Source organism: Sorex fumeus, unplaced genomic scaffold, assembly GCF_029834395.1.
Source record: "Sorex fumeus unplaced genomic scaffold, SorFum_2.1 ptg000169l, whole genome shotgun sequence".
NCBI lineage: Eukaryota > Metazoa > Chordata > Mammalia > Eulipotyphla > Soricidae > Sorex > Sorex fumeus.
The window spans coordinates 3,790,437-3,862,178 of NW_026606226.1; positions in this window are offsets into that span (position 1 = coordinate 3,790,437).

The window sequence follows — 71,742 nt, forward strand, 5'->3', positions numbered from 1 at the left end:
TTACTCAGGACCACAGGGCCAGCCGGATGGTCAGCCTCCCTGAAGGCCCCAACTTGCACTCCTGCGGGCCAGCCTGCTGTGACCCCAACACCAGGCCTGTCCTCCTGGGACCAAAGTCAAATAGAAAGGAAAAAAAATGGCTCCTGGACAGCCCCTCTCGCAGCGAGCTCGGCTCTCTCAAATTGAGTTACTCACTGCTCCTAACTTCACTGTCATCATTTCCTCCTGCAGCCTATTAAAACTCTATCCCTGACTAATGTAGCCGAACAGCCCGCTCCACTCTGCCCTTCTGCCAGCAGCAGCTGTACAGAAAAATCAGCTTTGTCAGGCAGGCTTCTCTGTCCCGCTCGCTCCCTCTCCGCCGCTCTCCGAGAGTCCAGCCCGTAATTGTCCTCTCCAAACACTCCAGCGAGCTCCCCGTGCCCTTGATCTGTCCTCTGTCTGGGCGCAGGGACGCGGCGGGCGCCGGCTGCTTGTCTGTCTCTCGGCCTGGCAGGCTGCTCGGTCCTCCCCCAGCTGCTCGCTCCACCAACCCAGATGGACAAACAATATGCTTTCTGCAGGAGCCCGGGCAGACTCCGTCCTGCAGCACACACGGATTTCCAGCCCTGCCCCGCAGCGCTCGTGGGCTAGGTAGGAGCAAGTCGGAAGACTCGTGGATGGACACGTGAGACGCACGCCGCTGGGCCCTGGTTCAGGGTGAACATGTTTGTGTGTATGTGTGAAGTTTTTCAATTGGTAGCCTTGATCTCGTGCCTGGACATGCCCAGCTCACACACTTTCTTGGAGACATACGCGTGTGCGCATGCAGACACACACGCGGGCGCATACACACACATGCACACACACACATATATGCACATACACACAGGCTCATACACATACATATATACACGCGTGCACACACACGCACACCCCCCCCCCCACACACACACTGCTATTGTAAGTCCTGAGGAACAGAGTCACAACATGGCTTTCAAAGCCAGAAAGCCGCAGGCATCTTCACAGATGCCTCTTCTATATAATGCCTGTTTGCTTTGATTTTTGTGGGATTTTGTGGCCAGCGAATTCTGGGGGTGCTGGTCACAGACCTTAGGGGGAAAGTTAAGAAAGCTGATAAGAATACAGGTTGGATGAGGTGAAAGAATTTTGCAAATGGTGAGTAGACAGCACAGACATGTTCCATCTAATGAGTATTTTTCTGGGTTTTCTTTGACTTAGTACATCTCGTCTAAAGATGTTTATTGGTGACTAATGTCCACAGCAGGAAATAAGAACAAGCAAATTTGTCAATTAGAATCCTGTTTTTGCTTCTGTGGCCCAGGTCAATCATTTCACTAATTAGTTCATTCATCCTTTTATTTATTTATTCACACGTTCATTCATTCATTTGACATCAATTTAGTTTGTTTTTTTTTTAAGTAACTTTACTTTCCTGATCGTAGTAATAATGCATATTCATGGAAGAAATTTGGAAAATCCATTAGAGTAAACAAAGGCAAGGACAATCTCTCTCTCTTTCTCTCCCCCCCACCCCCAGGGTGTGTGAGGTGTAATAATTGGGCATGTTTACTTTTGCACCAGTCATTACAGCTGTGGCTGGGCTTCTCCCACCAACTCTTGGCCTCTTGCCTCTGAGCAAGAACCCTGTGGCAGTCCCCTTCAAAGTAAACCTCCCTCCACAAAGCAGAAGAAGGAAGCAAAGCTCTGGCCAAAGTGCTCAGGGAGAGACAAAGATGATGTGGGCACCAAGTACTGCATAGCAGAATTCCAGGGACAAGCTCCACTAGAGAGCTTGAGTTCTCTGTGGCGTCCTGACTCTCACAAACTGCCAAAAGTCTCAGCTCCTCACCTGTTTCCAATCCTCCCACCTGGAGTCTTTCACATTCCAGCTCCAGCCGCATCTCAGGACTCCCTCTCCTTGTGGAAAATATAGGCTTCTCTACCTTTCAAGCCAGAAAGGGATTGCAAGAAATGGGTGTTGTTGTTGGAGTTTGTGTATATATATATATATATATATATATATATATATATAGCACTGTAGCACTGTCGTCTCGTTGTTCATCAATTTGCTTGAGTGGGCACCAGTAACATTTCCATTGTGAGACTTGTTACTGTCTTTGGCATATCGAATACGCCACAGGGAACTTTCCAGGCTCTGCCATGCAGGCGGGATACTCTTAGTAGCTTGCCGGGCTCTCTGAGAGGGATGGAGGAATGGAACCCAGGTTGGCCGCATGCAAGGCAAATGCAATACCCGCTGTGCTATATTTGTGTGTATATGTGTCATCCCGTTGATCGTCAAATTACTTAAGTGGGTGCCACTAATGTCTCTGTTCCTCCCAGCCCTGAGATTTTAGCAGCCTTCTCTTACTCGACTTTTCCCAGTGATTGGAGGCAGGCTCTTTCAGGGTCAGGGGATTGAGACCTGTTGTCCTTACTGTGTTTGGCATATTGAATATGCTTGGGGAGCTTGCCAGGCTCTGCCTGTGTGGGTGGGATACTCTCCATCGCTTGCCAGGCTCTCTGAGAGGCACATTTGTTACCTACTATCTGAACTCCATCAGATATAGTGTAGAAATTGTGGAAAATGGGTAGGAAGTGTCTTATAATGTGTCCGGAAAGCCTCCTGGAGTATGGCGGTGGTTGGGTAATGGAGGTCTGCTGCTGGGGCTGCTGGTGGTTGGGTAATGGAGGTCGGCTGCTGGGGCTGGGTCCTTTGGGGTGGGGAGGGCTCTCACCCACCCCACAGCCTGGTGCTGAGTCTGGTGGCATTGGTCATTTTATACTCCCATCTGGGAGGAGCATCCTGAGTTCTGGAAGGTGGCTGATGAGGAGATTATCTGGTGCCGGTAGGGTGTGACTTATGGGTGTGATCCCTGAGTCACCGGGAACTGGGGGAAGCAGGCAGAGGATCTCTGTTCCGGGGTCCCGTTGAGTCTAGAGTCCAAGGTCATGAAGTTCTGCATTATCTGGGTTCCGTGGGACTTCATTCATGCATGAGGCTCGGCCTGAGCATCTGGAAAGTGGCCTGGAGTGTGGCAGTGGCTGGGTAGTGGAGGTCGGCTGCCAGAGCTGGGTCCCTTGGGGTGGGAAGAGCTCTCACCTCCATTAGAGTAGACAAAGGCAAAGGCAAAGAAAAATCTCTCTCTCTCTCTCTCTCTCTCTCTCTCACTCACTCTCCAGGGTGCATGAGGTATTTTGGGCATGTTTACTTTTGCATGAATGATCACGGGTATAATATATATATGCATACATACATATATATTTATATATACACAGGTATTTATATTTTATATATATTATATATTTTCCCCTTGTGACCTATTCTTTGCTCTGGTCTCATTTAGACATATCAAGGCATAAATGTGTGTCTAATGCATTTATTAAAGTGAGATTTTTTTACCCTCCAGTTTGTTAAGGGTAATAAGTCAGAGGGAGAAGAACAAATACCAGATGATCCCATTCACCTGTGGAAACGAGAGAGCAAAAAACCAAGGGAATATTTAGTATCAAACAACGACAAACCCTTGGCCTTGGCTCACAAGCCCAATTACCAAGCAGTGGGGAAGTGGACGTGGGGATGATGTAGGGGTAAACGTGGGAGCTGGCAGACACTTTGGTGGTGGTGGCGGGGGCGGGGGGGGGGAGTAATTTAGCATATCAGTACCATAAACTTAAACACTAGAGTAACATAAGAAACAATAAATTGCGATTTTATTGTATCGACTGAGATTTTTAGGACTTCCTCTCCTGAATATTTATATTTTCCCTCCCTGTGAAGTGTGCTCTTAAAATATGGTTTTCCATCGGGTGCATTTAGGATTTGGTAGACCGCCATATGTTTGACTCTTGGTGGAGACTGTGTTGCTGTTTGGGTTGTGCCCTTCTGTAGAGAACTTTGACAAACATGTGTCCCCAATTATTTCCTTTGTGAACATCTCCAATTATTTTCAGTGGTGAGGTTTCTACCCTTGAAGTTGCAGGGTCAGATTGAAGGAGCATTTGAAATTTGACCCAACTTGACCCCCAGAAAAATCTTAGCATGAAATCTCTGTTGAGCACTTGCGGGGTACCAGGCCCTGGGTACGCTCCTCGGCCATGTTCCCTGTTACACAGGAGCTCGCAGTCAGTATTTGCTTTAATTAAATAGTAAGTCCCCTGCTCCCCCTCTAAAACATCTATTTCAGTTTGCACTTAATGATGTGATTGAGGAGCAGCTGGATCTGGCCTGAAATTCATTTTTTAAATGTCTATCACAAGTGGAAAAAACCTTCCAGCTCTTGAAGTCAATCCCAAACTTCTTACAAAACAAAGCCGGCACACTCTCTGCATCCAAATTTTGGTTGAAAGGGTCAAATGCTTCTTATTGATAAACTGAAATTTATTTGAATTTGGGGGGGGGGGACGGGGAATGGCTATTTTGATCCTGTATCTGTTTGGAACTGAAATATCATAGAAAATCTGAGAGGTCGGCTGGCTTGCTCTGTGCCATTTTAGAATCTGCCAATAGTATCTGAAACTCGCGTTTTGTGCATCATTTTCTGCTGCCTCTGAGACTCATCATGGATGTCAGCTGGTGTCTCTAAGTCTGCGTATGTCGGTCTATGTCTCTTTAGGATTCTTCCAGTGGTGGAAATAATGAACTCGAGTTGCTCCTGGCCTGGCAGGCAGTGTTGATACCCCCGGCTATGCACCAGGCTCTCACAGAACTCAGAGCGGTCAGTCTTCACCATTGATCATCAGCTCTGATCAGCTTTGATCAATGAGCTGGGAGTGTGGGTGACTCTAGCTGCTTGTCCCTGTCAGTCTCTGGTCCTCTCCCTGTTCTGGCATCTTCTGCCAGAGCAAAGCATCAGGCTGGGGCACAGACTCAAGAGGACCCCAGTCCCCACCTCCCCTCATGGGAGAAGTGAGGACCAGGCCCTGCTCTGGAAGATCTGATTTGGGTTCCACCTTTTGCCACTCCTGCAAGGTGGAGCCCAAATAACTGTTGCCTCAGTCCTGGAAGGAGGTGGGCAGGAGCCTAGCTCTGGCCTTTGTTTCGTTCCTGAACTTCCCTCTGTGTCACGTGGCCTTCCTCTCATAACATTGGCTCATGGGGTGGAGGAGTATTTTTGGGCTCTTTTTGTGAGGTTAGAGGTGGGTGATGAGTCTTAAGCAGTGGCAGGTGACCTCTGGCACTGAGATGGTATTTGGAATTGCACCTTATGATGGTCAGCAACAGACTGAAGCAGAAGGAAGGGTGTCAGGATGAAAGGGGGGGATGGATTTCAAGTAATTGGATCATAAAAAAACACTTTACCATACCCACCTCCTCTGCCTTGTCCTACCCATCTCTTGTGTGAAACACACACACACATACACACACACACACACACACACACACGCACACGCATACACACGTGCACTTCCCCAGGCAAGGCTGGTTCTTATTCTCCTCTGCTCCACTTGAGCAAGCCGCTCCCAGGAAATGGCTCTGTCTTATCATTGATTATTATTGTTAGGAGTTTATATTCTTAAAGTCTATGGAGTGCTTCATCTCTTGAGAACAAGAACTGGGTCTTCCCCACGCTTCATGCCTATTAAAGATTCATTCGTTCATTTTTTAAACCATTCATTCAGCCAATATTTATTGAGCAATTGCTGCATGCATGATGATTTTCACAGTGCTGAGAAAGCCAGCAGTTAACAAAGCAGGCACGGTCCCTGCCCTCAGGGAGAGACAGGCAATAAGGAAGAAAAGACCGAGACAGCGGTTAAATGCTCTGAAGGAGAGGTACAGGGTGGTAAGTGAAGAAAGACAAGGAGGCTGAGCAGATGCTAAGCTAGCCAAGAGTGTCAGGAAGGTGTCTAGAGGAAATCACATGGTCCCGAGATGGAAAGTTCTAGAAGGTGCAGTGGGGGGAGGGGTGTAAAGGGGGAGAGGTGGAGAGGTAGGAAGAAGGAAGTAGCACAGCATCAGGAGACTGGGAAGCCTACCATAGACTAGAAGGACTCACTCATTTGAAAATTCTCAAGAAGTTTGGTTCTCACAGCTAGGTAGCAGGAGAAGTGGAATGAAGGGATTTGGGAAAGATTCAGGAGGGCCACTTGCTGATCAGACATGGTTTGAAATTAGGAGCTTATGCTAAGAGAAATAGCAGTGGAGGCTGACAAGTACTCAGTGGGAGAGTTCCATCAACTGTCAACCACAAGAGCCAACATCAGTGACTTTACCTTCTCACACTGTGGACCAACCTTGGTCTAGGGACCAGCTGGCCTAAAACTACTGGCCTAGATCATGAGGGTGGCGGTGAAAGCAGGGAGAAAAGACTAGATTGGGGGTATAAAAGCCAGTGATCATGAGGGATGCTGATGGGCTGAACCGTGAGGTGCAAGGGGAGAACTCCAGGTGAACTCCACAGGCCTGTAAATAAATGCATGGCTGGAGAAGATATTTACCAAGGCAGAAAAGATAGATTCTCTTGCAAGCGAGAAGGGGAGAATTCTATTTTGGGCTTACTAACTTTGAGATAAGTGGGCAGCAGACTGGAGCTGAGAGGAGAGCTTTGGGCTGAGATATAAATTGTGGAGGCAGCATGTAGATGTTACTTAAAGCCATGCGAATGAGCAGGAGTACCTTGGGAGAAAGTCCTGCATGTAGTGGAGAGAATCAGCAGATTCTAGGAAAGGTGTTGCAGAACTCGTGACTTTCTAACCCCAATGTGCTGCTGCCAGAGAAGGAATGGGCTTGGCAGTGGGGATGAGGGGAAGAGGAGCGGGGTGTGGAGGTGTGAGTTAGGGGTGCCTGCCTCCCATTCATCCTTCTATTTCCTGCTGGTTCATGGGACTCTTGGGGAACTATGTGAAGAACACACAGACCTCTTAGGGGGTTGGACGGTTAGAATGTGGTGAATGAATGTTGGAATTGGGCATATAAGATGTTGGGATGGGATGGGTGAAATGTTGGCATGGGTAAATGAGGTATTGAATGGAATAGATGAGATGTTGGGATGGGTGGAGGAGGTGTTGGCGTGGGCATATGAGATGCTGGGATGGATGGATATGATGCTGACATGGGGAGATGAGATGTTGGGATGGGCAGGTAAAATGTTAGCCTGGGGCAGATGAAACCTCTTGGAAGATGAAGAAGAGTGAGGAGAGGAGTTTACTGGGGTCATGCAGTATCCCCAAGGTTCAATTGGGTAGACCAGAAGCAGGGATCCTTCAAGAGGGAATAGATATGGATGGGGTGGAGGAGTAAGGATGACGTCACCGGGTCAACCAATGTTAGAAAGATCTCAATGTGACCAGCGTCCATCATTGATGGAGATGAGATCACTAGAGCTGGCCAGTGAATGAGGGCTGACCAGAAAACAGTTTTTATTGTGGAAAAAGCCTCCATCATGAGAGAGAGGCGGGGGGCTGAGGGTGGTTCTTCTCTATGATGAGCAATATCACACGAGGGGAGCATGATTAGAGAAAAGATATTTTTCCAGTTTCCCTATTTATTCACAATGTACTTGGTCACAGTAAAGTATTAAGATCTCCCACTAAGGGCCAGAGAGATGGCGCAGCGGGTAGGGCACTTCCCTTGCACACAGCCAACCCAGGTTCAATCCCCAACATCCCGAATAGGTCCCCGGAGCACCACTAGGAATATATTCCTGAGTGCAGAGCCAGGAGTAATCCCTGAGCACTGCTGGGTGTGGCAAACACAAAAATAAAACAAGATCTCCTCCTATTATTATCTCATTGTCAATATCTCTTGGGCTGGAGCAATAGCACAGCGGGTAGGGTATTTGCATTGCACGTGGCCGACCCAGCCAACCCAAGTTTGATTCCTCCACCCCTCTTGGAGAGCCCAGCAAGCTACCGAGAGTATCTCGCCTGCATGGCAAAGCCTGACAAACTACCCATGACGTATTCGATATGCCAAAACACAGTAATAAGTCTCACAATGTTTCTGGGCTCACTCGAGCAAATTGATGAACAAGGGGAGGACAGTGACAGTGACAGTTCTACTAATAATCACTTCAAGTATGTGGGTGCTCCTTCTTTGGGTATATATGTATCATTAACAAGTGTTATATCTTATTGTATTAAACTGCCATGCATTTTTTTAAAAATGGTATTTTTCAGTCTGAAGGAGCAAAGGGGCCACAACCACTTATGTCAAGGTGATTTACGGTACTGTTAATGCTGGGGACCCACACATGTGCCACGCCCTCCAGTAGAATGGCTGCTTCCCTCCAGCGTTGTTTTGGGGTCCTTCCCCAAAACCTCTTACTTCCTTGCCTAGACCAGGTCTCAGGTTCCATTGTCTTGGGCCCCTTGCTGCTTCCTGATTGTGTTTCTGTTTCTTGATATTGCACCTCCAAAGGATCATTCTGTATCATCTGTCTGTCTCCTTCTGACTGATTCTGCTGAGCACGCTTTCTAGTTCTGTCCTTGCTGGGACCAACTGCATGACTTCATCCTTTCACCTAACTGAGTAGTGTTCCATTGTGTGTATATACCATAGTCTCTTGATCCATCCCTTTTATTAAAAAAAAAACAAGCTTAAAGGGCTGAGAGAGAATACAAAGGTGTAGGCCCTTGCCTAGCACACAGCTGCAACTCTGATGCTAGTTTGAATCCTGGTACGGTACATGGTCCCCCAAGCACTACCAGGTATGGCCCCGGAGCACAGAGCCAGGAGAGACCCCTGAGCACTGCCAGATTAGGCCACATTCCCCCTTCCTCCCCTAACAATATCAGGGTTAGGCAGATAGGAACAGAAACAAGACCTTAAGAACTCCTGAGCACCACCAGACTTCCTCCTCCAGAGAGCCTGCTTTTGTCTAGGAAACCACTTGCCTGTGCTTTTATGGGTATGAAATCTGAGACTCTGAGCCTGGAGTCAGAAGTCTCTGCCCCACTCTGTGTGGGAACCAGGATGAGGAGGAAGAAAGGAGGAAGCAATTGGACAGTACCAAGAGGGCGCCAGGGAGAAAAATGGGGTGGGGTGGGGCGTGCAGGGCGTGTGAAAATACCAGAGCAATAGCACAGTCAGTTGAATTTGTTCGGTGAACCCTAATGGAGACTCTATGATCCAACACCCTTCAGTGAAAGCTCTCTGCTCCCAGAGCCCCTAGGTTTGGGGAGGGAACGAAAGAGGTGAGCTTGTGTGGAGTGGAAAGGGCTCACCTCCAGACATGATGCTTTTTAAAGTGACCAGGAGAAGCAGAACCTTGAGGAAGATGAGGGTCTTCTTCCGCAAGTTGTTTGGGGGGACCAGTCTGACTCCCGCCCCCTGACATTGGAGAGTCTGCAGCCTCTGGGCCAGACACAGTATGAGAAGAACTTGCCATTTATTTAGTTTTTCCCAAATAACCTCCTGATAGTGGTCCCGGTTTTCAGTTGTGCCAAGACTGACTTGAGACTCAGTTGTCCACGATCTCACAGTCCGTAAGAGCGAAAGCAGAACCAAACCCCGGGGCTTTGCTTCAGATCCCTATGACCTGGGTCCAGGGGAGTGTGCCGAGTAAAACGATGGGAAATATGTACAGGTAAACAAATGTGCAGCAAGAGGGATGGAGAGGGGGGTGCGGGCTGGGAGGATGCATTGGGAGGGAAGCCAGCTCCCTCTCCCCCCTCCACCCCTACCTTCCCTCCATCTGCTGGGGAGAGCCTGAGACTAGCTCCATGCTGCTGGGCAAAGAGAAAAAAAAAATGAGAGCAATTAGAAGGCCTTCCCACCCCGGTTTAATTTGAAAAGCCTGGGCCGCATGGAGAGCGTTGCTTTCTATGTGGCTGAGCAGATATGAGCAATATTAATTCTATAATTGGACCCGTGGCCTGGGGTGCTGGATAAGCGGTAGATACCAGGCAGCGGTGGTTCCAGTTGAGCTAGGCTCTCCTGAAAGCCCCGGCACCCCCAAGACACACCCCAAGGCCTTTCCGTGCTTCCAGTCAGTGTCACTGTACCCAGAATGTCCTGGCAGGAGTCCCGGAACCCCAAGCTGCCACCTTTCCCCCCGTTTTCCTGAGGGTTACTCTAGACTGTGCTCTGGCTTATTTACGGTAACCAATGGCATCCCCCATGCTGGGATGTGCAAACAGGGCCTCGATTCATAAAGTTGATGCTCCTGAGTGCTACTCTTGTGTGTGTTTTTTTTCCATAATCACTGATGGGGTACTTGTCATTTAAAAAAAATATACTTGGGACATGGGACTCGGAGCTGTGAATTGTCAGATCTGCCTGCTAGTCAGGGTTCCCACAAAACAGCTTGCCGAGCCATTTGCTTTGGCAGGACCTGGGTGCTCTGGTGCAGAGTAAGGGACAGCAAATGAACCGCCCCCGCCCCCCTCCTGTGCCCTGGGCAGACATGACTAATCGACCAGCGGCCACTCCTGCCCAGTGCTCCGGGCAGCCATTACTAGTAGATTGGATTTTGCATTGTGGGATGACTCTGCTGATCTCATTTCGAGAGGAAACAAGCCTCTCCGATGATGGAGGGCTGCTCCCCGCCTCGCGGAACGCCTGCATCACGGCTTGTCCCAGGCGCGCTGGGTGCTGTTCGGATCATCAGAGCATCTCCTCATCTCCCGTAATAGCCTCTGTGCACGTTGTAAAGCCCTTCCTGTTTGTGAGCTCCATCTTAAGCTCGCCTATTAGAATGTTAGCCTCTATCTCTGTTTTCTCTCTTCGTAGGATAGATTTATTTTTTATTAGAGTTTTCTATTGAAGAGAGGGGACGACCTTGGCGGTCACCAGCAACTTGCTATTGGCACCAGCTGGGCAGATGCCAGTCACTGGACAGGAGGCTTCATGCCTTAGCTTCTTCAGTACAGATCCAGCCATGGCTGAGTGGCCAGTAGATACCACTTTGGCATGAAGGTGCCTAATGGGCTCTGGTCTATACCCACCTCTTTGACAGCGTACCATAGTGAGTCTATTATCTGGTCCCTTAAGTGCCCAGAATTCCCAGGGGAGATCCCTTACCCAGGTGCCCATCAGAGCTCCGCTGTCCAGCTGGCCAGTGATTCTGTCCTTGACTGATCTCACCTGTGGTCCCGCCATCCCCTCCTCAAGCTTCCTTCTTTTCATCTTCGTCCATTCCTCGAGGCAGAGGCAGATCTGAATGTTGCTCTGACAAATCATAGTGCCTCCTTGTCACTTGAATTTGTGCCTTCTCTATGCAAGCACCTTAGCCTTTAGCACTGGAAGATGCTCTCTTCCACATGAGAGCACCACCAGCTTCGGGACCCCACCATTGCCTACTCCCCTGACTGGCTAATTCTCTTTATCCTTTAAAGAGGCTCAGCATCTCCAAAACTCACAGTGCTCTCTCGCTCCCTCCCTTCCTACCTCCCTCTTCTCTCCCTTTCTCTCTCTCTGTCTCTCTCTTTCTCTCTCTCTGTCTCTCTCTCTCCCTCTCTATCCGTCCTGTCTCTCTCTGTGTCTCTGTCTCCATCTCTGCCTCTCTGTCTCTGTCTGTCTGTCTGTCTGTCTGTCTCTCTCTCTCTCTTTCTCTCCTTCCTTTGTATCTTTTTCTTTTCCTAGCTGCACAGGTTGCCTGGAAGACTAAGTTCCAGTACCTGTTTACCTAGTTCTCATTTATCCATTCCCTGGGCCCTCACTTAACCTCCCTTTCCGCTTCCTGACCTCACATCTGTGCCTTAGAGGCCTCTGAGGGATTACAGAGGATTAAACACAGGGGAATCTTGACACCTTCTTTTCCGGGACTTGTCTGTATTAGAAGATCTAGTCACCCCTCTCGAAAATCTTTGTTTCCTTTTTCCTTTTTATTTTTATTTACTTGTTCTCGGCTGGGGGGAGGGCGTCTCCCCAGCAATGCGGGGAGGCCGCCAGAGCTGCCCTCAGCAGTGGTAGGGAGGCCATGTGTGCTGGCAGTCAGACCCAGGAGCAGAGGATGCCATGCGGGAGCTCAGCCCTTTGAGCCCCTCCCGCCCCCCCCCCCCCCCAGCTCTCTGCTCCCTTCCCTTAAATCCTTAAAAACAAAACCCTGCTCCCTTCCCTTAAAGAAGCACTGTAGCACTGTCCTCCCATTGTTCATCGATTTGCTTGAGCAAGCCCAGTAATGTCTTCATTGTGAGACTTGTTGTTACTGTGTTTGGCGTATTGAATACGTCATAGGTAGCTTGCCAAGCTTTGCCGTGAGGGCGAAATACTCTCGGTAGCTTGCCGGGCAATCAGAGAGGGGCAGAGGAACCGAACCCTGCCTCGCCAGGCCGGCAGCTTGCAAGGCAAGCGCCCTACCGCTGTGCTATTGCTCCAGTCCCTTAAAGAACTTAAAAAAACAAGACCTAGGCATGCAGTTGCTACCTGAGCCCATGTGCTTCTTGCACCCATGTGGCTAAGTACATGTGGTGCCCGAGCACACGTGTCGACGCATCTCTCCTCTTGAGATGTGTGCTTTCATGCTTTCGTGTCTAATGCTGAGGTATGTTTAGGGGCTCTCTCTCTCTCTCTCCCCCACCCAGAAGCTTGGGTTCTCTCTTGAGCATGTTACTCTCCACTCTCTCCCACTTTATTTTCCTCCTTTCCTTCAAAACCTCCAAATAAAAATTGTGTAGCACTGTAGCTCTGCAGCACTGTCCTACCGTTGTTCATCAATTTGCTCAAGCGGGTCCAGTAGTGTCTCTGTTGTGAGACTTGTTGTTACTGTGCTTGGCAAAAAACTGTGTAATTTCAAAAACAAAGCAAAACAAAACAAAACAACGCCACCCCCTGTATTTCCCTGCTGGAGCCAGAAAGATAGTATGGGAGTTAGGTTTGAACACCATAGATGGGACCCCCAGCACTGCCAGGGTCCTCCCCTGAGCACTAGGTGTAGGCCTGCCCCCATTAAAACAAGGTAAAATAAAAGAGAATTTACTTCTCTCCCTATCCCTCTTCGTTTTGGTTTCGGCGACAGAAAGTCTCGTGTGCTCTGTGTTCCTGCCCATCAGCCATGATGCCCAAAGACACTGGGGCTGCAGTGCCCAGATGCCACCACCCAGCGCACAAGCACTGCATCCCTATCAGCCCCGCTCTCGGATTTTACATGAGAAGGGGAGGCCAGAGGCTGGGAGGAGTGGGTGTTTCTGGCCAATTCGTTTCAGCCTTCACTGAGTTTTCTTTGGTCTGGATGCTCGGATTCTTCACTCAGGACACTGCAGCCTACAGTGGTGTGCCTGGCTCAGGTAGACTCAGGGGGCAGCATGCCTGCTGGTGGTGGGGGACTTGAGTTGGTGTGGGAGGCAGAGGTGGAGTTTCCGAGGAGGGACAAGCCCCCTCTGGGAGATTCTTTCCCCCTTCGCTCCCTTCCTAGCCTGGTCTGATGAGGCGGGGCTGCCTGGAGGCGGTTTTATTTAATCCTGACAATCTTCTGCGATATGCTTAACTAAACAAGGCTCAAGCCACTCACAACCTTAATTAGGCTACACATAAATAATGGATGCCCGGATTAGTGAGAACATACAGGCGGGCTGTGAGAGCCACCCAGCCCACTTCCTGTTAGAGCGTCCCTCGGGAGACAAGGCCAGGCAGGTGTGCATGTTGGTGGCGTTCCATTGTTTGTGGGTGCCTCCCTGTGTGCACGGGGCCGAGGCTTGCTGTGGGGGAGCCAACCAGGTCTCAGCTTCTCTCTCTTGCAGCGAGACTTACAACTCTAGGTGAAAATTGGCAAAGGCAGGGACCTTTATTCCAGGCTCCCTCAGGGCACTGGCACCTGGTTCAGTGAGGTCCTGATTAACCACAGCGTCGCTTGGCAGAGCCAGGCATGCAGGGGTGGCCAGAGGCTTCTGCCTCAGCTGTGGCTGGGCACCCCAGTGGGGTCCTTGGGCAGTGGGAAGCAGACACAGGACACCTCTGTGGTGCCCTCCTGCAGTCTGAACTCAGAACCTGTGAGCCCAGTTCCCTGGCCAAAGTCACTGAGTTAGGGAAGTCTTGGTCATACCGTGGGAGATGAACAGAGACTGGGACACTTGCCCCTCCTCTTGCTGACTGTCATTGGGCTACTGAGGCTGTGCTGGGAATCTCTCGCCAACCAGTGCCTCTTCCAGTCTGTAGTACCGGTGTCTGGCCTCATTCCCTGCCCACTCTCTCTCCACGGCACCTGCTTGCCAACTAGGGGGTGCGAACCCCATGTCCTGGGCCCCAAGCAACGCCTGTCCACACAGACCCTGCAGAAATTTGATTGTGTCCTGCGGTGACGGAAATCATGAAGTGAGATGGCCAAGGCCTGGTTTGCCCAACTACAAAGGGACTGGTGACATCCCTTTGTATACTACTAAAAGAAACACCAATAAAGGGTAGCCGGAAATGGAAATTGGCTAAAATGGTAAAGATGGTCTTTCTCAGCGGGTTTTCCCTAGCTGTGCCAGGGATTGAACTTGGGCCCCTCCGGTGTGTTTGGCATGGGCTCTGCAGTTGAACACTCTCCCGGGCCCCAGCTTGGTCATTGTGGCATGGAATGGGTGTTTCTCTTTCGGCAGGACTCCTGCGCCCTCTGCACAGGGTGGGGGGTTGGGGAATGAGGGAAGTGGGGGGTTGGAGGGTAAGGGGGGAGGGCCAAAAGGAGAGACCTGAGTGTTTGCAACTGGTGGGGGGTACAGGAGAGACCTGAGGGTTTGTAGCTGGGGCGGGGCGGGGAGGGGGTGAGAAGGGGAGGCTCTTCTATTCTTCCCTTGAGCAGAAAGAACCAGGGGAAGACCACCCGATTGTGTGGGGCATCAGAAAGCATCAACCAGGTGCTTCCGTGTCCTGGATTCAACTACCCAGCAGCTCATGGGGGAAAATTCTCAGGCTCAGTCTGGGAAATCACAGACTCTTTCCTGAGGGGGACGGGAAGGTTCCCGATGGGCTGTCTTAGCCTGGACGTGGTCTCTGCTCCTGTCTGAGGGAGGAGTCCCTTATCTGGAGGGGGCCGGGTGGCGCTGAGAACTCATGCAGAGAGCTCTGAAAGTTGTCTTTTGTCCTTCGGGAGAGATAGGATCTCTTTTGTAAAATTTCAAAAATGGGCAAATAGCGTATCTGAGTGTTGGGGGCCACCGGGCCTGTGTTCCGAAGGCGATTTTCCACTCCAGCTGCTCACCTGATTAGTTTGGAGAATTGCTTCGCTATCTGCAGGTCCCCCAGAGCGGCCCTAGCCGCTCTTGGAGCTCTGACCACTGGCCAGCACCTGGGACAGCAGCAGACATCCTGGTCCCTCCTAGAGGCCATGCCCGTCTCCCAGACCACACAGCAAGCTGGAGTCCCTGACAGGCAAGCACTCACCCCACTTCCCACTTCCCTCACCGTCCCCCTGAGGGCATGCCTTGGGGTTTCCACTGATCTCCCATGGACTCTTCTGCCCAGTAGCTGGAAAGCTTCAGACGATTAGGAGTCCCCCAGCTGGTGTTCTGGGGGGCCAGGACTGACGAGACTCCCTCACGGGGCCAGATGATCCAGTACTCAGCCTGTAGTTCTGGAACCTCCAGAGCTATACCTGGTTTTGTGCATGGGTGGGTGGCAGCATACAGTGTTGGGCATCTAAATGGGGTCCTGTCGAGGCAGAGAGGGCACCCCTGACCCCTGAGCTATCTCCCTGAGCTCCAGCCAGGAGCATCCATGTGATAAGCCAGAACACGGTCAGGCAGAAGATCCCAGGGAGTTTGGGAAAGGACGAAGCTGCTGGCATTGGGAGCCATTTCACGTTGCCAGCCCAGGGCACGCCTGGTCTCCTTACCTAGACCCTCTAGCAGACTCGGCCCTGGGCACTGTCCAGGGCTGGCACATCCCTGAGAGCCAACAGCCTGAGGCAGCAGAAGCCAGCTGCAGGCACTTGCCTCAGGCCCCGGGTCTGAGGGTATCAGGGGTCTCAGGCTTGCCATGACCCAGGCTCCGGTCTGCTGCGCCCACACAGAAGTGGGCGGGGGAGAAGCGTGTCCTTCCCTTCCCCGATTCTGCCCTGTACCTTGGAGGTTCAAGGGCTGGACTGAGCCACAGACAGTGCCCTGTGCCCCACCGCCCAGATGATGTCACTCTCCTGCTGCGTGAGAGTGGGGAGCGGTTGAACTATGTGCACCGGAACACGCTGCTAACAGGGGCAGCACTGATTCCTGCTGGGCCCTTCCCCTTCCCACTCTCCTCTCTCCTTTCTGCACCCTAAGCTTGGCAATGCCCCCGCTTCTGTGCTCCCCTGTTTTGGGGAGACCCAGCATCCCCTCAGAGTGGTTCAGGGGAGGCGATGTTTCCGGGAGGGGAGGGGAGGGGATCGGCGGTCTCTTCAGGAGCTTCCTCCTGCACCAACTCAGCCCAGGCTCCCTGGAACTGTCCTTCCAGGGACAGGGAAACAGGACTTCGAAGCACGTATGGTCAGTTCACCAAGGTGCCCAGCACCTTATGGTTCATGGCAATTTCTGCCTGCCACCTTCTGTGCAGCCATTTTGTTGGCAACTTCTGAATTCCGTGAGAGGTATTGCCGGGTTTACTTGCTTTGTTCTTTGGATCCCACCCAATGGTGCTTTGGAGGCTGCTCTCAGCAGTGAGAGCAGAAAAACCCACAAGGCACCAGGGCCCCACCCGCAAAGCACAAGCTCAGACCATTTAAGTCATCTCCTCAGCCAGGGTCCTGCTGTTTTTATTCCTGCTGGAGCGGTGGGGGTGCTGGAACTCAGACAGATGTCAAGAGGGAAAATTTGGTAAATCATGTTTTTCCCCCCCTTCAGTTTTCACTTAGGCACCGTGATTTACAACGGTGTTGAGAATCAAGTTGCAGACGTGCAAGGACCCAGCTCCACATCCAACACCGGAGTTGTGTGTCTGGGAGAGAAAATGCCATCCCGCTTCTTTCCAAAGAAGGTTTATGATGTTGTCTTGTCCTTGGGGGTAAAGAACAGTGAAGGGTCTGGAGAGATAGTACAGGGGTTCGGGCACTTGTCTTGCCAGTGGCCAGCCTGTGTTTGATCTCCAGTACCCAATACGGTCCCCTCAGTTCTGCCAGGAGTCACCCATGAGTACAGAGCCAGGAGTATGCCCTGAGCACCACCGGGTGTGACCCTCAAACAAAACCAAAGAGAACAGAGACTTTGGGGTGTTGGCGGTGAGAAAAAGGGTTCCAGTTCAGTCAACTCCAGCTGGGTCTGGGTCTGGGCCTGGGAGAATGTGTTTGTGTGGAGTTCAGAGCATCTGGATTGAGGAGGGTCAGGGAAGAGAATGACTTAGGGGCGCTTCTAGACGCTGGAACTCGGCCGGGTATTGATGATGTATGGGAACCAGGGCACGTCACTGAGAGGCATAAAAGAACACACACAAAAAGTTCCTTTTCCGCCAATATGCTGACACAGCGCCATTTGGGGTCCCTAACTAAAAATGATATATGAATTATCTCAACCCCAAGTTGGAGGTATAAATTATGGAATATATCTTCCACTGTTTTATTTGGGCTGTAAAGCGACACCTTATTATTTCTCCCTCCTGGGCTTCCTTTAATGAATCGGGATTTGAAAGTGAAATATTTATTCCAGTGCAGGCAGAGATTACCTCGTGTTTCAGAGAGGGAGGGGGAGGGAGGTGGGGGGAGGGGAGTGGACTCCGACGGCGTCTTGGAAATGGGCCTGGCGTTCTCGTTTATGGGAAATGGCTGACCTGGGGTTCCTCCCTCCCCAAGTTGTGAGAGGCTTGCCGGAGAGTGACCCTGCAGCCTGGTGAGTTCAGGGTCACAGGATGACATGCGTGGGATCTGAACCACCCTCTACTCCTACCTGCAAACCTCCCTCACCTGACCGGGAAGATCTAGTGGACCAGAACCACTTGTTTCTGGTGCTTGCTTGGTGGCCTGGGGAGATGGTGTGTGATAAGACCCCTGATTAAATCTGGCCAGGGTGGAAGCGAAAGGGGGAGGCAGGGAAGGGTGCAACGCTTTCTTCTCCATTGCTTATTGGCTGTTGGGTAATGGCAATTGATTATTCACGCCATCAGGCAGTTCCTGAGACTTAGCACTGGCTTAAAGGATAGATTTTTGCTGCTAGCTCCCAATTCAGTCCTGATGGATGATCATGGGAGTTTAGTAGATGTCACATAACTGCTCGAGGCCAGGCAGCCAAATTGTCCCACTGTTCAGAGCGAGAGCAATTATTTCCAGGATGCTAGCGGATTCCGGGAGCCACACTCTGGGTGATGGGCAGAGCCCGGGTTGAAAGGCTGGGCCCACACCCCGATGCAGTGCTGTGGGGGAGCTGTGACCTCAGCGAGGGGCTGCGACTCTGCAGAGGAGAATCTGTACCACAGCTTCACATTTGGCCCTATCCTCTCATTCATGGAGTCATCAAGCCTCCGCATCGTGACGAGCCCTTCGGGGATGATGTTAAGTCCGGGGGGAGAGAAAGCAAAAATAAATAATACCATTCATGCTCAGTGAACTCCAGAGAGTGAGGGGAGAAGCAGGAACCAAACAAGCGTGTCAGGTGAGGTGTTAAAGGTATGTAAGGATGGCGTGGGGGTACAGAAAGGGTGGGGGTGGGTGGGAATTGGCTTTGCTGGAGGAGGCGGGAGCAGGGAAAGTGTCCAGTGCAACCCCAGGTGACTCAGAGTGGCACGATGAGTGAGTGGATCCCTTCATCCCGAGCCAGGAAGTCCTGCTAAGCAGGAAGAACATTCTAGAGCTGTGGTACAAGCTCCCAAAGGAGTATTCCCAGACTTCCTTTGGGAGTTGGACCCTCCATCCCCTCCCTAAATGCTTCTTTTCTACCTCACTGGTTGGCTCATGGCCACAATTCTGGTCACAATTCTGGTCTGTGGTCCCATGTTTTTGCTCCTGGTTCACACCCGCCAACTGCACTCAAGGGGCTCACTGCCAGGCACAGGGGCCTGGTTCTCTCCAGTTCAAGGCATCCTGTGGGGAGACCGGCACCCCGCCATCCTCTTCTGCCCCCCACCTCTCTGGCATTCAGCACCCTGGCACCAGCCAGCTCACCATTCACACTCCGGGTGGTGGCATGGCCAGAACTGCTGCCAAGGCAGGGAAGGGGCACTCACTTTCTCCCTGAAGCCAAAGGTCGGGGGCATTTGAGCCTCCTCCACTTGAAGCTCATCTGAAAGCAGGAGATGTTTGGAATAGATCTGAGGGGCTCCCTGAGCCTGGAGGGTGGAAAAGCTGCACCCCTTTGTCAGGGCAGCGTCTCTGTGTTGAGGCTGAGGAGAAGGCAGTGCACCAGCGAAATGGCAATGCCCGCCTCTAGCACATGGTGCCCTAGCCAACGCCCCCTGGGCGTCCTGCCTGGACTATCCAGGCCCTCAGTGGTCCTCAACTGGGTCCGCTCCTGCTTCTGCACAGGCTCTGGCACAGCCAGGTTCAGGTGGTGGGGCAGAGAGGGGACAACCCCACTGGGAGGGTCCTTTCCCACCCACCACCCACTCCATGCCTAAGTGATACGGTGAGAGAGGAAAAGAGAACATCCACTACAAGTCAAATAAATTAAGTGCCGTAAATGGTGGAGAACCTCCTTTATTAAGCCTGCGAGTAAGCGAGTTTGGAAACCATTTCGAGCCTGAGCCGTGGACATTTAGTTCTGTCACCCATCATTCTGATGAAAGTTTCAGTTCCTTTCCACTGGTCATGCCCTTCCCATCTCCCACCACCAACGATGCAGGAGAACGGGTAGGGGGCTGGGGTTCATTCTGAGCTGGGCCTAGCCGGACCTTCCCTCCATCATGGTATCCGTGGGCATAGTCTGCCTGTGCCGATGAGTGATGGGTCTGCAGTGCCAGAACAAAGCGCAGCGATGCATGGATCCCACCGGGGTGATGCCATCCCTGTCAGGAAGAAAGCCCTGCCCCTACCTCCTGCTCTGGCAACCGAGGCTGCCCCCACCCAGGACTCTCTAAGAATAAGGGGGGTTCACAGCTGGCCATAACTCGCAGCTCCCAGGGGCTGGCTCTTGGGAACAGGCCCACCTGCCTGCCAGACCCTCCTGCCTCCCTCTCGTAGGAGACCTGCGGCTGGAAGTGGCATAGCCTGTGAGGAAGCAGGAGTGGACCCGGCCGAGGACCTCTGGAGGGCCTGGCTAGTCCAGGTGGTGACGCCGGCGGGGCGTTCACATGTTCATGTGGGCAGCATGTTCGGGAGTGGTGGGCTTCGAGAATGAGTGTGGCCTGTGAAAGCAGAAGTATGAAGGGGCGCCCCCAGACTGGCGTAGCAGCATCTACTATGAGTGAGAGATTTAGGAGGGGGAATTGCCCTTATGTGAGTGCAAATGAGAGTGTGTGTATGTGTGGGAGTGTACATGAGTGTGTATAGTGTTAATATGAATGTGTGTCTGAGCATATAGATACATACATATACTCTTTAGTATAAGTGTGTGTAGGAGTGCATAGGTATGTGTTCATATGCCTGAATGTGTATGTAAGTGCACATAAGTGGATGAGCATGCATATATGTCTGAGTGTGGGTAAGAGTGTATGTATGAATGGATAATGATTATATGTGTTTAGTAGGTGTGTGTTCATGTGTGTCTGAGTGTGGGTCTAAGTGCATGTATGAATGTGTATATGCCTGAGGGTGGGTATATATGAGTGTGTATGAATATGTGCTTGTGTATATATGTTTACTGTTACTGATTGGATTCCACGGGATGTCAAAAGACCGCGTGGCCGCCCACCTACCAGATGGTCAGACTTCTTCGTCAAGATCATGAACGATCGGTTTGAGGCCCTTCATGTTCCCGGAGTGAACAGATGCCATTGGGCTACACTAGCACGCGACAGGGACAAATGGAGACGTTACTGGCGCCCGCTCGAGCAAATCGACGATTAACGGGAAGTTAAGTGATTAAGTGATTAAGTACATATGTTTAGTATGCATGTGTCTGAGTGTGGGTGTAAGTGTATGTATGAATGTATATAAGTGAGTATGTATATATATTTAGTATGTGTGTGTTCATGGGCTGGAGTGATAGCACAGTGGTAGGGCATTTGCCTTGAGCACGGCCGACCTGACCGACCCAGGTTCAATTCTTCTGCCCCTCTTGTAGAGCCCGACAAGCTGCCGAGAGTATCTCACCCGCACAGCAAAGCGTGGCAAGCTACTCATGACGTATTTGATATGCCAAACACAGTAACAACAAGAAGTCTCACAATGGAGATGTTACTGGGCCCGCTCAAGCAAATTGATGAACAACAGGAGGACAGTGACAGTGTTCACATGTGCCTGGGTGTGGGTGTGAGTGTATATGTGTGTGAGTATGAGCGTGTACATATGTTTAGCATGAATGTGTGAGTTTTCTGAGTGTGAGGGTGTGTACTTAGCATGCATGTGTGTGGATGAATATGTGAGAGTTGAGCGGAGGGGCCCTGGCTTGTGGGTGGGGTAAAGGTGGTCTTTCAATACTTCAAATACTACTATGAAGGTCTTTCGATACTTCAAACCACATACTCTACCCATACTCCAGGATTAGTGCACTGCATTTGACAGGGTTCAAAGTAGGAGGCAACCAATCTTGGAGGGAAAAATACATTTATTTTTACAGATATATAAAGAAACACACAAGGCTCAACCTTTAACAACATGTTAGCGATCTCTTATAGAGGGGTTTAATGGCCACTGGGTGAAATACAACAATCCTCACACTCTTTCTTCTAAGAATACTTATTTTCTAGCATTCTCAGCAGTTTTTCGTAACAAACAATACAAAATATATTATTTCATTTTTTCTTTGGGAATGGGATTGGGGTTTGGGATGGAAACATCTGAAATGGTTGTGGGACGGTGCAATAGTGGTGGAGTTGGTCTTTGAATATTGAATGTAACCAAATATTGTGAACTGCTTTATAAAATTTTTAAAAATTTTAAAAATTTTAAAAATAAAGGAAAATAAGAGGTGGTCTTTCTTTCATACTGTTCACTGCCCATCCCCACAAAGCTCCCTGCCATCTCAGATCCTTCTAGAAGGAAAGTGGGAGATCCCTCTCTGCCGTGATCTCAGATGTAGACTCGATGGCAATGAAGCAGACCCCCAGACCTTTTTCATACAAAAGGCAGGATCCCCACTGCCTTTTAGTCTTTTCACTTTGCCCACCCCCACCTCCACTCAGAGAGCAGATGCCACAGCTCTACCGATCCCTGGATCTTCCAGGGCTCTTCCCCAGGAGTCTTTGTAAGGCTGCCAGTCTTCTTTTGTAACTTTGGGGTTCGGCCTGAGTCCTGGGAGACCAGCCCAAGTTTAAGGAGGGAGGCTTCCCAGGGACAGGCCTGCCATTGGCCTTGACCAAGCGTTGGCTCCGTGGTCCTGAGACCATCTCTCTTCTGGTGTTTGGCAGGTGGATCTGCCTTTAGTTTTCTGGAACGGGACATGCGCAACTGTGACAGCCCTCCGGTGGTGTGATTTATAGTCATGGTCAGCTCAGAACAATAACCGCAGCCACAAGCACCCAGCCTTGGAGTAGCAGTGCTTGGCCTAGGCAGACTGACCTCCCTCCTCTCCTTTGAGGTCCACCCACTAGTATGAAATGACCAGTCGGGGAGCTGAAACCCGCACCTTAGTTTCCAGTCCTACTATTTACCAGGGGCGCCAGCCTAAACATGCCACACGGCTTCTGTAAATGTGTCCTGAGCCATGGACACGACATGAAACCATTTACCCCACAGGCTCGTAAGGAGGAGTCAGCATGCTAATGTGACGGAACAGACAGTGGGTGGGCAATACTCCTATCTGGCTTGGCATAGGAACCAAATGGGGGTGTTCCCTTTCGGGACTCCCTTTCTCTCTCCGCCCCCGTGGTTGTTCCCCTGTGCTTCCCTTGACACTTCTCGCTCTGCCATAGGAGAACTCTGAGTCCCTCCTTTCATCCTGGGGAGGTGGCAGAGGTGGGAACGGTCCACAGACGCAGAGGGCCATGCTCCGCACACAGCTTGGGGTGCCCCTCCCCCTCAGCCTGGGGATCCCAGGCATCCGACAGCACCCGCACAGCCCTCAGAACTCTTCGGATGACAGGAGGGCTGGGGGCCTCTCCTCTGTGATCTATTGCTGGGACATGGGGGTGGACAAGACATCATCCCGGCTTTGTGGAGACGGCTCTGTTCTTGGGAATCCTTGCTGAGACAGGGTGTGGGAGCTCAAAACTGGGTCCCAAGGAGCCTGGGTAAGCTCCTCATCCCTGACTGCTGACCGAGCTGGGCTGTCCCTCCAGCCACTGAACCTCTACAGGAGGGGTGTCACTTCTGAGATGAAGTGACCAACAGCCGTGACTGGGAGGAGAACCACCTGTGTTATTGTTTATGTCTACTATTATTCATGTGCACGAGTGTATGTGAGTATATGTATGTATGCAGTTGTGTCTTTGTGTGTATGCACATGTGTGTAAGTGCTTGTGTAAGCATGTGTGTGCAAATGTACTTATATGTGTGCACGCAAGTACACACTGGAACGAGACATGTGTGTACACATGTGTGGACACACGTGTGAGTGCATATGTAAGCATATGTGTGCATATTTGTGGATATGCACATGTGTGTAAGTGCTTGTGTAAGCATGTGTGTGCATGTGTTTTTATGCTTGAGTACATGTGTGCATTTGTGAGCATGCACATGAGTGCTAAGAGGCAGGCATCAGGGACTGGAGCAATAGCACAGTGGGTAGGCGTTTGCCTTGCACGCGGCTAACCCAGGTTCGATTCCCAGCACCCATATGGTCCTGAGTACCACCAGGAGTTATTCCTGAGTGCATGAACCAGGAGTAACTCCTGTGCATCGCTGGGTGTGACCCCCCAAAACAAAAAACAAACAAAAAAAAGAGACAGGCATCAGCTCCTGGGTGGGGCTGGGGGAGAGGGTTGATCTGAGATTCTGGGCACTGCTGTGGCTCTGTGGGATCATAGGAACCTTTGAGCAGGGCAGGATTCTGCAGCTGTGGGACTGGGGCCTGGAAGAGGGTCCCCATGAACAGGCCCCTGCAGGCCCTGCTGTCCTGGGGCTCACTCTGGCTCTCCCTTAGTCTCTGGCAGTGGATTCTGGGGGGCTTGCTCTCTGGTTCTCCCTGGAGCTCTGGCAGTGGATTCTTGGGGGCTCGATCTGGCTCTCCTCAGGTACCTTAATACACTGTTACCAGTGCATACCTCTGATGGTTCATACGTGAATGTGGCTTACCACAAAATGTGCCAATGTGTTAAACATACACAGTGACATGTGACAATTATATCTCACATGTGGGGGGAGGGAAAGGGGTTAAAAATAAGTGAAAGTCAGAAAAGTCACTTTCCTCACCCCAATTGCTGTTTTCCTGCAACAAAATATCCTCGAACTTTAGTGGCTTGAAACAGCCCATGTTTCCAGGCTCTCTGTGTCTGTGATCAGACACCTGGGCATTTCTGTGTCCAGGTGCCCCCGAGATAGCAGTTCCGTGCTGAGCAGGGTTATAGCCAGCACCCCGGTGTTCCTGCTGGGGTCCAGGTCCCACTGATGGTTTGACAGTAGCCGCAGCTCCCAGCTGGCGCCTGGCTGGGTTTCCCCATGTCCTCCCCACACAGATCTCTCTCCATGAATGGACATATGCACACATAAATACACACGCACACATGTACACACACATGTGAACATGCATGTGTACGTAAATACTCATAACTCAAACACCTGCAACACTACACATGCATGCACACACATTTGCCCGTGCACTTACACACTCACACGTGCACACAGCACTCATACACAGATGAATTTACACAGATATGTACACATTAATACTCCGACGCAAATGCATAGATACGCTCAAACACATGCACATATACCGCACGCACACGCACACATGCACATATTTACACGTGCACTTACATGCATGCATGTGAATACTCATTCACATATGCACTCACATACACACATGTGCACACAAATACTCTCATACCCACACAGGCATACACACACTCCCACACATACCCACTGGCCCAGCTTCCTTCTCAGAATCAAGACTTGAAGTCTTCTTGGAAAGGAAATCTGTTGTCACTCAAATAATACTACCCCCTCCCCTTCACCCGATGTTTAGCTGCATCTGGGAGCTTTATTTAAAGCATCACTTGGTCCCTATTTTGAAAAGCTGTTCCTCCACCTCTTTCTTCATGCAGAATCCCCGAGATGTAGGTGTAGCCTAGGGATGAGCTGGCAGGGTAGGGGATCTGCTCACAGATCCCATTTATTTATTTTTTTTAAAAAAGCAATATCATGCTCCTTTCAGTAGCCTGTGTAAGCTCAGCCTTGAGAGGCTCAGGGCTGACTTCAGTCCTGTCATGGAGGTCGGGCTGTCCCGGGAGGTTGAGAAGCACCACCAGGAGGGCTTGGGGCTTCAAAAGCCCCTTCCAGGGAAGGAAAGATCAGGAACTGGGAAAGTGTCAGGGACGCCTCCCGCAGGAAAGTGACCCCTGAGCCCAGAGGAGGGGCTAAGTCATGATGTCACATGCACGTGCACATGTGTGCGCTGTGTACAGCGTCAGTGATGCCCATCCAGGCTGTGTGGGCAGGAAGGCGGTCTCCGTGCTCAGCGCCAGCATTTCCAGATACTGTGTTTCCGATATGCTGGGGGCCTGGACCTCCCCGTGTTCCCACTCAGAGCCCCTTTATGTGATGCTGGGAAGAGAGTCTGATGTAAGGAGTGGGGTGAGGAAACATTTTGGGAAGGTGAGACGATTGCCAAAGAACCATGGTCAGTAGCTCTGGAAAAAAAATTTCAGTTTGAATCTTGTTTTTCTTTTCTCTCTTCCCTTTTTTTTCTTTTTCTTCTCTCTTTTTTTTTTTTTTTGGTTTTCAGGCCAAACACAGCTGTGTTCGGGGATTACTGGGCTCTACCCTCAGAAATCACATTTCAGCAGGGTGTACCCCAAAACCAAAGATTAAAAATAAAGGGGTGAGTTTTTACAAGCATTGGAGCCAAAGAAACAAAAGGTCCCTGGCTTCCGTTCTCCGTCATCTCCTACGCCCTGTGCCCTGCTGGCTTTTTATGTTCAAATGTTCCTTCCTCCACACCCGATTTCTCCTCGCCTGTAGAAGCCGCCTCCCCCGCCTTTCGTCCTGCTCTGGTTTCTTAAACTGAAAGTGAAAAATTGTTTTCTCCCATCAAAGGTAGCATAAGCGGCCCGTCTGTTTTATTGGTGTCTTGAAAAATAAGATTTTTTTCTCCCCTTCACCCAGCAGAGGGTTCCTGTCCTTTGTCAAAGCCCAGGTGACCCCATGGAGAGTTCATGAGTGGCAGTGCTTGTGTGTGTCTCCATGTGTGTGTGAGCATGTGTTTGTGTGCCTATGTGTGTGTGCATGTGTGCATGTACATGTGTGTGCGTGTGTGCATGCGTGTGCATGTACATGTGTGTGCGTGTGCACGTGCGTGCATGCACACGTGTGCACGTGCACATGTGCTCTGTGTACATGTGTGTATATGTGTGTGCACATGTGCATGAGTGTGTGTGCATGTGTGTGTGTTGGGGGGATTGGAGTAGTGGAGGTACAGTTGTTCCTGCAGCTCTGCAGATGCCCCTGGAGACCAGAAGGCAGAATGTGGGGGTCCTGGGGGGCACAGAGGTACTGGGCAACATCCTGCCTCTTTGCTCACATCCTGCTGCTTGCCGGTCTCTGTCCTTGGGGTTTCTCTTCTTGGGGAGCAGTGACCATGAGATGCCACCCGGTGCAGTGCACCTCCAGGGCGTGGGGCTGGGGCCAGTCCTCCACAGCTGTGCTGGAGGCTGAGGGACAGCGGAGCTCTCATGCAGGTAGCAGACAATTTTGAGTAGGGATCTTCTTTAGGTTTGGTTTGTTTTGTGGCCATGTCCAGCAATGCTCAGGGCTTACTCCTTGTGCTGTGCTCAAGGATCACTCCCGGTGGGGTTCTGGCAACCGTATGAGGTGCCAGGGATTGAACCAACCAGGGTTGACCTTGTGCAAGGCCAGGCACCCTATCAAATTTACTATTCCTGGCCCCTATGAGAGACTTTAAGAAGGCTGTCCTTCCCTCTCCTTGTTCCCTCTTTCCCTCCCTCCCTCCCTCCTTTCCTCTCTCCCTCCTTTTTTCCCTCCCTCTCATCTTTTCTCCATCACAATCCAAGAATATTTGCTTAAGCTGGAGGATGCAAAGTGTTGAGTCTATTACAAGGTTTGGTAGAGACACTGTCTTCTTCTCCTCTTGCATTAAACTCTGCTTCAGAAAATATTCAGACCTATAAATGAGATGTAGCTCTTTCACGAGTCACTTGTGTACAGTTTAATAATACATTTTCCCATTTAAAAAATGATTGATGTTTAGGCTCCCATGCTGGTTCATGGATGCCCACCTAGAGAATGCCAGAAATAAGAATTTCCTCCAATTTCCTAGGAATTCAATAGACAGAGTTCTCAGCAACCTGAAACTTGACCCCACAATAACCACTTCCTAGACACATTTTGGCTTCCCTTGAGTCCTTAATACCCAGTTCGGTTCAAAACCCTTAGTAATAAACATCAGGGAATTTCCAGGAAACCATCCCCAGTAGTTTTGGAATTAATCCTTACTGCAGTTATGATTATTCTTAGACAGAGTCGTCCAGTGGGAAACACAGTCTGGATGTGACAGACATAACCATGAGTCTGGCCTTAACCACCTTTCCCTTCTGCATCATGGAGCTTCATTTTCCTAAAGGGGGCCAGGAATGTGGCTCAAGTGATAGAGAGTGTAAGTCCCTGGGTTCGGCCCTGAGCACTACCAGGAGTGACCCTCCCAACAAGAGTGACAAAAACAAAGACAAAAAAATACCCAAGCAAAAAACCAAAAACATTTTCTTGAGAAAGAAAGAAACATGAAGATACTCACGTAGAGAGACATACAGGCCTCTCCAGAAATAAACTTGAATCTATAAATATATTCAAATGAATGCAGGAGTGTTGGTAGAATGGAATTAGAACTGAATTGTGGTAGCCTGTGATGACTATAAAAAAAGTGGAAAGGAAATCATTTTTATTGACCACTTACTATGAATCATGAACTACCCTGAGTCGTTTGCATAGATAGAGCAAGTAGGAAAATATTCTTTAAATATATCACAACAGCTTTCTCAGAGGAAAAGAAATGGTCTGTCTTTAAAAAAAACTTACCTTTGAGGGGCTGGAAAGATAGGACAGCATGTAATGCATTGCCTTGTACACAGACCAACTGGGTTCAATACCTGGTGCCCCATAAAATTCCTTGAACCCTGCTGGGGTGATTCCTGAGTGCAGAGCTAGAAGTATGCCCTGAGCATCACCAAGTGTGGCCCAAAAGTAGGGGAGAAAGAGAGGGTGTGTGTGTGTGTGTGTGTGTGTGTGTGTGTGTGTGTGTGTGTGTGAGAGAGAGAGAGAGAGAGGGAGTTTTTTGATAAGCTAGTTTGATGAAAGGGTGAAGTATTTAGGGTGTTTTAAATTTCCTTCCTTCCTTCCTTCCTTCCTTCCTTCCTTCCTTCCTTCCTTCCTTCCTTCCTTCCATCCTTCCTCCTTCCTTCCTTCCTCCTTCCTTCCTTCCTTCCTTCCTTCCTTCCTTCCTTCCTTCCTTCCTTCCTTCTTTCCTTCCTTCTTTTCTTTCTTTCTTGCACAGCCACAGAGAATGCCACACTATATAGAATAAGAAACAAGTCTTTATGGTTCAAAGTGAAACAGTGAACCTCTACACTCTCCAGAGCCCCCATTCAAATGATACTCAAGGAGTACAATAAAGAACATATAAACCTACTTAGGAATGGGAACGGTACGTGAGGTCAGAACTCACCAGCAGAGGAGAGATTTCAGCTAACTGCTGGGAAATGAAATCTAGAGGAAAGTGGGCTGATGAATGGCATGAACTGGGATCAGAAACCCAGAATCCCTTCCGCTGGTGGTGACAGAGGGGAAGGAAACCAATCTTTCTGGAAAAACTAACAGAGATTCATGTTGGTTGGTGTGAAAAGGGAGAGGGAGGTGCAGGGTTCTCCTGCAGCCCTGCTCTCCCCAGGGCTCCTCTCCTGGCAAGGGAGAGACCCAGAGCTTTCTGTGTGTGCACTGCAAAACCCCACACCCACTTTGTTCTCCTGGAGGAGAGTAGATTCCAACCCATATCATCAAGTGGAGTTTGCCTCAAACTTTTTTTTTTAAATTAGTGAAACACCATGAGGTACAGTTGTAGACTTACAAACTTTTGTGCTTGGGTTTCAGTTATAAAATGATCGAGTACCCATCCCTCCACCAGTGCCCATTCTCCACCACTAATGAACCCAGTAGCCCTCCCACCCCTCCCACCTCACCCCCTCCCACCTCACCCCTCCTCTGTGGCAGGGCATTCCCTTTTGCTCTCTCTTTCCTTCAGAGTGTTGTGGTTTGCAATAGAGGTATTGAGTGGCCATTGTGTTAGGTTTATAGTCTGCTTTCAGCACGCATCTCGCATCCTGAGAGAATCCTCCAAACACCCTTTACTTGGTGTTCCCTTCTGTATCTAAGATGCCTTTATGGAAAGCAACTTTCATCCACAACTGCTACTGGGATATTCATCAGGGTCCTTCATTGTAAATCCTAAGGAACAACCTCAGTTGTCAGAAACTCCAGGAGAATCTTCAGAATGAAATATAAAGGCTAAGGTAAACAAATGGAGTAACTGACCAGCAAAATTGTCTATTCTATTCCCAGCAAAACTATCCTTCAGGAAAGAAAGTGAAATTGTTCTGCAGCCAGAGGGTGAGGAAGAGAATTCATGGACAGCAGGCAGGAACTGAAAGGACTGTCAAAAGAAAACTGCAGGCAGAAGGGAAATCCCCTCGGCAGAGCTGACTATTGAGAACAAAGAAAGAACAACCAAAATGGTATGTCGCTGAATAATTATCTTGTCTTCTCCTCTTGAGATCTTTAAAGTTTAGTGGTTGAAAGTGAAACAGACTTGCTTTTCAACTCAAGCTCTCCCTTCAACACGTATCTCATTTGCTTGACTGTTTCTTCATTTGCCTCTTTCCATGCCGAAGAAACCTGAACATGCACTTCATTCTTGAACATATACTTCCCTTTTCTCTACATATCTCATTTGCTTGACTGTTTCTTCATTTGCCTCTTTCCATGCCGAAGAAACCTGAACATGCACTTCATTCTTGAACATATACTTCCCTTTTCTCTACCCTCACATTTTTTCCTGAATTTTCAATAAAAACTATCTTGCTAAAAAAAGAATTCAAAGAAAAAGAAAGGAAAGGAAAGCAAAACATATAAAATGGCCTTGATTTCTGGTGAACTTCCTATGATCATCAGGATTTCTACAGTTGGAATTATTCTGTAAGTAGAGTGTCTTTAATTTCTAATGGTTGGTTTTGTCTTTAGTTTTTGTAAGTTTGTTTACAATGGTGATCAAAGTGGCTTTCTGAGGTTTGCCAACCTGTTTTAATCTATAGGTTTATGTATTTTATCCCATTAGGAAAGTTGTCAGCTGTTATTTCTTCAAATTAAATTTTCAGCTCAGTATTATTTTTTCCTTATGCATGGTTTTTCTTGGAGAGCCCGGCAAGCTAATGAGAGTATCCCGCCCGCACAGCAGAGCCTGACAAGCTCCCTGTGGCGTATTCAATATGCCAAAAACAGTAACAACAAGTCTCACAATGGAGACGTTACTGGTGCCTGCTCAAGCAAATCGATGATCAACAGGATGAGAGTGATACAGTGATGCATGGTCCCTGATGGCATAAGTATTTTTTCTTTTGCTCACAGATACTATAGGCTTTGTCTATTTGCCCTCCCCCACTAAAAAAACACCATTTCCCCCTCTGTTGTTTATTTTTAAATTTTACTGACTTTTTCCTGTATAATCTACATACCACTATTGGACCAACCCAGTGATTATTGGTTTATTTTCCAGTTCTATAATTTTCACTCGATTCTCTATAGCTCCGACTTCTTTGCTGATACCATAGATCTTTCAAGAGTGCTTTCACTTATTTATTGGACTATTTTTTAACCATCGATGCCTAAAAGTCTCTGCAAAATAATTCCAACATCTGTGTTTTCTGGGCACTGGTGCCATTGTCCTGCCCCGTGGGCATTGGGACTTTCCTCATCCTTCATATGCTTAGTCATTTGGATTGTATCCTGGGCATTTGGAACCTCCTGCTTTGGAGCCTCTGGGTTTTGTTTAGATCTTATGAAGACTGTTCACAGTTTTGCTCCATCAAGAAATTAACCCTTTGAGTTCAGGTTACAAGTTCTCAGCAGCCTTCAGAGGGCTGGGCTTTCCATGGCAGGACCATTTTCGAAGTCTTTTTTTTTTTTGCAGTACTGTAAGGATCTGTCACTGGACACAGTCCAGTGATAGGGGAAGGGGGTTGGGGAGGTGGCTGGGAGGCAGCGAACAGCTTCGCCAGCTAGTTGTAAAAGTTTTGAACCCTTTGTTTAAGATCTGATCCATGCATACACGGCTGAAGCTGCTCCCAGGAAGGAGTTGATAAGCAACATTTGGAGGTGAGATGCTGTTGAAGTTCCCCTTCTTTATAATCTCCCTGGAACTTGCCAGCCCCTTGGGTCTCTTTCTTCTTCGTTTCTCTACCCAGAAGCGGGGCCTCTGGATTTTGTTTCAGTCTCATGAAGACTGTTCACGTAGGTTTCTCCATGCTGCCGCCTCATACTGTTTGCTGCTGGATCCAGCTCTCACGTCAAACAGCACAAAGCCGAGAGAGAAGGGGAAAAAAGTAAATAAACGCAAGTTATCCCAGGCCTCTTCTCTGGTGGGAGGTGCAGGTTCTACTCCCTTGGGGCTTTCACCACCTCAACTCCAGATGCCACTGTGGGTGGTGCCACCCCCCCTGAGTCCGCAGGCGGGGTGGAACCTGGAATGCATGGGGCAGAGGGAAGGAAGAAAGGATATTCCCTCGTTCTCTCCCAATGTCGAGAGCCTCCTTTCCTACTTAATTTTATTAAGCCACTAGGGTTTATAACATGTTAATGACAGCATTTGGGGTTTCAGTCCCAAACCCTGTAGCAGATCTCCCATGTCCACTTCTCTCCACCATGGTTTCAGGATCCTGTCCCCACCCTGTGATCCTCCGCTGCTTCTCCATTATGGTACAATCAGTTTTGCAGACAAGATTTCAGGTCCTGTTGCCTCGGGATCTTTGTCATTTTCTTTCTATGCGTCTTTAACATGCACACATGAGAAGCCACTCCGGATAGATCCGTCTTTCTCTAGCTGGCTTCCGACAGCAGAACCTTCTCCAGATCCACCCAAGGAGCAGCTTGCATGGTTTCTTCTTCTTCTTCTTTTTTTAACAGTCCAATCATGTTCTGTTGTGTATATGTACCATTTCCTTATCTAATCATTTGTTCTTGGACCCTTGGGTGATTTCCCGAATGGGGGCTGTTGTAAATAGTGTTGCAATGAATATACGAGCGCGAATGTGTTTTTAGAATAGAGTATTTTGGTCCTTGAGGTAAATGCCCAAAGGTGGAATTACTGGGTTATATAAAAGCTCAATTCTTAGGGTTTTATTTTTACAAGTGTGCATGTTTTCAAAAAGGATTGAGCCAGGCAACATTCTCCTCAGCACTGGCTGTTTCTCTTCTTTCGGATGTGACTGGTGCTCCCAAAGCTTCCCATGTCCGGACCTGGGAAGAGCAGAGAAGAGTGAGACGGTTCCACTGGCTGGAGGCATTGCTGGATCAGGCCTCCTGCAGTATCCTCCTGCTGTTTCCTTTAGAATCCTCAAGGAGCTACATTCATTCATGGGGTTCACATCTATGTTCTGTGAGAGGCAAGACTGTGTGCGATTATGCCATCAACTTCATGTCTTTAAAGCTATGAAGGCAAATAAATTATAAGCTAGAGATATTATTATTATTTATTAGAGAGATATTGTGATTCATTAACACGTGGTGAGAGATATGTAGTGTTGCTTTCTGAAATCCAAAGACTTCCAATGTTTTCCTTCTAAACTTCCTTCCTAGGGAAGTTAGTAGAGGATGTACTCCTGCCAGACAAATTAGGTGACTTAAGAAAACACAATAGAAGTGATCGTAGAAATCGTAGAACTAACCGGGAGAGAAGTGAATATTCAAGATAGTAGCTATGTGATAGGTCTAGAGAACCTATTTTTTCTTTCATTTTTTGGGGTCTTATTTGGTGATTCTCAGGGGTTACTCCTGACTCTGCACTCAAGAATTATTCCTGGTGGTACTCAGGGGACCATATGGGATGCCGAGGATTGAACCCTGGCTGTCTATGTCCAAAGCAAATGCCCTTTCTGCTGTTCTAGCTCTCTGTCCCCTAGAGAACCTATTAAAGCTGGCCCAGATTAAAACAGAAGGTCCACTGTTTTCCAAATTATAATTCTTTGAAGAAAAGGGACTTTGTGTACAAATAATCATGCTGGATCATATGAGAGCTTGATTCTGATTTTACTGATTTCAGGTTACAACAAAGGCACGTTTCTTCTGTCTAAAAGAGAAAAGTGCCCAGAAAAAATATAAAAACTCACAGGCAACGAATTAATGGCCTGTATTTGAACTTTAATGAAGATTGTCACATAATTTATGTCCAGTGCTAGGTTTCGTTTTGTATATTATTAAAAGGAAATGTGTGACTTAGCTCAAAGCAAGAATGTCTTCCATGTGATAGAGGAATGGTGGCATTCTTTCCATAGAGAAAGAAACAATCCAGTTCATGATTTGGTTTCTTGGCTCTGTGGCGAATAGTGTTCCTTTATGAATCTTTATTTGAGTACAACATCTGTAACAATGGCCTAGGAGGTACTGAGGACAGTGAAGAAGTAGTGGCCCAGCTAGAGAGGTAGAAAGTGGTGATTTATACTGAGAAGGAAGTTCTTATACCAAGACTTGTGCTGAGGAGGCGTTCGCTGGTGGAGAAGAAAAGCAAGAAGTACCACCTGATGTTGATGAAACAAGACATATTTATTTGCATCCTATGTTAAATGATGACTGTAACTAATGGAACTAAAATATAATAAGTATAAGAGGTAAGAAGAGAGAAGGACAGTACATGGGTATGAATATAAATCTTTATATATTTTAAGTGAGTAATCAATAGGCAATATCTGTGGGGAGGAAAGCAAGAAACAGAGGTGTAAACACACCATTCAGGGTAGCAGAGGAACCATAGCAGTCCTTAAAAATGGGCATGTTTGCTCATGACTTGCATGGGGGAACAGAAAACAAGGTGGAGAGGTAAGAGGTTTGCTTTTCCCACCCTGATTTTGACTGTTGGGCTTCCAAAAGTCAACTGCGTGCATTGTTCTGATTAATGCATTTCAAAATTTTGTACAGAAGTGAACATTAATTTAGCTCTGGGGGAAAGTGGGAAAGCATTTGGGAGGAGGGGTCCAGGTGAGTTGGTATGAAGCTGGAGCCTTTCAAATAATGGAAAAAGAAAATCACAGGTTTTCCACTGAACACCTGAAGTCCTTTTTATAAAATTTTATTAAGGCACTGTGATTTACAAAGTTAGTCATAGTTGAGTTTTAGACAATATTCTAGCACCAATCCCACCGCCATGGTCAACTTCCCTCTACCAGTGTTTCCTGGTTCCCACCCATGAAACCCCCCCCCCACCCCCCCCCCCACACACAGCCCCTACCCTATGACCCTGCCCTCTTGACAGGCACCTTTTATAGTTTCGGTTGTCGAAGTTTGTGTCTCATGATTTTAGTGTTTTTGACTCTGTGGCTTGACTATTTATCTCATTCCATAACATTCCTTAATACCACCGTTGTGCCTAAGTTCCCTTGACCTCTGCCCCTGTTGCTTCTCATCTGTCTCTTCTCCTTCTCCCCTTCACTCTATTTCTTTTTTTTTCCTTCCTTCTTCCTATACTGTAAGGACAGGATGAACTAGGCATCCCCCCTTAAACCATTGCCTTCCCTCATCCAGTTATTCTCAATACTACATATAAGTGAGATCATCCTGTGTTTATCCTTCTTCTTACTTCATTTGACCTATCTTCCAGTTCCACCCATGTTGCCACAAATTACATGATTTTATCATTCCTTACAGCTGTGTAGCATTCCTCTGTGTGTATATACCACATCTGCATAGTCCACTTATCTTCTTAGCCATTGTACTGAGTGATGCCATGAATAATGGTGTGCATACATCCTTCTGAATGAATGTTGATCCATCCTGGGGATAGGAATTGCTGGATCATATGGGAGCTTGATTCTGAGTTTACTGAGCATGCTTCAAACTGTTTTACATAGGGGTTGAATCAGGAAACATTCCTGCTAGCAGTAGATGAAGCTGTTCCTTTTTCACCATGTCCTACCAACAGAGATTGCTCCCATTATTTTTGATACACAAACACCCAAAGTCTTTTTAAGAATACTGAGTCTGACATTCAGTTGTAGGAGGGTCGTATTTGGGGGTTGTGAATCTTGGCCCTGAGTCATCTAAGTGTGAGCTACCTACGTACCAACAGGCTTCCATGTAGAACTAGTAGGGAAGCTGTAGACAGGGAACTGAGTTCAGTAAAGGTGGAGGATGAACATTCAGAGCGGCAGTGAGATGGGAATGAAGGAGATGGAGAAGCGTCAAGAATTCAGAAGTGATGGGGTCCTGTAGCTTCCACTTCCTGACCTCCCCAGGTGTCCAGGGAGGACATTAGTTTCCAGTGGGCAGTGAGATGGAGGCCCTCATCAATTTCTCCTCAAGTCAGAAGAGCGCGGCCTTAGCTGGCATTTGGAATATTGAAGTTCTCTGTTTTAGTCTGTGCAACAACCCTACGGTTATTTATTCATAATTCAGCAAATGCTGATTACCTGCAGTTCTGTTCCAAAAGTCTTTGTCCCTGGCTTCCAGGGACTGTCGTGATTGAATGAAAGAGACTTTACAGCATGGGTGTAAATGCTTTACAGCATTTGGGTGATAGAGCCCTGCACGGGTTATCTGGGAAACCAACAGCCTTGTCAGCGGGGTGGACAACTCTGTAGCAAGGTAACTTGGGGCAAAGGAAGGGCTGCGGAAATTGACTCATGGCCCTAGTCCATATGCTTTGCATGCTGGAAGCCCAGGCTCCCCCCATCCATAGCACTGCCCAGTCCCTCAACACCACTGGAAGTGACCCCAAATACCAGGCTGAGAATATTCCCTTAGCACTGTTGGGGGTGGCCCCCAAACTCAGACACACAAACTTTGGACTCAGCTTGAATTTTGAAAACGGAAATGGAGCTTTCGTGTACGTTAGGGGGATGGGTTCTTGGGGATTCTGGGTGGGGGATATAATCAGCCTAGTAGAGCTCCAGGTACATTTCCTTCCCTCATAACCCATTAGGCACCACCCAGTGCCAGTCGTTGGGGGCGGGGGGGATCAAGATTGGGTTTCTTGGCCCCAGAACCTGGCCAAGGGGAGCAGTTGGAAATGAGGAGGCACTGCTCGGGGTTGAAGCTGTGTGGGACCATCTGCTGTTCTCTGACCTGTAACCTGGAGCTCCAGGGCCACAGAACACAGTGCAATCGGCACTCAGGGCAGTTCCTGTAAGAGGGGCATGTGGAGTGAGAGGACAGGGACCTCTGGGATTTCTCCTCTGAGGTTTCCGAGCCGCTGTAGTCAGGTTGTTGAGGGCCCAGTGATCCCTGATTATATCAGCGTCGCGTTAGCTTTGTGCTCGGCTGTTGATACTCTGTTAAGGGCTTCCAATGAATGGACCATGCTGGGTGACGCTCACCACTTCAAGGTGACGGGACATATGATAGTGGGTTTCCTTGTAGAGCCCCTTTTCGTTTTTCATAAGAAGGCAGACACTTGCTCAGTAAATGCCTGGCCTACGTTCTTGCTCCCCCAGGAAGTAGGGTGTAAAGGAGCACTTAACTGGTATTTATACTGAGGATCACTTCCTGCCTTCCTATCTCTTGCCTATCCTATGGCCCTTGAAGATCTTCTAATGAGATTATGAATTTATTATGCTTCGTTTGCTTTCATACCTCTTGTAAAATTGCATAAGGAGATTTGGAGGGGGGGGTCTTTGAATGCTGGGAAGCTCTATCTTTCTTTTCCCCCTACCTTTTAGCTTCTCTTTTTAAGGTCCTAGAAGTTAACCTACTTTCCATTTATCCAAGGTCTGCCTATCCATTATTCATCCATCACTTATCCATCCATCCATCCATCCATCCATCCATCCATCCATCCATCCCCTCACCTGTCCACCCATCCATCTATCTGTCCATCCATTCACCTACCTACCTGCCCACTCATCTTTCCATCCATCAGTTCATCTATCCATTCATTCATCTGTCGAACCACCCATTACCAATCTTGCATTCCCTTTCTCCTTCCCTCCATCCCTGTTAAAAATCTGTGAAAGCAAGCGTGTGACTTAGGAAGGTGGACAACTCAGTGGCCTGCAAGAGGCTAGTGTCTCTGGTGCCTGAAATAGATGAGGTGGAAAGAGTGGACCAGTGATTACCCCCTTCATCCCTCTGGGCAGTGCTATTCTGTGGGCAGTGATTCCACCTCTATCCCTCTGGGCAGTGGCAGTGCCCATTAGCTTGGCTCTGATCAGGTGTTGACTATAACCTAGAAGAAGGTAACACATTATCATTCTAATTTTCACTGCTCCAAGTTCATAGAGCATGCGCTAAGGAACCCTGGAGATTGGTGCCACATATCTAGAAGATGCAGGTTCTTTTGGGTGATTTTTTTTTTCCCCAGTAAGAAGCAAAAAGAACAGCGGGCAGGAGTAAGGGGAAGAAGATACGATTTAAAAATAAAAGCCTGCAAATGATGGGTTGACTCCTACTTCCTATGGACACAGCTTGGATGTCTGACCAATTGGACATTGGGAATCTGTCAGACTGGATGCGGGGTCGGTACCCTGGACCGGCTCCCCTCAGACTGGGCATGTCCCCTCTGCGTTTTTTTCTGATTCTGGTAACTGTCTACTCAAGGTCAGTCCAGATTGAGCTTCGCCCAGGAGGGTGGTCAGCATACATGATGTTCCCTGCCTGAATAAATGAATAAGGAGTCTGAGAATGAGCATATTCAAGGGCCCGGTCACGGCCCCCACCACCCTTCCTTCTTCTCCTCTTCCCTCCCATCCTCACTCCTTTTCGGTTGTGCAGAAGCCCTCCCTGTGTGCAGGCAGCTCCAGGGAGGTAGAATTCAGCCCGTCTGGCCTCCTGGCCCCCCTCTCGGACACAGCCCTCTCCTGGGCTCTCCCCTGCCCGCTCCTTGCCCTCCTTCCACTCCTGCACGCTTCTCTGATCCGGGCCCTTCCCCCAGAGGCCCCGGACTGGAACTGCTGGGAAGTCTCTTCAAACAGGATTGAAATTGCTTTAAATATTAGAGGATTAAGGGAAGACAAACAGACCTGGGGGAGATTTGTGTTTGGGGGATTAGCATTAGATCCCCTCCACTGTCCAAGCATTAGCTGAGGCCACACTGCCTGCCTCCAGCACTGTCCTCCCGGCAGCTCAGGCCTCTGAGACCAGCCTGCGCCCTTGGGCTCTCTCCGCAGTGACCCCAGTGGGGAGATCCTTACCGAGGGAGCCAAGCGACCTTGGTAATTTCTCCCACCCAGGTGCCTTTGGCTCCAGGCAGTGGCCACCCTGAGTGGGGAAAATAAACCAACACCAGGAAGCTGAGCCAGTGGCACCAAGTGGGCCAGACATGGGTCCTGAGCAAAACGGAAGCCATGCAACCCTGTTGGCTGGGCAGTACAATAGAGACACAATAGAAAATCAGAGTGTGGGGTGCAAGCAATCCTGTCTCACATAGGCTGATTAGGTCTAGGGCCACGTCTTTCAAGACCAGTGCTCTCTACTGGTTAGACTAAAGTATTGGACCAGGTCAATTTTACTGTTGAACCTTAGGGTTAGACCCTTAGGAGCAAACGTCTCCTATAGCAATCCTGGCGGCTTCCGATGCATTCTCTTCCAGAACCTCTCGGAATGACAAGGAGCAAGACGAACAGCTCAGGTTCAACCTGCAAAATTCAAGAGAGTTCTGTGCGCTGAAAAAGTGCCTCCTGCCAGCAGCTAAGATCTTGGTCTTGGTTCTCCTCCTAGAACTAAATGTCTCGAGAGGAAGCTGTCTTGGAAATTGAACTGTGTGGGGAGGAACTTCTTAGCTAGGTCACAAAATGGATCATAAATAAAAAATTGAGGCCACTACTTTAAAATTAGGGCCCTGTTCCTCCTGCAAAACCCAATTAAGATGTAAACGCCAAGTCATCTAGGAGGGCAAATGGTCCCAGTGCCCTGGCACGGGACTCTTGAGATCTTGTGTGTCAGGGAGTTCTTCAAATAATGAGAGGAAGAGTGACAACCTGCTAAAGAAATGGATGAAATATTGGCCTTGTACCAGTCATGTCCACTGAGCTTGCAGAAAAGGGCCAGACCTCATTCCTAGCCTAGAAAGAGCCAAATCAGAACCACATTAAATATCACTATAGGATGCAGGAATGGCGCAGTGGGTAAGGCGCTTGATTGCCAACAGACATAGGGAAATAAGTTCATTGGAACCGGAAAGATAGCACAGAGGGTGGGGCACTCACTTTGTACGTGGCAGGCCAGGGTTCAATCCCTGACACCACAAATGGTGCCTGAGCACTGCCAAGAGTGATCCCTAGGAGTTAAAGAAGCACAAATCTAGGAATAAGCCCTGAACACCATTGAGTGTGGTCCAAGAATGCTCCTCCCCATACCCCAATTTTTTAAAAAATAAAAATGCCACTACCTTCTCACCATATGGGTTGCAACTTCAAAAGCCCAACAAGAGCAGGAGAAAAGATGCAAAGTTGCGTTTATTATTGCTCAGGGAGTAGCCAGTCTGAAAGAGGGACTGGGGAGATAGTGCAGCGGGTCAGAATTTGTCTGGCATAGGACCAGCCCCGGTTTAATATCCTGCACCTGAGCTCTGCCAGGAGTGACCCTGAGTGTAGAGCCAGGAGTTGTCCCAGAGAAACTTCAGGTGTGGCCCCCAAGTCCCCGAAAACAACAATAACAACAAGAGCAACAACAAATCTCTGATGAAGTTAAAGATATCTGAACTCTATGACTCAAAGGTTCCCTTCAAGGGGCTGGGACGATAGTACTGAGGGTAGGACATTTGCCTTGCATACAGTCCACCTGGGTTTGATCCCTGGCACTTGAGCCCATCAGGAGTGATCCCTGAGTGGGGAGCCAGGAGTAAGTGCTGTACCGCCCCCCTTACTCCACAAAATAAAGCATTTCCCGTTGATTGTACCTGAGGTCACATGTGAACAGGAGGATCCTCAGTAAGGATGTTGGTTGCAGCATTGTTCGCTCAGTGGCCCTCATGACAGACATCAGGTTGGAGCAATAATAGGGTTCTAAGTGATAGTACATCGGGATGGCATTTGCCTTGCATGCAGCTGACACATCCCCAGCACCCCCTCTGGTCCCCCAAGCACAGCCAGGAGGGATTCCTGAGTGCAGAGCCAGGAGTAACTTCTGAGGGTGGCCCCAAGACAAAATAAAACAAGTTAGGGTCTGTTCATTCCAGGGACAGGCTGTGTGCTAACCAAAGTGAGCAAACCATAATCACAGGCCACAGCACAAATTTCAAAGAACAGAGATGCTAAGCAAACAGAAGTCATACATTATGAATGTCCACGTACACCCAGTACAAATCGGGGAAAACAGCTAGGTTCTTTGGGCTACTTTTTAAAGAGATAAATGGTAAACAAATTTCATAAAACAGATGGACTTGAAAAACGGAATTGTGTGGAGGCGAGTGCCCTGGAGGGCGGGAAGCAGTGTGCGGTTGTAAAGAGGCGAAGGGCAGAGAAGGGCACTTAGGGAGGTGGACAGCCCCAGGCAGGTGGTTATACAGCTTTTCCTTTTTAAAAATATTTTTTAAACTAAATCACTGTGAGATAAACAGTTATGGAGTCGTCCTTGATTGGGTTTCAGTCATGCAATGTTCCAACATCCATCCCTTCACCAGTGTATTTCCCACCATCAATGTCCCCAGTTTCCCTCCTTCCCTCTACGACTCCCCACACACATAGTCTACCTCTAGGGCAGACACTTTTCTTTATTGCTTTTGAGCCACACAAGGTGATACTCTGGGATTACCCCTGGATCAGTGCTCAGGACTCACTCTGGCAGGCTCAGGAGGCCGTATGGGATGCCAGGGACCAAACCCATGCTGGCTCTGTCCGAGGCCTACCCTACCCACTGTACTAGGACTGCAACCCAAGATTTTTTAACTGGTTCGTTCACAATCACGATCACGACCATCCTGTTATTTGTCGATTGCCTCGAGCAGGCCCCAGTAACGTCTTTTCGTCCTAGCCCTGAGAATTTTTAAAAAGTGCCATATTCAAGGCTCTTTCAGAGCTAGGAGAATGAGACCCATCATTGTTACTGGTATTTGGCATATTGGGTACGCCACAGGGTGTTTGCCAGACTCTGCCGTGTGGACAGGTTACATTCGGTAGCCTGCCAGTTTGTCCAAAGTAGAAATGAGTTAATAAGATGTCACACGGCTGCGAATGCCAGGCGCAGGGGCAGGAGACTCTGCGTTGTTCTCTTCCCGGAGCTGGATTTTATAGTCTCTGGGTCTTGGCCATTGATGGGATTACATGGCACCAGGGGGCCAGGTGGTGGGTGTGACCCCTGACTACAGGAATTTGGAGGATCTGGGTGGAGGATGCTCAGCCCCGATCCAAACAGGCTTGGAGATCTCAGCCCCGGGACCCGCATGCCTTTGTTCCTCTGCCGGTACCTTCATGTGTGTGGAGAGTGGTCTCAGCATGGTGGTGGCTGGTTCTGGAGGTCTTCGGCTGCTGGAGCCCTGGTTGGGGCGGGGAGGAAAACTCAACCCGCTCTCTCCAAGAGGCCCCGGCGAGGACAGCCAGGCGTGGGGGCAGGAGACTCTGGTTGGTTAAGCTCTGTATTTGTATTCCATGCCTTTGTGTGTATGCGTTATCCCTCACGGTTCATTGTTAATGAGGAGGGCACATATGGCAGTGCTCTGGGATTGCTCCTGACTTGTTGCTCAGACATCACTCCTAGTGGAGTGATTCCTGGGGGAATATTGGTGCCAATGATTGAACCCTGGTCAACGGACTTGCCAGGCAAGCATCTTCCCCACTGTCCTATCTCTCCAGTCAATACAAATTTGAAACCTGCTTCCAATCCTGCTCACTCTCATGCCCCGGACAAACCTCCTCTTTTCCATGCATCAGACCTCATTACCCCTTCAACAAACGCAGTTTCAGAGGCCTGTCTTCCACAGACAGATGTGTCCACCCATCTGTCTTTGCACCTCTCTGAACTCCGCTACCTTCGTTAGGAACAACAGAGAAACCAAAGGTAACCGACCCAGAGTCAGTGAGAGGAAGCAAGTCCAACCCGTTTGTCGCGAAGGTTCAAGCGAGGACAGATGCCATCAGGAAAATAAACAAACCATCAAATAATAAACAAACCATTAACTACACAAACCATTAGTAGGGGAACAGAGTGTCGACACGTTGGTAATTCCTTAATTTCTTCTCCTTGATGATAATTAGTCCATTGACAGACATTCGTTGGTGGGAGCCGTGAACAGGTGCCTGCTCAGGCGAGATCTGTGTCCTCGATGCACCTGCCACCAGGGGTGCCCAGCATTGGGGGAACACACACTGGCCGAGCAGCTCTCTAGATGAGGCCACATCCTCCTCCTCCTCCTCGCCCCCTCCTCCTCCTCCTCCTCCTCCTCGCCCCCTCCTCCTCCTCCTCCTCCTCGCCCCCTCCTCCTCCTCCCCCTTCTCCTCCTCCCCCTCCTCCTCCTTCTCTTCTTCTTTCTCCTCCTCCTCCTCCTCCTCCTCCTCCTCCTCCTCCTCCTCCTCCTCCTCCTCCCCTTGTTCTACAGCTTGGTGCATTGAGATCTAGCTTCTAACATTTCCATGCTGAGGCCTCTGGCTGAACCTTGGAGGCTGGGGGGAGGGATGGGGGGAACCTCTGGTGTCCAACCAAAGGCATCTGCAGAGTTTTTGCAGCCAGATCTTATTTAGGGGCAACCATCATCATCATCCCTTTTCCTTTTCACTGGATTCCCTAGGGACAGGATGAGGCTGGGGATGGGAGAGGGGAGGTCAGGCTTGGTCACTTGCAAATGCTAATGAGCAGGGCACTGGCCCAGTAGCCTGCAGCCCTTTCGGACTATGCCAGGAGTGATGGTGGTGACAAACATGTAGGAAGTAGGCAGTGCAGGGGAGTGGCAGGTGGCTTCCCCTACACCCATTGTCCCTGGAGCCCTGGGGCCCTGGATCCCGAAGCAGTCACATCCCCTGTCGCCAGGAAGCCGGGACTCAGGGGCTCTGGTGACCAGTGTTTGGACTCTCCCGGACTCAGATAACCCAGTCTTCCAGAGGCGGCTTTCTTGGGGCCGGGCTTCCCAGGGACTGTGCCCTCGGTGGGGATGAACTTGCCATGTGTCCTTCAGGGGCAGGTGCTCAGCCTCTCTGCTCACATTCAGATGCCACAGTTCCAGAGGGAAAATAACGGTCTCTCTTGGGACTCCGCCCCTTTCTTGCAAGGTCGAATGAGGCTGTGTGGACTCGCCACCATACTGGGCTTCAAGTCCACCACCCCGCTAGGGTGCAACCTTCATTGGCCAATGGCACCTGGTCCCCTCTGCCTTTTGCTGTCTCCAGGAAATTCAGTGGCCTGCGCTGATGTGGATGGTCTGTGGACAGTGGTCGGGGTTGGAGATGGAATGGGGTCAAGGTTTCCCTCAACCATTCTTGGGGGACAGGAGTCTGCTCTCCATGACCGGGCTGAGCCCACCCAGCCAGGGACTCCGGCCTGGCCCTCAGATGCCACATACGTTTGTCATGTCCTCCTCGAGGGAGCCCATCTGCTTTTCTCCTCCTTCCTGGTTTTCTATTTGCTCATAGTTTCCCAGTTTTCTCAGCAGAGAATCATGAGATTATTTTAGAATATGAAAGGGCTTGATAATCTCTCCCCACTCCCCCTCTCTTTTTTTTTGGCTTTTTATGTCATACATGGAGATGCACAGGAGTTACTCCTGGTTCTGCACTCAGGAATTACTCCTGGTGGTGCTCAAGGGACCATATGGGATGCTGGGAATTGAACCCAGGTCAGCCACATACAAGGCAAATGCCTTCCCTGTTGTGCTGTCACTCCAGCTCCCCCCTCCTCCCTTTTATCCCTTTCTTGAGAGTTAGCAGGGAGATGTGTTTCCTGGACTTATATAATGGCACTGAGGAGGGCTGGAGAGAGTGTAGCAGTGAGGACACTGGCCTGGCGTGTGGCCGACCCAGGTTCCATCCCTGGCATCATCCACAGCCAAGAAGGCTCCCTGAGCACAGAGCCAGAAGTAAGCCCTGGGCAAAGCAGGAGTGGCCTTTGCACACACATCATCCAAATCTCTGAACTGGCCTTTGCCAACTCAGACCAGAACCCACATCTCCTGAACCCAGATTTTGTTTCCTTCTTGTCTCGCTTGGGGTGAGCTCGCGTCTTTGCGTATTCTGGGTAATGGACAATGACGATACTGAGCACTGGGCTAAGAGAGGCCCAGCACTGCCTCAAAGCCGGGCAGAGGAAGATGGAGACTTCATCTGTGGACACCTCCTCTGGCTCCCCCTATCCTAGTCCCAATGTGGCATCCTGGACTGGAATAGTCCTTCGCTCTCTTTCTTATAGTCTCAGTTTTGGGGATCTGGCCGTGATCCTGCCTGCTCCCCGAGAGGGCTCAGAACCGCCCGACAGGAGTCGCTGCCCCTGTGGGACAAGGACATGAGCTACTTCTGTCCACCCACCGACCCTTCTGGTGTGAGTGCAGGCCAGTGTGGGTTTTGGAGACGGGATGTGGAGCCGAGGGAGAAGAAAGAGCCGGGAGCAAGGAGTGCTGGGCTTTGCACACCCCTCCCCATCTGCTCCTGTCCAGGCTGCTGAATTTGCCTGGGATCAGGTCTCTGAGTCTGATCTGGCAACAGATGCCCGAGCCATAAATAACTGTGTGAATTTTCCCTTGAACTTCCACTGCCACCGCCTGATGGCTTGTGTCACGCCGAGCTCTGGCGAGTGAGGTGCTAGAGTGCGCTGCCTCCTCCTTTGCCCCCCCCACCCCTGTGGCACTGTCCCCCCACCCCCACCCCAACCCATGATACCCCAGGAGTCCAGCACTGGGTTCGGCCAGGAGTTCCTGTGGCTGGCCTGGCTGGAGACCGGGGCCCCCACTTGTCTGATGACAACTGATGGTCTCATCTCTGTGCACAGGGTTGTGTTTGAGGGGGTGGCATTTGGCAGCGGCAGAAGACCTGGAAGGGAGACTTTTCTGGCAACCCCTGGGCCCCCAAAGAAACAGACGCCCCGAGAGTAGGAGCCTGGACCCAGGGAGGGACACGGGAGGAAAGGCCTCTGTTGTTTCTGGCCCACGCCGTCCCCAGCCCTCCGGCCTCTGCGGGGCTCTCAGTGCACTCACACCCTGGTCCAGAACCCCGGGAACAGGGCATTCCAGGGTTGCCCTCACAGCGTGGCTTCCTGCAGGTAGGAGCTGAGGCCGCAGAGCCAGTCGACATAGGGAGCACCCGTTGCCGGGCTGGTGCTCGGGGTCCCTCCTCCTCCCCTCCTCCCTCTGACTGTCGCCTCCCCAGTTCCATTCCCACCCCCTCTGTATGGCCCCTCTGACCCCTCCCTCCACCAGGTTCCCCCCCTACCTTCGACTGCATGCCCCCCGGCTTGGCTCCTGCTGGTGGGCTTGGGTCATTGTCCCAGGTGACCAGGCAGGGCCCTGACCTCCCCTCCCTCATCCTCACCCAGACCGCGTACCCCTTCCCAGCCCCTCAGCCTTGGTTGTCCCCCCCGCCACTGCCCTGGCTACCCCCTGACCCTGGCTCCTGAGTGATTCATTCCTTCTCAGCTGCACACTTTTCCTTCTGCTCTGCACCCCCCACCCCTTCCTTGGCTCTGCTCCCTTCCTCTTCTCTTCCCAGCTCTTTGTTTTGTTCTCCGACCTTCCCTGCTTCTCTCTCTGTCTCTCTCTGTCTCTGTCTCTCTCTGTCTCTGTCTCTCTCTCTCTCTCTTTCTCTCTCCCCTGGAGGAAGCCTGGTCACCCTCCTGGAGGAAGCAGCGCCTTCCCCCACTGGCCTTTGCACACTGCCTGGTTCTCCCACCTAGGGTGGGCTTCTGTATTCTCTTGGGTGGAGAAGCAGCGAGGGGATCTCCACCACCTGGGGAAGGAGTGGACAGTGCTGCCACTTGAGTTAGTGATGTGCGGGGAAACTGAGGCCACAAGCCCGGAGAGGGGAGGGCTGGAGGAGGCATGTGGGGTGAGCCTTGGGGGGAGAGCAGGAGGCAGGCACTTTTCCAGTTCTGTTAGAGCCGGGGCATCCCAGCTGGAGGATGTGCAGAGCCCCAGAATGGTGGCCAGTGGACCCAGCTCAGCTGGAAGAGGCTGGACACGGCACCTGGGATTCCCTTGGTGCTTCTCTTGGGGTCGTCCTGGGCCACAGCCATGCCCAGGTGAGCCTGAGCACAGAGGCCACATCAGCACCAGCAGTACCGAATCCTGACCCTGGGTGGCCTGAACACAGCATTGAGCCAATGCCATTTCCTCAGCATTGAGCAGATGCCATTTCCTCCGAGGGTCCCCCAACCCCCCACATCCTCCTTCCATTTTCTCTTCCCCTTCCCCCTTCCTTTCCTCCCTACCCCCTTTCCTTCCTTCCCTTGCTCTCTCCTCTCTTCTCCTTCTCTTCTTCCCCTCCTTTCTCTCCCCTCTTTCCCTCCTTTCCCTCACCCTCCTTCCCTTCTTTCTCTCCTTCCCCTTCTTCTCCACTTCTCCTTCTTCTCCACTTCTCTCTCCCACCCCTTCTCCTCATCTTCCTCCTCTATCTCTTCTTCCTCCCCAATTCTTCTCTTTCCTCCCTCCTTCCCCTTTTCCATTCCTGCTTCCTCCTCTCTCTTTCCCTTCCTCCTCCTCCTCCATCTCCTCCTTCTCCCTAGTCCCTCTACTTCTTCCCACTTTCTCTTTCTCCTCCCACCTCCTCCTTTTCTTGTTTCTCTTCTTTTCTCTACTTCCCCTGCCTCCTTCTCCTCCTTCCTCTACCTCCTCCCCCTTGGGTTTCACTTTCTCTCCCTCATCCTCTTTCTCCTTCTCCTCTCCTCCTCCCCCCCCCCACCGCCCAGCTCCATCCTTGCTCCCACTCCCCCTTGGAAGTTAGTGTGTACTCCGTCTCCTGGAGTATGCAGAACCAGGTACCCCACCAACACTACCACACCGATTCTCGGTTCTGCCTCCTGCTTGGGCAGCCTTCACCTCTCTTCTGCCTCCGTAACACCTGGGCCTCGAGTATACGGCCATGGCAGGCGGTGCCACCGGCCAGCCAAGACCATTCCGCTTCCCCAAGCTTTGAGACAGTCGTCAAGGTCTGAAGAGCGCCAAAGGGCATCTCATTGAGTGAGACATGCATTTTTAATAAACTATATTTGAGTTCCATGATGGGCAAGTTATTAAGTCGTTTGACAGCCAATGGCACGAGGAAATGAAAGAATACCTTAAGAGTAGACATTTCTTGGCAGATAAGGGAGAAATTCAGTGAGCTGGAGGCAATAGAAAAAGAAATGCAAATACAGATATGATGCTTTTGCCTATCTGCATATAGTGGAGAAGCCATTAATATAGGAGTGAATAGTGGGATTTTTATCACTACTTGACTTGAATGTCTTGAAAGGATCAGTCTTTGCAGCTCTGGACCAACCCCGGTCCTTTGTCTCGGTGCCGAGAAGATGAATTTGTTTTCTGGTGTGTTTTTCCCTCCGACTCCCCCTTCCCCTGCCCTTCTGAAATGAGGTGTGGGTCGGTTTTCTATCACTCTCTGATTTAGCGGTCCTGGGGAGAATGATAAGGAGCAAATGTTTCTCCCCTCTACCCGCCCCCTTCTAAATTGATGGACATGGGCACGTGAGTTTTTGGTCCACGGCTCCAGGTGACCGAGTCAGTGGGCCTCATTCTTGGGGACCCCCAGAGACCCATATTCCAGAAGCCCTTCCTGGTCATCCCACATGGCCCCAGCCACTTCCCATTTCCATCCATTGAGTCTCTTTCTCTTTCGTCTCTTTCTCCTTTCTCCTTCATCTCTTTCTCCCCTCCTCACATCGGATCTGCTTGACTTTTTCAACAAAACATGTTCTGCGATGGTTTGGCTCATTACCACTTTCTCTCCCACATCTTGCATCCTCCAAACACAGCCTTTGGCTCAATGTCCTCCCCCAGCCTCCCAGGGAAGTGCCTCTCTTAGCTCTTGTCCATCTAGTCCGGAGGTTCCCAAGCTTACTTGGACCAATGCCCCTGTTTGCAGGGGAGAAAAAAAAAAGAGTCTCCTAGTGCTACCTGGAAATGTACCTCCTATAAATCAGAAACAGCAAGTGAATGAGGCTACTGCCTTCTCCCCTGCCCGATGCTTCCAGATTCGTTATGCCTCTCTCCACAGTAGCATCAACCCCCTAGTCTTTCCCCTCTGAAGAACCCCAGTGTCCCTGTACCCTGCGGAATTGGCCGCACTGCTTCCATTCTCTGTGTTCTACCTGTCCCCGTACCAGGCTGAATGCTCTTTCCCTCTCTGCTCCTGGATCATGTTTCCCCCCCAAAACAGCATGATCGTCCTCCCTCTCTGCTCCCAGCCTCTCTGCTCTGCCCTTACCCCCGCAGAGAGCTCTCCTGGCCTGCCTACCAGCTGCCTTACAGCCTACATATTTGGCCACCTGCTATGCTGTGTCTTGTCACGAGCACTGTGACTGCCTGACAATATATTAATATCTTTATTTGCTGAATTATTTATTGCCTCCCCCTCCCTCCGTCCCTTCCACTAGACTGTAACATCCAGAAGAGCAAGGACTTTTTTGTTTCTCACTCTTGAATTCCTATCTCCCTGTCCAGACACATGATTGGTCTTCAATAAATATTTGTTGAGTGAACTAGAGAAAGATGGGACATGCTCCTGGGAGGGTGCGAGGCAGGGGGAGGTGTTGTGGGCATTCGGGGGCTGTGATCTGTGAGCGGTGTGGGGCTCCCCAGCAGCTTCCCATCAGGTGTGGGGGGGGGGGGAGAGGGAGGAATGCTAATCCAGGATGTACAGGAAATAAGAGCGTGAACTTGGAAAGCAAAAGGGTCCTGCTGTTCTCTGCAACTCAGGGGGTCACACTTATGGGAGATGTGGCAGGGAAAGACTCTTCCCCCCAGAAATTCCAGATACTGCCCCCTTCTAGATAGATACAGGGCAGAAGGGCTCAGCTCTCAAGAGACAGGAGTGTGTGAGGGTGTGTGTGTGTGTGTGTGTGTGAGAGAGAGAGAGAGAGAGTGTGTATGTGTGTGAGTGTGTGGGAGGGTGTGTATGTGTGTGAGTGTATATGTGTGTGAGTGTGTGAGAGAGTGTGAGTGCGTGTGAGTGTGTGTATGTGAGATTGTGTGTGAGTGTGTTTGAGTATGTGACAGTGTGTACGTGTGTGAGAGTGTGTGTGAGTATGTGTGAGAGTATGTGTGAGTGTGTCAGTGTGTGTGTATATGTGTGTGAGTGTGTATATGTGAGAGTGTGTGTGAGTGAGTGTGTGTGAGTGTGTATATGTGTGTGAGTGTGTATATGTGAGAGTGTGTGTGAGTGAGTGTGTGTGAGTGTGTATGTGTGTGAGTGTGTGTCCTTGCAGGAACAGATTGTGTGTATTTTGGGAGATGAACATTGGGACTCAAAGCGTAATTCCTTGCCTCCCCGTGGGCACATCCAGTGAGGGTAGAAGGCAGCCCCCCACTAACATACCGGATGCATGGCTCATGCTTCCTTCCACGCTCCCCATTAAACACTGCTGAGTCAGGGGTCAGAGTTTCAGTTTCTTCGCATCTCCTAGAGAATGTACTACCCAGAGCTCGATGCCAGGCCTCCCTTGTAACACACATCATAATTAGCAACATGAATGCATTTACTCTCTGTAGTTGTTGCTTCTTGTTTTTTTCTTTTTTAACAAAGGGCTTTATTAATCCTTATTTAATCCCTAAATAAAAAAGCAGGCTGTTAGTGCAATCCTCCTTTCATATAGGAAAAAGGCAGATGGGAATTTAGGTGTCTTGATCTACTCATAAGGCATAGGATTGTGGGGTTAGAGAGCAGAACACAACTTTGCCTCTAGCCTGGTACGTGGGCGTGTTCAGTAAATCATAGCAGTGGTTTTAAAGCAGGTGGCAACCTGACTAGCGCTTGGCAGTAGCAGGAAAGGCAACATAGTCTGGAGAGATCAGGTCTCTAGGTCCAGACTTCTGGTTTCCGGGGCAGAGGAGGGCTGGGGGTCAGTGTGTATGTGGGTGCGCGCGCGTGTGTGCGAGTACATGAGCATTGAACCCATCCAGCAGATTCTCCTGCTGGAACCACAGGAAGCCTGATCAGTCATGGTATTTTATGCCGGAAGTTACCTCCAAAGCACTGACTGCACCTCAGTGAGGTCTGTGAAGTCACAGAGACTGCCACTTAACAGAGAAGATGGGGCATATCCACCTCTAAGTGCCACCCCAATCCGGGAGCTTGGGGAGAGGCCCGGCTTGGTCTCCCATTTCACAGATGTGCATGTTGAGAACTAGACAGATGGAAGACTGGGTTCAAAGCCCATGTCGGTGCATGTGTATTCTGGAACGCATTCCACTTGCTTTCCTATTCCCAGGATTGTTTGCTGGGTGGATGTATCCTGCTGAGGCTGGTTCCCTGGTCTGGGGATGGTAGGAGGTGGTGTCCCTTGTTTGCTTTCTCCATTAGAGAGGCAGTTACATCCAGCAAGGAGGTCTCCAATGCTGAGCAGCCGAAGCTTCCTCTTGTGCTTGTTAGGGCAGGTGAGCAAATGGGCCTTTACCAAGAATGTCGGTGGCAGGCATCTGTGGCCCTGTGAACGCTGTTTTCCATCTGTGTGGGATTCTTGGCAAATGCACGAACCCCCATCCCTGCCCCACCTCCCAGGACACAGTCAGGTATGAGTCTGTGTGCTTCCTGCTCTGTGACACGGGGCTAAGAACACAGCGCCTGAGTGCACCGTTGGGTAGTACCAAAAACCATGCATAGTCTTGGCAGGAAGTTCCTTGTGACTAGGAAGCGCTCTGCAAAATGTGGTTGGGAGGAAGTGACTGGACTTCAGAGTTGTGATTTCAACAGAGGTTGGGCTCAAAACCCTGGAAGTAACAAGAACTAAGATTCAGTGGAAGCATGAGCTCCACCACGTTTCACATCCTGCTGGTTTGCTTCTCCAGAAAGGTGGAGACCAAGACTGCTGAGATGCTGGCCCAGAGCCCAGCAGCCAACTGGCACAGGATGAGCTATTGGCAGGGGTGTGTGGATGTGTGTGGGGGGACAATAGGGGTCCTGTGGGTCTTTTCCATTTGGTGGGCACCAAGTGGATGAACCAGGAACTAGAGTGGTGATAAGTTGGTATCATTTGTCCATAGCTCCATGGAGAGAATCTAATTTCTGATATCCCCTGTCTTCTCTTGCTGCAACTAAGCCCCCCCATTCCTTCCAGGAGGGAAGTTCTAGGCAGCTACTTCCCCACCCCGCAGCCTGCTTCTCCCCATGGAAGAGGTGCCCCCGGCTTCCCCGGTGCCTGAGTCTAGTCCCCCTGGGCTTCTGGGTCTGGCTCTGAGGTCCGCCTTGTGATTGCACGTGTGATTCTGCATCCTTGGGGCGATGTACTGGTTCTCTTTTCACCATCTTGCCCTTCCCACAGAAGCCCTGCTCTCTCCCACCTTCCAGCCACAAATACCACATTTATCTCAATGTCATTTCTTCGAGATGTGAGCTGGAACAAATCTGGAGCAGCTGCTTCATTTCTAAGTGTCCTTTAGGGACCCCCTCGGCAGACACTTTGTGGAGTATAATGATGACATTCTAACGAGCATTAATGTACATGTTGTCATTTTTCTATATTTACTCTTCCCGCAGGAGGCATTGCTCTGAGAAGGCAACACAAAATCCAGAGAGGTGGGGAGAAAGTTTCGTGGGCAAACCTAACTGCCACCCCACTGGCAGAGAGCAGGATTACTTGGAGGATGGGGGGAGATGGAACATTCTGGAAGTCAAGACAATGGGAATGGAGAGAAGTGGGAAGTTGCCTGGTGGAAGTAGGAAGCAGGAATTTAGGAGGCAAAAATTCTGAAACTGATTTATGATAAAAAAAAAACACCTCTGTCTTTCCAGGTCAAGGATATTAAGGATATTAGGGATATTCCCTTTGGTTCATGACCTTGACCACATTTTTGCTCATTCATGGATCTATCTGTCATTTATCCACCCATTTGTCAGTCTATCCATCCATCCTCTCCACCCATCCATGTACCCATCATCTTTCCCTCCATGAACCCATCCATCATCCATTCATTCATCTACCCACCTAACCATCATCCATCCATTCATCCATCTATTCAACATCCATCCATCCATCCATCCATCCATGCACCCCCTCATCTGTCCACCACCCATCCACCCACCCACCCACTCACCCATCCATCATACATCTGTCCCTCCATCCATTTACCCACCTATCTGTCCAATCATCATCTATCTCCTCATGCACCCATCCATTTGACAGACACTAACTGGATTCTTGACATACACCATGCTAGTTACCAAGAGTCATAGAGACAAAACTCTGCCTTACAACTTAATTTACTGAGAGTGGCTAGATGAGGTCTGAAAACACTTATCTATCCCTCTGAGCCTCACCACAGCCTTAGGGAGTAGATGCCACATGATCAAGAAAGAAAGGGGAGTCTCATAGATTTCAGTGCCTCACACCAAGATCTAAACCCAGTTCGATCTGGTGTTAAAGATCTCTCCCCTTGCTACTTTCAGGAGGCCTGGGTGGAGACAGAGTCAGGTGGAGGTTAAATCTGGTTCTGGGAGTACTAGCAACTCCAGTAAACTTTGGGGGTGTCTGAAATGGACTCTCCACCAGAGTACACTGTCAGAGGAAAGTGGGGGATTCCTTTTGCTGGAAACTTGGGGTCCCTGTTCCCTGAGGTTGGAGGCAAGCTTATAGAAACCCCTTGGCTGGTGCCAAACCGACTTCTCTTCAATTTTTTCCTCTGTGTAAGTTCTGCAAATATCTTGTAATATGTTTTCACTCATTAATTGATTCATGATGAATTATACATTTATATATTTTTGCACTGTTTGCCAAGCTTCCATATTCATTAGCATCATAATGACTTGAGGAGGTTGGCCAGGGAAGAGTGCTGACCCCAGTGGGCAGAGCAAGAAAGAGGGGCTTAGAGATGTCCACTGGCTGAAAACCAGCCAGCCAGGAAGCTTCAAAACCAAAAGTCCAGGGGCCATTCTGGACCTCATTCTTCGTTCTTCCCAGAGCCTCGGGTCTGGTGGACCTGGATCAATGTTCTCTTCCCGATACAGAGAAACCCCAAACTGAACTCAGGAAAACCCATGCTGATGGCCATTCTGATCATCAGGAGCAGATCAGAGCAAAACACAAAGCCCTTGCAAATCATTTCAAGGTCAAACTCAAGCAAGCGCCCGTGCGCGGGCACATGTATCTGTGTGTGTGTGTGTGTGTGTGTGTGTGTGTGTGGCAGAGGAGCGGGGAGGGCTGGTGTCCATCCCCAGGGCCATGGCAGCAAAGACACAGCAGGATCTCTGTGGGGTGATAGCCCCCAATTTGCCAGGAAAGCGAACCTTCACAGGGACTTGGAGATTGGAGACTTCCTCCACAGGCAGTAGGGAAGGTCCCTGCCTTTCCCCGAGATGAAGGATAAGGTCAGACATTGTCCTCTCCTGCCCATAGATCTTATCTGGGTGGGATTGGATCAAATAAATAATGTATCAGAAGATTCCCTCCCTGTTCCATTAGCCCCATCAGGAGCGAGAGCACAGTCCGGGTGTGTGATAAGTGGTGATGAATGGCAATGCTTGTCGGGGGAAATTTTTCTGGCAAATTTCCGAACCAGATTAAAAAGTAAATTAGATTTCCTCTGAAGAGTTATTTTCAAGGGTTTTTATCCACTGACGTGTGTATGCAAGATTGCCGCTTTGCCAAGGGGGAGAGAGCCATGCTGGGGTGCGGCGGGGGAGGGGGTGTTAAAAAAATAAATAAATAAAATAAAATAAAAATCAGCATGCAATTATCTGTCTGAACAAGGCTATCGTTGGGAAGGCACCTAATCAGAGATGTCTCAAATTTGCTCAAAATACAATGTGCAGCATAAAATGTATTTATAATGTGCTTCCTATGCACCAATAAAATTGCTACCGGCGCCAGACAATTGTCGGAGACAGGGGTTATAAAACGGAACGGAGAGACTCAAATCAGTGACTCACAAGAACTGGGTAAAATAGAGCTCTGGGGGAGTGGGGTGTTGTCCTGGTGGGTGTTTGTTGGCTTGACTCTAGGTCAGGGCATGTGTCAAATGTCTGGCTCCCATCCTCTGCACCATGCCATTCTGCCCAGCCCTTCTCTCTCCACCGGCATGTCCTGAACCCTCTTACCCCCTTCTTCCCTCTGTTCTCACCCACCCCTTCCAGGACACCCTCCTCACTGAGCTCAGAAGCCTCCTAGGAAGTGGCTCTGAGGGTCCTAGCCCCCTTTCCACAGTTTTCCGAAACTACCATGCTATCCCAAAGATGGAGTTTGAGCTGTTTAAAAAAAAATGGGGAGATTGTTGGTCCCCGATCAGCAGTGCTCAGGGCTTCCTCATGGTTCTATGCTCAGAAATCAATCCTGGCCGAGCTCGGAGGACCATAGGGGGTGCCAGGGATTGAACACGTGTCAGCTGTGTGTGGAACAAGTGTCTTACCCACTACGTTATCTCCCTCGCCCTGGACTTTGAACTCTTGAGCCAGTCATGGAAGGACTTTGGTCATGGGGTATTGGGAGCGTCCCAGTCTCCTCTGGCCTCCCTCAGCTCCCTGCCATCCCCGGAGAACACTGCTAACCTTCTCAACTCATTCCATTCCTCCCACTGCTTGAGAAGTAACGTAAGCATGGCCGCACAGAGGGGGTGCTCACCTCCCCCCGAAGAAAGATGGAGGGAGTGGGACACATCTGAGGAGAGCTTTGCAACTGCAACTATGGGATTGGAAGGGTCAGCCTCCTCTTGAGGACAAGCCACCAATTCTATTTAGAGGGGAGTTCTGGGCCTAGGGCGGAGAACATGCTTTATATGTGGGGGTCCTGTGTTTGAACCCCAGCAGTACATTATTCCTTGAGCATTGCTAAGAGCCACCCCCAAACCCTGAGCTGGGAGTGGCCCCCCAAATGAACAAGAACTGGAAAACGAGTGTTCTGTTTTTAAAATCTGTGGGCAAAGGGCCAAGCAACTAGGCCCCTCCTGCATGTCTGCTAAAATAGTCTCATGTTGCTTAGTTGCTCCCTGTTTTGGTCAAGAGTCCCGCTTCTCTGGGACAGAGGGTTGATTAAGACACATCCTCCTCTCCTTCACATGCGTCCATTTCAATGCTCAGAAGCAGGAAGCTTGAACATCCCCATCCTGCCCGAAGTAAAGGTTGGGGTAGATAGTGAAGACTTTGGCTCCAGGATATATTGAACCCCCAGGAACTTAAATTCTCCATCTCCTCCCCAACAGATCCCACTCACCCTGCCAGAGGAGACAAGAAACGCTGCCTCTGTTTGTCTGCCAGCCAGATGGAGCAGCTCTGTGGGATTTTTCTACATTTCCCCAGCTCTCCCTGCCATCAAGGCTCACCTATCCTTCTAGAAAATTCCAGCCTGAGTCTGGTTAGATAATCCCAGGGCACTTCTGGATATGAGGGGTATTGTGGTCAGGGTACAGTCTGGTGGGGGGAGGGCTGAAGGAAGAAGGGGCATTGGCCCACATCCAGCAAGCCCCATGGGCACCTTTTTTTAGTCCCCAGTGCTCTCGTTTCTGGGTCCCTTCTCAAAAGCTGCATCATCCACGCAAGAGCAGCAGTGTCCTGGGAGCAGCTGCTGTTGGCAGCCTCAGGATTTGTCTCCACTCTTCCTAGCCCCTTGCTTTGTTTATCCTCCGCAAAGAAGCAAGAGCATCGGTGCTTGACTTTTTCTTCCTGACACTTCACCTCGCAAGATCGCTTTCTTCCAGCCCCATCCAGATCGCAGCATTCTGCAAGATTTCACCTCTTATCGCTGAGTCCTATTCCATTGTGCCTGTGGACCGTGATTTCTTCGTCTGCTCATGGGTTGTTGGATATCTGGGTTGTTTCCAGGTCTTGGCCATCGTGTATAGGTCTAGGATGAATACATGGATGTAGGTTAGCATCCTTGTGTTCTTGGAGTAGACCCACCCAGTAGAGGAACAAACTGCTGGGTCATATGGACGTTCTGTTCTTTTTCTTTTTTTCTTTGTAGAAGTTCTCACAGTTTTCCATAGAGGCTGAACTGACAGTGAACAAGAGTTTCTTTGTACCACATCCCAATCTGCACTGACTGTTTCTGGCTTTTTTAAATTTCATATAGTTCATCCTCAGTGGTGGGGCCAATGACACATTGTCACTTTGACTTACGCTTCTCTGATGATCAGTGATCCTGAATACCTTCTCGAATGCCTGTTGGTCACCCTTGTCTTCTTGGAGGAAGCGTCTGTTGGTTTCCTGTCCCCATTTTTGTTGTTGTTGTTGATGTAGTTTGTTTGTTTCTTTGTTTGCGGTGGAGGGTACACTTTGGTGATGCTCACAGGTTACTCCTGGCTGCACACTCAGGGATCACTCCTAACAGTAAGCAGAGGACTAGATGGGATGCTGGGGATCAAACCAGGATTGGCTGCATGTAAGGCAAGTGTCCTACCCTCTGGACAATTTCTTCAGCCAATGGGTAGTTTGTTTTATATTGAGCTTTGTGCACGATTTGTACCTTGGAAATCGGTCCTTTGTCTGACCAACCATGTGAGACCAGAGCCTCCGATTTAGGTCAGGTCTTTTTGTTTAGGGCATCAAAGTTTTGAGTTAGACCTACTCCCATTTGCAGATTTCTAATATTTTCCTTTCCATTGGGATCACCATATTGAAGATGTCGTGGAGAATTCTGCCCATTTTTCTCAATGCAGTTCAGAGATATGCATCTGATAGTGAGATCTTGAATCCATTTTGAATTCACCTTGTGTATCCAGCATGATATTTGGTCTAATTTGTTTCCTTTTTGTGTTTGTTTTGTTTTGTTTTGCATGAGATTAACCATGTTAAAAAAAAATTCAATGAATTCCCAGCATAGTTTGTTGAAGAGGCTCTCCTCATGCTACTCCATGCCCTTAGCCATAGATGAACTGTCCTTGCATCCGAGGGTTTATTACAGGGCCTCATTCTGTTCTATGGATCAAGCCTATTGTCTCTATTCCAGTGTCCGCACCCCTGCAGCTTCCTGTCCCCATCCATTCCCAGGTTCTCCCCACCAGCAACTTTGTGCTGTGAGTTGGGGCAGAGGTACAGTCTCCTGCCTGGCCTTGGGGACCCAGAACAAAGCTGGGACCAGCTCCTCTGCACATTGTAGATGCTCAGTGCAGCTGCCCTTCAGAAGGGACCGTTCTGCCTTAGAACTCACTCCTCTTCTCCGGCTCACAGCAAGATCTGTGTTAATACTAACACAACCGAGACTAAAAAGGAAGTCCCAAGCAAAAAACCCAGGGGCAGTGTTTCAGTTTAATAATATCCAGGTCAAAGACTGAAGGAACAGTATAGCAGGCAGGGGTGTTTGCCTTGCAAGCAGCTGACCTGGGTTCGATCCCTGTCATCCCATATGGTTCCTCCTGCCTGGAGTGATCCCCGAGTGCAGAGTCAAGGAGTAAGCCTTGATCACCATCAGGTATGGTCCCCAAAACAAACAGAAAAGACTCTCTGGACCAGGGTCAGGAGCCAGTAGAGCAGGGAGAGTGTGTGCCTACTATAAACTTGGGGTTCAGTTCCTAGTGCCATGTGGTCTCCGAGCCTCCCTGAGTGAAGCCTTGGAGATTCCTGAGCATCTCTGGGGCAGCCTTGGGTCATCCCCAGTCCTACAGGGCCTAAGTAGCATCACAGCCTCAGGGCTTGGTTGAACTGCTGGCCCTGGGTGTGAATCACTGGTAAAACCCTAGACCTGAATACTGCTTGGGAGCCCCCACCCCTTAAGAATATCTGTTCAGCTGGTAATAGAAGCCCTGGGTCTGACCCCCAGAACCCTCTGGTCACCCCAGCACTGCCAGGGTCGGCCCTGAGCACAGAGTTTAGGAGTAGCTCTGAGCACTGCCAGGTGTGCCCCCTGCTCCAACAGAGAGCATCCTGTTCAAGCAAGACCCCTTTCAAAACTCACCTCAAAATCCACAGGCTCCCGTAAACCTTCCCAGGATGTATGTGGGGGGATTTGGGTCGGGAGCGACTGTATCCCCCAGCACTGTGGGGTGTGGACCCACAACTGTACGTCCTCTCTTTGACTCCTTTAGGGTGCCCATTCACAGGCTGCCTCCTGCCCCACCCCCACCCCCAGCCCAGAATCTTTCTGGAACTGAGTTAGCTGTTTCCCTTCATTGTCCAGTAAACTGAGGCTAGAGCAGCCAGGCTGCTAACCTGGCAAGCGGACAGAAACTCAGGTTTGAACTCAAGTCTTCCATACCTAGTCCTGAGGCTCCACCATGCCTTTTTCCCCCCTTCCGCTTTACAGAGGGCAGAAGCTTTGTCCCTAGAGGCCCCAGGGGGATTTTCTCCCACACGTGCCCTGTAGATCATGTGAGCTCGTGCCCTTTCCCATGGGGACCTGGGGCCCAGAGCCCCAGTGAGGAGCTGCCGCCTGCTGGCCTCCCGCTGGCTCCCGTGACAGGCTCACGTCTCGTCTCGCCAGCTCTCCCGCTCCACCCGGGGCCACCCTGCCACCCCAAATTAGCGTCAAGGGACAGACAGCAGGCCTGGGGCGGAGTGTCTGGGTCACCGGGGCCTGTCGTGAGGACAGGCTTTGGGGCCCATCTGTCACTGTGACAGGCCCATAGATCTCCTGATCAGAAGCTCCGGCCTCCCTCCGAGCTGTTCATTATTCCTCTGTCCCTGCCCCTGCCTAGCAGAGCCGCACTGGCCTCTCTCCTCTCCGGCTGGCGACTTCGGATGCGGTACCAGGTTGATATCCAAGCACAGCCTCCTTCCCCAGGACACTGCACACCCAGGGGACTGGGCTGGGACTGGCTAGTCATTGTTCCCAGGTGACGTCCCTCCAGGCTGGCAAAGATGCAGCCGGAGGGCCGGTTGCTTTTCTGCCTGGCTTGTTAGTGCTTCTGCCTCAGAAAATTTAGTGGAAGGGTATAAGGGATTATGGGCACCCAGCACCCTTTCCACATCGAGGCCGGTTGGGAGGCAGTTGTGTCACAGTGAAGGACCCAGCTTCTGGGGTCAACCCCGGGGCTCTTGCAAATGGATCATGTGGGAGGCTGTGAGCAGGACCCAGTCGCTTGAGGGAAGAGAGTGGTCCTTCTAGCATGAAAGTTTATTCCTGCATTCACAGGTTTTGAGAATTGCACAAAAATTTTTTTATATATATATAAAACCATCCGGCTGGAGCGATAGTACAGCGATAGAGCGTTTGCCTTGCACGCGGCTGGCCTGGCTGACCTGGGTTTATTACTCCACCCCTCTCAGAGAGCCCAGCAAGCTACCGAGAGTATCTCACCTGCACGGCAAAGCCTTGCAAGCTCCCCGTGACATATTCCATATGCCAAACACAGTAACAACAAGTCTCACAATGGAAACGTTACTGGGCCCGCTCGAGCAAATCCATGAACAACGGGAGGCCAGTGCTATACAAAATACTGAGAGGACAGTGCTACAGTGCATAAAACCATCATTTCTGTTCTTCCGAGGGGTCTATGCTTCTCTGGGTGGGGCCTCAGTTGGGGCGTTTGGGAGAAACCTTCGTTTCTCCATCTCCCAGCCAGCTCCGGACTCACACCTCAAAGGACCGTGAGCCTTTTGGCCACTTCAGCCTGGACAGTTATTTTTTAATGATCTGCCTGCAGCAGCTCAAGGAACCACACAGTCTTAACCAGAGCAAGGAGAGAGCCGCAGAAAGTAAAAGACAGCAATGGCCCGACCCGGTAGAAATGAGGAGGATTCTGGAGGGGGCTGCATGAGGCTTGCTTGGCAGAACTTACTTTTATTTTTGAGGGGAGAGAAATGTGTCTCCCAGGCGAGGCACAGGAGGCCCAGGGGTCCCTTCAGCGGTTCTCAGCTAATGGACTAGTGGTTCAATACAAGGGTATTGAAGGGTGTCTTGCTGTTTGGCCCTGCAGCACCAAGGGTGATGGGTCACTTTGGCAGTGCTGGGGCGGTCTCCAGGGTCACCCTTCAGGGACCATATGCTGCCAGGGATTGAACCAGGATTGGAAGCATGTTTGACACAGACTTTTAACTGCTTTACTATCTCCTGGCCCTGCAAAATCAATTTTTATAGAATTTTTATAAACTGCCCCTGGCTTGGAGGAGTCCTTTGCTAGGGTCTCATCAAGGAGAAAGTCTGTGCCCTAGCGATCGACTGCATTTAGAAATTTATTTTTTACACTTTATCAAAAAATTTTTGCGTGGTTCACAAAACTATTATTGGTATGGCTCCTATGTAAAAATTTTAGCACCGTCCCCCCACCAGACTGCCTCCCTCCCTCCACCCCCTGGACACCCCTCCCCCAGCCCGCCTCATGGTCAGCTTCCTTGGTGCTCTCCCCCTACTGAGTTTCTTTATATCCCACTTATGAGAGATCCCTTTGTGTTTGTCCCTCTCTCTCTGGTGAATTTCACTCATGGCAACATGCTCCAGATCCATCCAGATCCATCCAGTTAGCTGCACGCTGCATGATTTCATCTTTTCTTATAGCTTGGTAGTGTTCCATTGTGTACATGTGCCATTGTTTCTTTATCTCATCATCTATTCTTGAATGTTAGGGCAGGTTCCCGATCTTTTGACTCTTGTGAATAGTGCCATCATGAATATAGGAGTTCAGATGTCTTTTATGAGTTGAGTGTTTGGGCCCAAGAATTGGAATTGCTGGGTCATATGTGAAGTTTAATTTCTAGTGTTTTGAGGAGTGTCCATATTGTTTTTCAAAAAGGTTGGAGCAGTCAACATTCCCACCAGCAGTGAATGATGGTGCCTTTGTCCCCATTCTCACCAGCACTGGTTATTTCTGCTCTTTATGGTGTATGCCATAAATGCCAGGACCAGCCACCACGATGCTGAGACCACTCTCCGCACACATGAAGGTACTGGCAGAGGGACAAAACCACGTGGGTTCCGGGGCTGAGATCTCCAAGCCTACTAGGATTGGGGCCGAGCATCCTACACCCAGATCCTCCAAATTCCAGTAGGCGGGGAGGTCACACCCACCAACTGGCCCCCTGGCGCCGTGTAATCCCATCAACGGCCAAGACCCAGAGACTATAAAAACCAGCTGCGGCCGCACGGCATCTTATTATGACATCTTATTGTCTTATTCCTACTTTGGACAAACTGGCAGGCTATCGAATGTAGCCTGCCCACACGGCAGAGTCTGGCAAACTCCCCGTGGCGTACCCAATATGCCAAATACCAGTAACAGTGATGGGTCTCATTCTCCTAAAGAGCCTTGAATATAATCTCAGGGTTAGGATGAAAGAGACGTTACTGGGGCCTGCTCGAGGCAATTGACGAATAACAGGATGATTTGTGATTTGTGATTTGTGATGGTGTATGCCAGTCTCAGTGGTGGGTGGCGATATCTGATCATTGTTTTGATTTACAGTTCCCTAATAATAAATAGGACTTTATTATTCCCACCTCCACTTTTCCCTTAAATGATGTAGAACATTCGTTCATATGCCTTTGAACATCAGTATGTCTTCATTGAGAAAGTCTCTGTTCATCTCTACTCTCCCACATTTTAGGATGGAATTGGTTGATCTGCTGTTGATGGATTGGAGGCACCAATACTGTCAAAATGGCAGGCTTGCCAAAGCATTAGACAAATTTTGATACAACCCCTATATTCTGTTTGTTTGGGGGGTAATTCTTGCACCTGGTGATGCTCAGGGATTACTCCTGGCTCTTCACTCAGGAATTATTCTGGCAATGACTGGTAGACCATATGGGGTGCCAGATTCCAACCCAGGTAGACCGCATACAAGGCAAACACCCTGCCCACTGTACTATTTCTCTCGCCCTATCCATAATATTTTTTAAACATTGTCAAATACTAGCCAAATTTATGTAGTAATAAAACCCTCCAAATAGACAAAGAAATTCTAGGAAAAAAGATGGGAGACCGCTCACGTGCCAATTTCAAACTATACTATAAAGCTATAGTTATCAGAACTGTATGGTACTAGACTAAGAACAGACTCACATCAGTGAAATAGAGTACAGAGACAGACTCTCAGGTTAATAATCGACTGTTAATATTGGACCGTTAAATTCGACAAAGGAGGGAGAAGTGTGAAGTCGAACAAAGAAAGTCTTCAACAAATGGTGCTGGGAAAGCTGCTCTCGCACATGAAAAAAAAAAAAAAAAGAACACAACTCAGAAACCTTTCTAACCCCAGACACAAAAGTCAAGTCAAAATGCATTAAAGACCTTGAGATCAGATCTGAATCCATAAATTCTATTAAGGAAAATATAGGCAGAGCACTTCACAATACTGAATCCTGAGGTACCTCCAGTGATCCAATGCCACTGGACAAGCGAAGAGATGCAAAGAGAAACAAAAGGGTACTACATTAAATTATGGAGTTTCTGCCCTGCAAAGGAAACAAGGACCAGAATAAAAAATACACCCCACAGACTGAGAGAGGATGTTTGCCCCCCACCCACCGCACTCCTGGGATAAAGCGGTCAAAAACCATGGACCAAGCACTGGCATTTAGAATCTTATCAGGGCTTTGCCTTTGTCAACTGTCCTCTGAGGGGTTCAGTTGGGGTTGGCTCTGAATTGGCGCCTGGGGCTGATCTTAAATCTGAGGTCAGAGCTAGGGCTAGCTTAGCGGAATCTTCATCTATGAACTTTTCCGTTTTTCTTCCGTGTTAAAGATGGTCCGTTGTCCTTGAAGCCTCCTCTAGTCCACCTGCTGAAGAGATCTCCAGTTCCAGTCAGAGCTGGCGGGACTGTGGGTCCTCAAGGCAGCTGACAATGCTTTAATCTCGCCAGAGGTATTTGCAAATGTAAAACAGGACTTTATTATTTCCACCTCCACTTTCCCTTAATCCATTCTCCATCCTGCAGTCAAAGCCATCTCTGAGAAACGCCTCATTATTTCTCTCCCCTGCTTAAAACTCTTCAGTGACTTCCCATTGCTCTCAGGATAACATCCAGTCCTTTACTGAGGTTTACAAAGTCCCAATGATGAGGGCTGCCTAGACGAAGCCCATCTTCCTCCCACCCTTACCCAGCCCTTCTCCCTCTTGACTCATTCTTTTTCCTCTGGGAATCCAGATCTCTCCAGCTTTGGGAGCGTGCCTAAACAGTTCTCTCTGGCCAGAATTCTCTCCGCTGGGCTGATCCCCTTTTATCCTTGAGATCTCAGCCGCAATGCCCTTCCTTGGGAAGAGCCCTCCGCGATGCTCTGGACTAGCTCTTGCTTATCTAACATCGGTCAAGCCAGTGATTCCCCCAGCTCTTAGGAGATAAAACTGTGCAAATAGTGCCTGTGTCTTGAGGTGCTTAAGAGACCTTCCGACAGGCATGTGCCCGCACCCCCCTACCTTTCACAGCGACTCTGCAGCTATTCAAATTGTAGAGTCTCTTTCTCCTGGTTAATCTGGGCTTAGCCTTGTGACTTGCAGTGGGTACTAGGAGACAGGAAACTCTGCATACCCGTCAGTTCTCCAGGAACTCTGAGAGCTGCCATCTGAACACATCGGAAGCAACCAACTAAAAGGCTATCACACAATCAGTCACCTGCCATGTCCTCATCCCCATCCTCTGAAGCCCGGCTGCTCCTGAGCTGCCCACCCGGGACAGGAGACTGGCTGAAGAGCCTGGCCAAGAGCAGAAGAAACTCCCTGTAGAGTCCATTCAACTCTGCTCCCAACAAACAAAGCAAATGAGTCACAGTTTTGCCATTTTTTGGTAATTGGCAGCAGCTGGGACTGGCCTTCTGGGGTGGGGGGAAGCCGGAGTTCATTTGGAGGAGTTGGTGCTTCCTGATTTCTCAGCAGACAGTAGACTTCCCGAGACACTCCACTCCACCTGGCAGGGCTGGGAAGTGTGTGTGTGTCAGGCGGGGGGGGGGGGGGGCGGAGAAACAGCCACACCCAGCCCCTAAGAGATAGTCCCAGTGGCATGACCATAGCCCAGCTACGACTGGGCTGTCCCAGGAGAGAATCATCTCATCTCTTTCCGGGAAGCTGTTCCTCCCTGGTAGTTCTGGGCACCTCAGGTCACCTGAACCCTCGGCATCTGCAGTTACTTCCTGCCCCTTCCTCCTTCTCATCCCCAAAGCCTGTAATAAATACACGGTAATAGCTACCATTTAGAGGGGTTCTGGGATCTGTGTGGAGCACTCTTTGTTCACTCTTGACCAGCTCCCGGGGAGGCCAGCGGTCAGCAGGTATAAAACTCTTCATGGAAATGTGGCCTTTTCTCCCCTTCTGTGGCCCTTGGTTCTGTGGCTCCAGACCTGAGATTTGGAGGCACCTGCAGTGCCCACTCCCAGGCTCTCTCCTGACTCCTCACATCCCTCCCTGCCATCTAGAACCTTCCCTCCTGGCCACTCCTGCGTGTCTCGGGGGCAGCATGTCCACGGCCTGCCAGCGCTCTTCCCCTCTGCATGTTGCTGGATGCCAAGTCTGCTGGGAACCCTTGCCATATGCCGACAGCATACACGAGCTTTCCCCGGGGCCTGAGACCCCAGGCATGATTTCCAGACCCCTGGCGTTTTCTATTCCATGCGACCCAGGACTGGAAAGCTTACAAAACTCTATTTCTTAAAGCACTGAGAGCAAAGAGGCGACCCCCATCCAGAGAGCTGAAAAGTGAAGGTGTCATGGAGTGAAGGGGAAGAGAATATCCCAAAGGTATGCCCAGAAAGCTGAGCTTCTGCCTGCCAAGAACTTGCCTGTGGGCCAAGGTAAACAGGGCTCAGGAGGACTAGTCAATGGTTGGAAGCTTGCCACAAGAGTGTGGGGGGCTAAGGGCAGTTACGATAGAGAAGGAACCCACAGGACAATAATAGTTGGAAATGATCATTTTGGACAGTAACTGAGTGTTGAAAGTAGGTAAAGGGATATTCCTGATAACCTTCCATTATCTGTGTTGCAAGGCTTTGCTATGTGGGCAAGATACTCTCGGAAGCTTGCTGGGCTCTCTGAGAGGGGCGGAGGAAGAGAACCTGGGTCATCCGGGTTGGCCGTGTGCAAGGCAAATGCCCTACCCACTATGCTCTTGGTAGCAGAGCGGTAGGGCATTTGCCTTGCAGGCAGCTGTCCTGGCTGAGCCGAGTTCGATTCCCCCACCCTTCTCAGAGAGCCCAGCAAGCTACTGAGGGTATCTCTCCCGCACGGGCAAAGCCTGGCAAGCTACCCGTGACATATTCGATATGCCAAACACAGTAACAAGTGTCACAATGGAGATGTTACTGGGCCTGCTGGAGCAAATCGATGAACAATGGGAGGACAGTGACAGTGACAGTGATCTGTGTTGCAAACCATAAGGGCCAAAAGGAGGGAGAGGGAGAGAGAGAGAGAGAGAGAGAGAGAGAGAGAGAGAGAGAGAGAGAGAGAGAGAGAGAACGATGCCTGCCATAGAGGTAAGCGGGAGATGGGGGATTGTTGAGGGAAACTGGGACCATTGGTGGTGGGAAATGCACACTGGTGAAGGGCGGGGTTTGGGAACATTGTATGACTGAAACCCAATCGTGAACAACTTTGTAACTGTGCATCTCACTGGGACTCAATTAAAACAATAAAGAGCGGGGTGGCGAGGGTCTCAGTCTGGTGGCCTGGGCACTGTCTTTGGCTCCTTCTCCAGTGCATGGAAGGTGGGTTTGCCCGAAACCTCCCCCAGTTTTGTGTGTCCTCTGTCAAGTCAGGAATGCAAGCAAGAGCGTCGCTGCTTTGTCTGCTCCCAGGGATGCCGCGGGAACTGGGAGCGAGTCTGGCCCCTCCTGGCACGGCTGCTCTTCTCCTCCTCCCTGGGTGTGGGGCGGGGGGCTCCCCTCAGGGACGCCTTGTTGAGCATCTCATACCCGTGTTTCCTCTAGATCGCGGGTGGCTCTGGGCCGTGGGGTCAGCACATGTCCTGTGACGAAGGGGCCCAGGTGCGAGATGGAGTGTGAAATCGGCTGGCATCAAAGAAAGGGAGGAGGGTGTTGGGGGCAGGGGGTGTTCTCCCAGGATGTATGTGTGAAACCTGGGGCAGCATGAATAGTAAATGACTCCACTCCAGCCACAAGTGTCACCGGGGCCATACCAACAGAGGGTCCCTCGCCAATACACAAGTGGTCACAGCCGAGGGGGCTGCTGGTCTAGGTGTGATTGTCACCTCTGTGAAACTATGCCATCCGCCAGCCCTGGGTGTGAGACACGAGACTGGGCTGTGGGAGAGGCCCGGCTGGTTCCTCTGTTCATCATCCCAGAGTGATTTCTTCTCAGCAGGCTGCACGCAAAGCGGGGGTAGGTGGAGGGGTGGAGGGTGGAGGCCTGGTGGGAGGCAGGTTGGCATATGCAGCATGCCCTGTGCCCTTTGTAGAAAATGAGCCCGGCAGGAAGTTGGAGAGGTGGCTGACCCCAGCCGAGAGATGTGGGGTGGAGGGAGAGAAGGGCCAGGGAGTTTTCTAGAAGGGACCCTGACCAAGGGGGATTCGGAGCCCCAGGGTTCCCAGCAGGAAGGGGGAAGAAGAGAAGGGATGCCCGGGGGCAGAACAAGAATGGACTAACGGCGACATCTGTCAGTCAGTCCTGACCCTCGTCCAGGTCCTACCGCCTGTCAACTAAAACGTAATTGAGACAACTTTCTTGTCAGGAGGTTAATTGTGACACAGACGCCCACGTATGGGAGCAGAAATCCATCCCCCGGGCACCTGGGCTGTCCTGTTTGTGAGTCAGGGAGTCATTTTCTGGGCACGTGTGAGCTCTTTACCTTCCCCAGAATGGCCTGATTCTCGGTTTGCAGCCACTTCCCATTCCTTAGCAGTGGCGACTGCTCTGGGCTCCCATGCACCCCCTTCCTCGGGCACCCCGATTCTGAATCGAAGGCTTTCTCAAATAAATGGGGTCATCCCTCTCTCTCTCTGTCTCTGTTTCTGTCTCTCTGTCTCTCTATCTCTCTGTCTCTCTTTGTCTCTCTCTCTGTCTCTGTCTCTGTCTCTGTCTCTCTCTCATTTTCCTTTTCTTTTTTTTGCCTTTTTTGGATCACACCCAATGAAGCTCAGGGGTCACTCCTGGCTCTGCACTCAGGAATTACTTCTGTCGGTGCTTGGGGGACCATACGGGATGCCAGGGATCGAACCTGGGTTGGCCGCGTGCAAGGCAAACACCCTACCCGCTGTGCTATTGCTCCGGCCCCTCTCATTTTCCTTTTTAAACTTATTGTTGGCATTTAAACTTATTGTTGGCCTGGTGGTCAACAAAACCAACAAGGAATCAAGTATTGCTCCAACTCCAGCCCCTGCCAGTGACCCGCGGCTCTCCCTCCCCCCAGCCCAGCTCCTTAGCCAGCCCTGACTGATCTGGCTCTGATGCACCTTCTCTGTTCTTTCTTGTGGGCCCAGCAGAGTCCAGCCCAGGATGTGGCGACTCCCCTGGCTGACTCTGTACCCACAGGACCCTGCGGTCACCGCCTATCCTCTTTCTTTTCCTCTAGTCTAAGGGACCCACGGAGATTCTCTCAGCCCATCCCTTTGCTCACTGTCCTAGCATCTACTTTGGTATTTTTGGTTGTTTGTTTTGCTTTTGGATGACACCTGGCAATGCTCAGGGGTTACTCCTGGCTCTGCACTCGGGAATCACTCCTGGCGGCACTCAGGGGGACCATATGGGATGCCAGGAATCAAACCCTGGTCGGCCGTGTGCAAGGCAAATACCCTCCCCGCTCTCCCATTGCTCCGGCCTCGCTGGTGGCTACTTTGGGGTTCTGTCCAGAGTTAGTTTCTCCTAGTCCCCTGTGACCACCCTGTCTCCCTCCTCCTTCCTGGCCCCAGCTGTGTAGGCCTGACCCCAGTTGCTGACCCACCATGGCCCTATGCAGCCAATGCACCGGGAGGCCGGGGTGTGGGGGGCTCTAGTGTGGGGCCTCCAGCCTGCAGAGCACACTCCAGCCCGTTGAGGCATTCCTTGACCCACAGCCATGTTCCTCTTGCTCTCCCCTCGGGGATCTCAGAGCCTGAGCCCGCTCCTTTAAGAGTACACGGGGCTTGTCTCCAAGGCTTCTGGGATCCTGAGGAAATGCTACCCATCAGCGGGGTTTGAATCCCCTCTGGAGTCCGGAGGGTGCAGGGTAGAGTGGTGCGTGTATTCATGAGCTGGGTGGCAGTCGATAGAAAAGTCAAATTCCTGGGGAATGAGCAGGAAGGTGCCAACACACAGCCCTGGGCCTGGGCTCACTCCTCAAAGGTAAGATAGTTTGGACAGCCAAGGGTGAGGGCCAACAACTGGTCGCCTGGGCCTCTTGCACCAGACCAACACCATCTTCCAGGATCACCCCTGGCAGTGCTCCCAGCTCCTCATGGTGCTGGAGCGGGGAGGCAGAGGGTGTTGAGCTCCACATCGTGAGCTCCCTCTGACACCTCTGATCAGTGCTAACAGGTCTCTAGGTCTAACCTGGTCACATCTTGGTCCCTCAGGAAGGCCCATGAGTCATTTTCAAGTACCTCTCGTCCTATCGGTCTCTTCATCTCCAAGACAGAGGATTTGGATGAGTCTCTCTGGATGTGTCGGCTCTAATCTCTAGGGTGACCGTGTATGGATTTGAGTTTCAGGGAGTTACAGGTCCCAGAGAAATATGGATGGCAAAGGAAAGGGTAGTGTGTGGGAAAGGACGTGTTTTGTTGGTGCGAGCTGGCCACTAGGGGCGCCACTGAGCAAGACCTCAAGGCTCCAAGGCTCCCCAGCGGTCTCATGGGGGCACTGGAAAGGGATGGTCATGTCCCTGGATGGCAGAGTGCTTCCTCTGATCGCCGTGTGAGAGCAAAGCTTGCTTTTCCTGCTAAACTTATTTTTCCTGTTGATGTCGTGTTGGTTTATGTCATTGTTGCCAAGGGGTAGTTCTTGGTGACTGTGAATCGCACAGCTCATCAGACTGCAGTTATCCCCTGGAATTTATGTTTTTCCAGTCTTCAGATAGACACCTGGGAGTGAAGCTACAAGATCCCCTGCTAAGTCTGTTTTAGCATCTCCAGAAACCTCCAGGCTGGTTCCCAAGTGGCCACACCAATTTGGATTCCCACCAACATGAAGGTTCCTGTTACTTCACATTCTTACCAATACTTGTTTCCTTTCTTTTCTCTTTCTTTCTTTCTTTTTTTCTTTCTTTCTTTCTTTCTTTCTTTCTTTCTTTCTTTCTTTCTTTTTTTTGAATTTTTAGGACACACCTATTGATGCCCAGAGCTTAGTCCTGACTCTGCCCTCAGGGGTCACTCCTAGTCAGCTCAGGAGACTATATGTAGTACAGGGGATCAAACCCTAGTCAGCTGTGTGCAAGGCAAGTGCCCTCCCACTGTACTATTGCTCCAGCCTGTGCCTCTGTCCTTTTTGATATGTGTTATTCTCAGAGGTGATACCCCATTGTCCTTTTGATATGTATGTCCCTGATAAAAAGGTAAAGGTAAAGGCCCTCCCATTGATCGTCGATTTGCTCGAGCAGGCCCAGTAACGTCTCCATTGGAGACTTTGTTGTTACTGTGTCTGGCATATCCGAATACTCTCGGTAGCTTGCCGGGCTCTCCGAGAGGGGCGGAGGAATCGAACTCGGGTCGGCCATGTTGGCTGCTTGTAAGGCGAACGCCCTACCGCTGTGCTATCGCTCTGGGTCACACCCAGCCATGATCAGGGGTTCCTCCTAGCTCTGCACTCAGGAATCACACCTGGCAGTGCTTGGGGAACCATATGGGACGCTGGGGATTGAACCCGGGTCTGCTGTGTGCAAGGCAAATTCCCTACCTGCTGTAATATTACTCTGGCCCAACAAATGCATCCTTTTCCTTCTTTTTGTTTCAAAGTCACTCCCAGTGGCGCTTAGGGCTGACTTCTTACTCTGTGCTCATGGATCACTCCTGGCAGGCTCAGGAGGACCATGTGTGGATCCAGTGATCGAACCCAGGTTGGGCACATGCAAGGCAAGAACCCTGCCCACTGTACTATCTCTCCAGCCCTGATGAACATATTTTTCTAAGTCTGTTGGCTCTCTCTGTATCTTTTTTGAAGGGCGTGTCTATTCGTCTCCTCTGCCCGTTTATTTGTGGGCCGTTATTTGCATTTTTGTTGTTGAGTTTTATGATTTCTTGGATAGTAACCAGATCTATGAGGTACAGATATTCTCTCCCAGTCAGTCGGTTGTATTTTCATGATACTGATGATTTCTTTTTCCGTGAGTTTTGAGGTTTAGTTTGATGTCATCCCATTTGTTTATTTTTGCTTTTGTTTCCCTTGTTATTGGAGTTGGGTTCTCCAGAGACCACAGGGAAGCTGATATTATGGCATGTTTTGCTTAGATTGTCATCTGCATACCGTATGATTTTAGGCCTTACATCTAAGACTTTAATCCATTTTGAATTAGTTTCCGTGCAGGTGTCAAATAGCCACAAGCACCCTCCTTCCTTACTGTGTCCCGGACAGAGGGACCATGGGGGCAGAATCCTTATTCAGAGTCTGTTTGTTTATTCTGCTTGCTGGATAGAGTCAGCCCACTTCCCAGGTAGAGAGACACTGAGTGGGGACAGAGGACAGCTCTTCCCACCCCTGAGTTTCTCTGCTCATCACTAACCTCTCCAGAAGGGTGGATTCTGATCCATTTCCTCCCAGAGGGGTGAAACTTCTCTCTAGTCTGCGAGACGCTTTTTCCCGCAGACCTTTCATCTTGACACAGCATGGAGGCACTTCCGGGCATCTCTTGTTGCCTTCCCTGCAGAGATGAGGGGAGGACAGTTGAGAAAGGTAGAGAAAGGGACTTCCAGGTGTGAGCCAACGTGTAGGTTATATCCCTCCAGCCGGGCACTGAGCTTCAGACACTATTGGCAGTTGACAAATCTATTTAGTTGGGGAAGTGCAGAGGGTCAGCCTGGGTCAGTTTTTCTGAGGAGGCTGATCTCTGCCATCTGCCTGTGGGAAAGATTTCCTCTTTTTTCAGGGCTGGGATGTAGATAGTAGATAAAAAGATCCCCCCCCCCCCCCACACACACACACACCCTGTTTTTTTCCTCTCCCCAAGGCAGGGAGACCACTTAGCCAAGGCCACTTCCCCAAGATCCTTGAATTCAAAAGACCTTAACTGCATCCCGGAGGACAGCTATGGCGGGGGGACCCTCCCCTTTGGAAGGTCCCTCACCTCTATTATACTGCGGTACCTTTGGGTAAATTCCACATAAAATATACATCAGACCACGTTCTTGAGAGACGGCCTGGCAGTTAGAAGAAAAGAACACCAAAGAACTTCTGGCTCAGAGGCTCGGTTTGGACTCATCTGTCAAATGGAAATAACTGGATGGATCTTCAAATTACCGTGAGGATGAAGGGGCAGCTGTTGTCTTTGAACCAACACACACACTTGGGGCAACCCCCACCCACCCCCGGCTCCCCGCATGGGTGTATCACACCTCTGCCTCAATTCCAGCCCCTCAATTTCTCCAGTCCCGAATAATAAAAGTCCCAAGTTTGGTGTGGGTCGGGGCGGCGTGGGGCCTTCCACCATCCTGGGACTCAGGGGTTAGGGTTCTCTGACCTTGCATTGCATTATCC